Source organism: Antennarius striatus, chromosome 14 (genome assembly GCF_040054535.1).
Source record: "Antennarius striatus isolate MH-2024 chromosome 14, ASM4005453v1, whole genome shotgun sequence".
Classification (NCBI taxonomy): Eukaryota; Metazoa; Chordata; class Actinopteri; order Lophiiformes; family Antennariidae; genus Antennarius; species Antennarius striatus.
The window spans coordinates 9033746-9105834 of NC_090789.1; the positions used below are offsets into that span (position 1 = coordinate 9033746).

The 72089-nt window shown below is 39.1% G+C and overlaps 4 protein-coding genes across 8 annotated transcripts; 3 read left to right on the top strand and 1 right to left on the bottom strand.

The window, feature by feature from the left end:
• Positions 1-821: 821 nt before the first annotated feature.
• Positions 822-6258, top strand: gjb9b (gap junction protein beta 9b). 2 transcript variants are annotated; one of them, XM_068333323.1, is made up of 3 exons: positions 822-948; positions 3576-4098; positions 4467-6258. In XM_068333323.1, the coding sequence occupies exons 2-3, from the start codon at positions 3676-3678 to the stop codon at positions 4875-4877; spliced, it is 834 nt and encodes a 277-aa protein (XP_068189424.1). In that variant the 5' UTR covers positions 822-948; positions 3576-3675; the 3' UTR covers positions 4878-6258. The 2 variants fall into 2 exon arrangements, with proteins under 2 accessions (XP_068189424.1, XP_068189425.1); XM_068333324.1 differs by having other exon boundaries at positions 3576-4065.
• An 803-nt stretch (positions 6259-7061) lies between these two features.
• Positions 7062-12055, top strand: pef1 (penta-EF-hand domain containing 1). The gene is made up of 5 exons (XM_068333325.1): positions 7062-7132; positions 7981-8227; positions 10018-10173; positions 10665-10808; positions 10934-12055. The coding sequence occupies exons 1-5, from the start codon at positions 7115-7117 to the stop codon at positions 11161-11163; spliced, it is 795 nt and encodes a 264-aa protein (XP_068189426.1). The 5' UTR covers positions 7062-7114; the 3' UTR covers positions 11164-12055.
• A 6482-nt stretch (positions 12056-18537) lies between these two features.
• Positions 18538-20970, top strand: smim12 (small integral membrane protein 12). 4 transcript variants are annotated; one of them, XM_068333104.1, is made up of 2 exons: positions 18538-19239; positions 19911-20970. In XM_068333104.1, the coding sequence occupies exon 2, from the start codon at positions 19939-19941 to the stop codon at positions 20209-20211; it is 273 nt and encodes a 90-aa protein (XP_068189205.1). In that variant the 5' UTR covers positions 18538-19239; positions 19911-19938; the 3' UTR covers positions 20212-20970. The 4 variants fall into 4 exon arrangements, with proteins under 4 accessions (XP_068189205.1, XP_068189203.1, XP_068189204.1 ...); XM_068333102.1 differs by having other exon boundaries at positions 19918-20970; XM_068333103.1 differs by having other exon boundaries at positions 18538-19223.
• A 3854-nt stretch (positions 20971-24824) lies between these two features.
• gja4 (gap junction protein alpha 4) lies at positions 24825-34270 on the bottom strand. Its single transcript, XM_068333100.1, has 2 exons — positions 34173-34270; positions 24825-28372 (listed from the first exon to the last, which is right to left on the bottom strand). Exon 2 carries the CDS (start codon positions 28361-28363, stop codon positions 27233-27235), a length of 1131 nt encoding a protein of 376 aa, XP_068189201.1. The 5' UTR covers positions 28364-28372; positions 34173-34270; the 3' UTR covers positions 24825-27232.
• Positions 34271-72089: the final 37819 nt, after the last annotated feature.

The following is a 72089-nucleotide window of genomic DNA, read 5'->3' on the forward strand; positions in this document are numbered from 1 at the left end:
GAAATGCATTCACTGGAAAGTTACAGTGAGATTTCTGTGAAAAGAAAGCAGAAGGATGAAAAAGGGTTATAAGTGGAACCTAAATGTGAAGTCATGGTGTCCTTTTCTTTTTTATTCCATGTTGTTGTGTTTGTTTGGCACTGGCGTCGTGCCCAGAGTTTCCCCCGGCTCACACCCTATGCCAGCTGGGATAGGCTCCAGCTACCCGTGATCCGCTGCGGTGGATAAAGCGGAGGAAAATGAATGAATGAATGTTGTGTTTGAATATTTATCTTAATGAATGTGCACAATTATCACAGTTGCATAGATGCCCAGTTGATCCTCAGATGCAGGGTTCCAAAGGTTAAGATTCTCACAATGGCTCACAGCTTGGATTTTAATGTAATGATTCCATCAGGTTCATATTGTATCCAGTGCAACGCAGATTGTCTCATCCATTTGTTTCTTACCCTTTTTCTTCTATCTATTATTGTCACATGATTTCCCATTCCCAAAGCCGACCGACAGTTAAACTGCTTCTCATTCTTTTTGCTAATGTCATCTCTGTCACTTCGTTGTCTTCCCTGAAAATAGCTTGAGGCAAGTTTGCTCATGTTAAACAGGTCCAGATTGAAACTGGCACCAATTGAGATTATGTGTGTGTGTGTGTGTGTGTGTGTGTGTGTGTGTGTGTGTGTGTGTGTGTGTGTGTGTGTGTGTGTGTGTGTGTGTGTGTGTGTGTGTGTGTGTGTGTGTGTGTGTGTGTGTGTGTGTGTGTGTGTGTGTGTGTGTGTGAGTGACACTCCACCCATCCTTCCATTGCTTAACATTTCTGTCAGGTCCACGCCTCAAAGCCAACCCTCCTAGGATATCCCGGCCAGACCAGGTAAAATAAAATTACGTTAGGCCGTTCAGGAGGCACTTGAAAGTCAGGAGGCACCTATCTTAGACAGCATCTCTATGCCTAAGGTAAGGTGTTTTGTCTGCATTCAAAAGAAGTATTAGACGAATGAAACAAGATGTAATGTAGATTCATTTTCAGCTTTAAAGGGAGAGGTTAAAAAACTACAGGGTCCAGAATAGTTTCATTTGACTCGTTTTCTGTGATACAGCATGGGAAAATCGTGACACATGGGATCTGAGGGAGAGCTCAGTCCTGCTGCGAACAAAAGAATGAGATTTGTAATAGACAGATCACTGGAACCGGTATGAAAAAAAATTTACATGCATTGCTTTGGCTTTGTTTCCCTACCTGATATTCCTTTAAATACCGAAATATAGATAGATTGAAGGTGAAAAGGTGAGATGTGCAAATGATAAAAAAGGAATGAAAAATAATGAAATGAGAACCAGAAAGAGGACAGAGGAGGAAAAGGGGACACAAAAGAGCATTCGAACCCCACCTTGTTGGCCTGGCATATTGACTCACAGAAGTAGTGTAGACTACTTCTGTGATAGAAAAGTATTTGATCTCGCTCAACCTGTAGTACAAGTCATATCACCCTATTTATCACTCTGTGGATGAGGTGGTTATATACATGAATGACTGGGTAAATCTACAGATGTATACACTGAGAGTCAGGAGAATTTACGCATGTCTCAGTGGGTGGTTTACAATTCTAACATTAATATATAATGTATGATGGATTTCTGAGGATGTCTGCCGATTGATTTCCCCAATGCACACAGTGTGAGGAGCTTGTACTGTAGCTTTATTTGTTTTCCACAGGTCACAAATATTGACATAACAAGCAACGAATGACATGAGATTCTTCAGTTAGTTACAATCCTTAGAAAACATGGTACAGCTTGTCTGTCATGACAAAAAGAAAGAACACATAGCAAAGAAGAGAGATAGATGTGGCCAGCTGATGTCGGAAGGGACAGTGCAATTCACAGCAAACAGGATAACAAATTGTGCTTCATCTTTGCCATCTCTCTGACACGAGATGTACTACTGTCCTTGAGGGGTTTTTTTTTCCTTTTTCTTTTTTACTTGCTGGGCTGAATATCACTTCAAAGTCTGTTTGCATGGGCATTTTGTTAATCAACTCAGGAGACTCTTGTGCCTAAACTTGGTTGAATTTATTTTTTAAACATTACATACCTGAACATTCAAAACAAAAATATCTTGTGCTTTTTTTTTCAAATGAAAATGAGAAACAATTTTGTCCCAGGTGTACAGGCGTCGATGCAGTCGGCGGAGATAAAGCGTAGGTACGATCAGCAGTAATTTAATCTGTCTGGTTTTCAGTAGTTGTTATAATTCCAAAGACATTTACTGAGTCGAGGCTTTTTATGCGGTGGAACTTAATAGTCAAGAATGTTCAATTAGAGGAGGAAAAAATAGCAACATGATTGCTCAATACAGTATGTCAACAGCATTGCTGAACAGTGAAGGGAAGTGTGAATTCAACAACTGGATTAGATGAGACAGAACTGAACTGGAACAATCAACAGCAAGGCTGTTATCCCACATGTTCCCTGTCAAGCTGTGAGTGTCCACCAGGATGAGATGTAGATGTATGAAAGAGACATTTTTCGATTGCTGGAAAAAAAATCCCTCATGAATCTTAACACTTAGACCCTGTATATATTTATAGTAACACAAAAAGAAAAGTAGTGAATTATTAATATAGCTGATAAATATATAGTTTGATTATGTTTGCGATGGGAGTGATTCAGAAGTCACTCCCGTCACTCCAATCTCCCTATCAATACAAATTCTTTCTTTAAAGCACTCTCCCTCTTATGGACATGCATACACACACACACTTTAGCACAGCATTTTAGCCCTCAGAGAGAGATAGAGTAATAAGTAGTAAGAAGACTCAAAGGCACTCGACAGAATCCGAAAGTACACCCACACAAAGGTGATCCAAAACAGCTCCATTCCCTACGTTTGCCCATAGGCATGGTAATATTTCATATGAAAGTCCCTTTCACTCTCAAAGCACGAGATTCCCATGGAATGATTGCAATTTACAAAAAAAAATCTTTGAAGGACACAGAGTGTAATCATGATCATTTGAGATCAAGAGGTGATTGTGGCTGATCAGACAACATTGTTCAAATAGCAGACAAACTGACAAAGACAGTTGGTTAGTCTTTACAGCAAACGGAGCCTCATTGAGTCAATACTGAAACTTTAGTTTTGTGTATTTGGGAGACTTTGTTAAACGATGTTCCATTATCTATGATCTTTATAGTTTATTTTTATCTCAGGTTGTGAAATGTCTTAGAAAGATGTTTTGATTTTACGTTAAAAAAAACAGTAGTTGAATAAATTGAAGAAAAACTAATGTAACTAAAATATTTTCAGATAAATTGGATAAAATTCACCAGCAGGTGACTAATTTTATACAATAAATTGTAGTCATATACCAAAGGAATATTCATCAGTCAGTGAAGACAATTATAAGACATCTATAGATCTGTGGGATCTTAACCCTGGTGACATAGCAATGTGGTCACTGTTTCGTCAACTTGGAGTTCAATGCAAAGATTTATGGAAGCATTTTGTCAATATAGTTTGAAAAATGTTGACTTGCTGATGTTTTTTTTAACCTCAAATTGTTGTTCTTTCATCTCTGAAGGGGACACATCTAAGGAACTATTTTTACCTGGGATCTTGAGGAGTTCACTCACTTCCATCAGTCTCCTCCATCCCCTTTTTTGACCTCTGACACAGCAGTCATGAATTGGTCTGCATTGGAGGCCCTCCTCAGTGGGGTCAACAAGTATTCCACTGTATTTGGACGCATTTGGCTCTCCATGGTCTTCATTTTCCGGGTGATGGTGTTCGTAGTGGCAGCCCAGCGCGTGTGGGGAGATGACAGCAGGGACTTTGTTTGTAACACAGCCCAGCCAGGATGCAACAATGTGTGCTACGACCACGTTTTCCCCATTTCCCACATCCGTCTTTGGGCACTGCAGCTTATCTTCATCACATGTCCTTCACTGATGGTGGTGGGGCATGTTAAATATCGTGAGAAGAAGGACTTGCAATACGCGACTTCGCATAAGGGCTCCCATCTGTATGCCCACCCTGGGAAGAAACGTGGGGGACTGTGGTGGACCTACCTGGTAAGCCTGAAGGTTATGAAAGTTGATCTTGAGGTAAATTACATATAAAAGTGTAGTTTAATTATGTCTGGCTATAGTTTGTAATCATAATAAAGGAAATTGTGAGTGGCTGTGCACAAAAGGCATAGAAGACATTTGGTACTGGATTGTAAGAAAAAGTCCTAAAAGCTTCTTTGCACAGCTTGGTCCAATCAGACACCATCACTTTCCCTTCAAACTAGAGTGACTCTAATTCAAAATATTTTATTTTTAAATAGATCCTGTATTGAGTTGTTAACTTCTGGAAAAGTATATTGGCTGAAAAATTACCAGTATACTTCTCTTATATAAGGGTGTTGGTAGCTTAAGACAAACCTGTAAATTTATTTCACATTTTAATGCTCTGTTGTGTTTTCACACAGTTGAGTCTGCTCTTTAAGGCAGGCTTTGATGGTGGCTTCCTTTACATCTTATACCATGTGTATGATGGTTACGACATGCCCCGCCTGACAAAATGCTCCCTGCCTCCATGTCCCAATGTGGTGGACTGCTACATATCCCGCCCCACTGAGAAGAAGATCTTCACATTTTTCATGGTGGTCTCCTCTGCTGTCTGCATCTTAATGTGTTTCTGTGAAATGATTTACCTTATCATCAAACGCATCAAAAAATTCATGAGGAAGAAGACTGAGGCAGAAATGAAACTGTTTGCCGAAAGTCATGAAATGAGACTGCTGGCGGCACCCAGGTCATCGGTCAGAGTAGACCCTACAGCCTCAAACCAAGACATCACTGAAATCATACCTGAGGAGAGGCCATCAAGAAAACAATAATGAACATCATGGCAACAGTCATGTGGGAGTGCCAAAGGGACCAATACAAGCCTAAGAATTAATCAGACCCCAAGGATTACTGACGCACAAAACACAACAGAAGACAACTTTTTGTAAATATTGTCATAAATAAAGACTATGTACAGGAGAGCACAACTCTTCTGTACAAATTCAGTCATCCAATTATTTTACACAACATGATAATGGCTAGACAGCAGATTTTTTAAAATGGTTCGTCCTGTAAGTGTATATACTTATCTGTATCTATATTTGTGTATAAATACTGTATGTATGTATTTAACTGGTATGTTTAAGATATTGTCTCAGGTATTTTATAAATGGCACTAAATATATAAAATATTGAAAGTCTGTGGTTTGGATTCCACCTGGGACATTTCTGTGAGTTTTCCTGTTTTCCTCATATCTGCGTGGGTTCTCTCCAGGTTCTCTGGTTTCCTCTCATCTAAATTGTCTGTAGGTGTGAATGTGAGCATGAATATTTGTATGACTATGTGTGGCCCTGCAATGAACATCAGAGTTTACCCTGCCTATTTGTAATAGGGTCCAGTATAACCCACATCCTGTATTTAGGACAGTTTGTGATGTAAATGTTATTTGGAGTCAATGTCTACTCAGAATATAATAAATGCCATGAATGGCTAAAACACACTTGTAAACATGTGGCTGTTATGCTGTGCAAATTAAAATGAAGCACTTAGGGTTTTTTTCCCAGATATTTATTGTTAAAGAGCAACTTTGACTTCTGTGGACATTTCTATAGTATCAGTTAGCCCATTTCAGTTTGTTGCTGTCTTCTTTGTTGTTGTTTTTTTAAGGATTAAATCAGTTACCATGAAATACACAAAACAACTGATAGTTGTAGTTTAGGCTTTGCATCTGTTTGCGAGGTTTAAAAATGTGTAATAATACAAAAGTAGTAGAATGTCATGATGCTGGGTTTTGCACTTGATTACTTGTTATTTTATTTTGTAGCAGATATTTCTTGTCATGTCTCATGCTTTCCATTCATTTTCTTATTTCTTGTTTTTTGTATTGTCCACTTGCTTTCGCTGTTTTAGTCTGTGTTCACATCTCAGGTCATTCTCTCTCCCTGTGCTCATTTATTAAATATATGCTTGTTTATTAGTGCATCTTTCTGTTCTCTTCCCCTTGCAGTTTTCCCTCTGATTTTCTCCACTGACTCTGTGATTGTTCCTAACTGTGGGTGACTCTCTCCTCCTACCTGCACAACCAGTTTCTCTTTGTCTCATCTGTATGTTTATCCTTTTAAGTTGTGAGTTTGTGATACTCACAAACTCACAACTATTTTTTTTTTTGTATTAGTTTTCCATTTCCTGTACACCAGTATTGTTTTCATTCTCTGCCACATTCTTTTTTGTATTTTAATTCATTAAAAAAAAACTGCACTACTCTCCTGTGTCACTGTATGTATTTAGGTACTAACTTCTGTATTGCTGGAATATGGTAAGTCCATTGATTGATAAACACCTTCAACATTCATGAACTTGTACGAAAGATGAGACACCATCAAATATCAGGGTCAGCCTCAGACAAGTGAGCATCACACATCAGGAACGTATTCTCAGTTTTAAATTCAGTTACATTTTAAAATTCGTTTCTAAAAGACATGGTGTCTCTTTGAAGAAAGTATTGTAATGTCTGTGTGCCATAGATTTTTGTATTTTAATTTATTTATTCATATTTATTTCAGTTGAATGGAGACAGGGAAAATTGCAGATAAGAGCCATTATTGTGCAGGCAACAATGCATGCACAATAATGTTTTGTTTTGCATGCGATTTCATTTATGCATTTATCGTGATATTAACGAAAGTATTTTGTTTTTGAAGGACATTAATAAACATTGAACCAGTCCGACCCTCAGCTTGTAGAAAATTTGGTGGTTTTTTTTGAACCTACGTGTATTTGACTTTGACACCCCTGATCTAAAGCCTATGTTTTTATGTAGGTTTTTTTTTTTCCACAACTCGCACGTAATTCAGAAAGTATTTGATTATTTTATGGGAGTGCCTGTGTGTGATTCACGTTAGGGTTTTTTTTTCTGACGTCATGGTTTTCCGACTCTGTTATCCAATCAGAGGTAAGGAAAGTTGGTGCGTTTTGACAGACCCGGAAACGCACCAATAGATTCCCTGAGCGGAGGGCGTTGGTTCCGCCTTTGTGACTGCTTGTTGAAGGAAATCAAGTCTGTCAGACATGAGTTTTCACGGTCAGGTATCTAAAAAAAAACAATGTTTTAATGTCTCCATTGCTAATTGGAACAACTTTTGTTACTGTTAAATAGTTGTGTCGCTTTTGTACTGTGATATAACGCAACGTGTTACTGGTTTATGTCATGGAAACAGAAGTAACGTTAGCCACTTATGTGTTTGCTAAGGACAGCAGGCTGTTAAAATTCGACGCGAACAACCAGTAGCGTGTGTGTTGTTAGCGCTACTGTATATAGATGTAAACATGCAGACTTGCTTCAGTACAATTTACATCTATATTCGACAGCAATGAACGATTTGTTCTCTGTGCCCCGTTTTGAATGTAACCGGACGGTATTGAACACATCTCGTTTATTCAGTGAAAGTGTGCAACAGTTTGTAGGTTAATTAAGATAATCATTACCTTAAATAGCTTATAATTGTAATTATGTGACAAATTGGCAATATTTTTGTGTGTGAATAAATTAACAAATGAAATGTTTGGTAAGTTTGCCTAAATCGCACAAGACAGTATACACCACTCATTTTACAGTGTATCCATTTCCTGGTGGTGACAATTGATCCATTCAAAGCACAAGTGACTGAAAGTTGTGCTTATCCTCATCACAGCCGGTTCATTTGTTTATTAGATATCTCAAAAAACTGTAAAGGGATTTGGTTTGATCTTCAGAATGTTACATGACACTGCCAGAATGCAGCTGAGATCTAACACACGAAACACATTTCTTACGATGTACTTGTTGTACTTTGAATTCCATCTTACAAGAAGCTAAAAGAGTCTTCTTTTAAGATGAAACCCCTCTATTTTCTGTGTTTATCATACATTCTCAATTAACTCATCCATCCCTGTAGGGCTTTCCGAGAGGTGGCCACCCATCACCAGGTACTCAATATGGGGGAGGCAGTGGTGGACCCTATGGACATCCCACAGGTCCATACGCTGGCGGAACCCATCCATCAGGAGGTGCTTACGGTACTTATGGTACAGCAGGTCATGGAGGGCAGTATAGCTATGGACCAGGAGGTGCCCCCAGTGGGCCTTATGGAGCTTACGGGGGACAGCCCTATGGAGGACATTATGGACACTCTGCTCCTCGAGGTAAACATACTGAGATTGCGGCTGGATAATCTCCAGCCCTGTCATTGTTTCTTGGAGTTTAACAGGACGTTTTTCTGAACACAAGGACATTTCAGATGGACTTTAATTGTCCTCCTTCATTGTTTGTCTTTTTCTTACTGTCTGGTGGAATGATGGATAGAGAATGACTTGATGTTCCCAGACTGTCATGTAGAGACAGGGTTCATTTTGTGCCCCTCAGCAGGATTTCACAGCTGGAGTGATGACTCTAGTAATACTGAGTGAGGGCTAAACTGAGTGAGAGACAGATGGGTGTGTGTGTGTGTGTGTGTGTGTGTGTTTGCTTGCTTGCCACTGTTTCCTGTAGCAGCTAAGCCTTAGTCACAACCTGATAGCCCATGTTGCTATGACTACCCACAGGGACCGAATCCATCAGAACCCATGGACCCAAGTGTCACCTGTCCTTCTCTTCCCATTCATTTTTCTGACAATCAGCTCTCCCTACGCTCATCCTCGTCTCACCATATTTTCGCATTGTTTGATAATGGCCTCGTGCTCTAGCACCATCTTGCCCTTGTCGAGATGACTGTTCTTCAACACTTGACCCTTCTGCGACCGATTTTCAGCAACTTATCTTATGACAAAGTGACTATACATACATGCAATATAAAAATATGATGATGAAATATTCTTTAGCAGAATAACAGCTGTTTTTGCAGCTGTAGAGAGTATTTTTTTTATTTTTTGCATTTTGTCGTCAAATTAACAAATCCTCAACATTTTAATTAAAAACAATAGGATAGTGGTGTTTTTAGGTGTTATCGACAGCCACAACTGTGTTTGTGTATATGATGCCATATAGTAACAGATTTTCTTTCACGTGTTCTTCTGCAGTACAATGCCAGCTATGTCTACCAATTATTAAACTCAGTCACATTTGGAAAATAAAGAGCAACAGCTGTAGGAAGTGTAGTAGGCAAGTTTTTTATATTTAATGTGTTTTGTAAGCCACCACCTTTGTCTCTATCAATACTATGTAAATTACAATAGTATTTTTTTGGAATGACTATAAGATTTTGGTGAATCTGGTGTGGCTTGTATTGAGGGAAATGATTAGGAATGAAATGGGGTTGCATGAAGGCATGTTGTGCCCTGAGCGATTGAAAGCTGTGGGATTTAGACTAAGGGTGAGGACACATCTCAATGAGCATGCTGCTTCATCATCCCCCCAATGTTTCTATGATAGAGGGCCAGAAGGATCATAAAGAATTATTAATCGTAGCATGCATATATTTGATGGTGGTAAGAAACTGGAGCACAAAGTGGCACCCACTGCGTGGAGGGACCAGGACTACTTTGAGGTTGCAGAAATCACCGCTGAGAAGCAGTTCAGTTGTTTTAGAGGAGGAAGAGAAGAAGAAGGGAGAGTTAGGAGAATCTGAGATGAGTGGGGGAGACTCCCTTTTATGGGTCTGTACAGGTTGAACGAGCCAAAGGTGGTGGTTGGTGAAGAATGGTGGTGTAGTCTTTAGAGCTTTAGTTATAATAACTTTATTAAACAAAATGTAAATAACTGAGTCAAGCACAGAGATATTACTTTTTATGATCAAATTTGTGGTTGTCAGTTGGCACAGTTTCAACTGACACAGCAAAGGAGTGCTTTTCTATTTCTCAGCAAATAAATTAGTATTTTGTGATAGAAACAAGAGCTTGCTAAGAAAATAATCGTCAAATGCTGGGCATTTTGAAAGGCAATGTCTCTTTCTCCACATTCACCATCCAATTCCTAGTCTGATAGTCCCTCTGTGCAGGTAACGTCCCTCCTGGTGTTAACCCAGAGGCATACCAGTGGTTCCAGACTGTCGACTCAGACAGGAGCGGCTTTATCAACCTCAAGGAGTTGAAGCAGGCCCTTATGAACTCCAACTGGTCTTCTTTTAATGATGAGACCTGCCTCATGATGATCAGTAAGTCACAATGCAAAGTTTTTGTTGGTGAGTTGGTTAGAAATACTGTCACATGTAAATAACACAAGTTTTAACCATGAAGCGGCCGTGGAAAAGAGAAGAAAGTTATCAAGGAAAAAGTAGTAAATAAATAGTTTGTGAAAGTAGCCGGGCCGAGACGTAATCTGGATTTATTTCAGAGTTAGCTCATAAATCTTCTGTTTCTTGAAAGAGACATCAAGGCAGCAGCAGGAGGCTGTCTAAAAAATGACTATCGCATTTCTCAATCCATTTGTAACCGCCAGCCAGTGACTTGTGTTTTTCATTACCAAGATACAGTATAACAATAACAATTTTGTGACTTTTGTATACTATGCCCTGGTAACACATGATTAACTTTCTGAAAACATGCAGAGAAAACATATACACCTCACATTTATTCAATGGTTTGAAAGAACTACCAATGAAAAGAGTCATTATTTTGTTGTAACGTGTTTATTATTTCCTATTAGACATGTTTGACAAGACGCGAACTGGTCGGATCGATCTGTTTGGCTTCTCAGCACTGTGGGACTTCATGCAGCGATGGAGAGCTCTCTTTCAGCAGTTTGACAGGGACCATTCAGGCTCTATCAGTAGTGCGGAGCTGCAGCAAGGTATTTCTGATTTACCATTTTCATGTTTTCATGATATTTTTCATGACACTGAAATAATGTCAGAAATTCTTAGGATATATCTATAAATCACATGTTAAACGATTTCTTTTTTGCCCACCTCATAGCCCTTGCCCAGATGGGCTACAACCTGAGTCCCCAGTTTTCAGAGGCACTGGTGAGACGCTTCGCCATGCCAGGTAGACGACCCAGCATCCAGCTGGACCGTTTCATCCAAGTTTGCATTCAGCTTCAGTCCATGACTCAGGTCTTCAGGGAGAGAGACACATCTATGAGGGGCAATATCCGCCTCAGCTACGAGGATTTTCTGTCTGGGGCCATCACCAGGCTCATGTGAGCCTCATTCCATTGCTCTGAACATCCATATAATGATTCCACAATCAGGTCATATGTTAGCTCAATGTTTATAAGTGACGCAACCATTTGAAATATAAACAGTTTACAAGCCACTATCCACTCTTCCATGATATGTAAGTAACACCTGGATGAAGTTCAGTGGATAATATAAATACAGCTAAAGCTTTCAATGGTGCGTAGATGAGTAGGAAAGTGGTTACGGCTTCATAGCAGTCTGCATTAATGAAAGACCATTGGCAGCTCATAATGCCTTGTTGACCAGCGCCAGTGCCAAATTTTATCCAAATGTTTAACTGAGATACAAGTTAGAAACAGAGGACAGTAGACTACCAGCTTTTGCATGTATGATATTGATTCTGCTAAACCAGTCCTGTCCTCTGTGCCATAAATTTAATTTTCTTTTAAATCTATGCATATATGGAAATTTCAGAATTTCTTCATTGTATCTCCATGCAAAGTTTGCACTGTTTTACATTGCAGTATGTGAAACTTAACCAAAAAGAAAACCTCCTTAACACTCTGTTACAAATTGATTCTAAACGTTTATAACGAGTGACTATATTATAATTTTGGTAACTTGTGCTGATGTAAACCAATGCCAGGCATGAATAAAATCAGTCATGCCTGACACGTATCAGTTTTTTCATTTGTATTTGTATTCTTACCTAAATCATACCTTATTCAGTCACATGAGAAATGACATCTACAGTTGTTAAGTTTGTGTGTATAAAACAGTGTGTAAAAGCGTCACTGTTAAGTAGTAAAAATTCCACTTAAGTGCACGACTAATTTGTTAGCTTACTTTGAGGCTCTGATGTTTTTATATATAAAAAGATTTTAAAAAATAGAAACTGTCATTATTGAGAAAAATAATTTTGGAATTAGTGTTTGCTGTCTGGGGCGGCACGGTGGCGCAGTGGGTAGCGCTGTCACCATGCAGCAAGGCGGTTCCCAGTTTGAGTCTCCCCCCCCCACCTCCAAAAATATGCAGGTGGATTGAACTTTCCAAATTGACTGGAGATATGAGTGTGTGCATGCATGTTTATTTGTGTGTCCATGTGGCTCTGCAGTGCACTGGCGTCACGCCCGGAGTGTTACCTGCCTCACGTCCCTAGTTGGCTGGGATAGGCTCCAGCACCCACGACCCACTACGGTGGAAGAAGCGGATTTGAAGATGAATGAATGTCTTTAATTTTCTTTGACAGCAGTCATGGCTGGCCCAAATCCAAACTCTACCAGTGACCTTTCACCTTAAAATGTCCCAAATCCCCCTAAAACATTTTACCTTTGAGGGGCAGCAGGGAAGATCTTCCACCTTTGTCATATCATCCTCCTCTTCCTCACTATCCGTTCCTCTGCTTTTTCACAGTCTGATTCAAGATTCTGTCGGCCTCTCATCTATTTTACAAATCAGAAACAATCCATTTTTTTTAGCTTAAACTTAGTTCTATTAGATCCTTAGGCATACATTGTGTCATCTCGCATTACCTCTTTTTTGCTGAACCCTGACAATGAAGGTTTCAGAAAATTGTTTTTAATCTCTTAAGTCCTAATTGCCATCCCTATTCCATGAGGATATTTCCCACTATTGATCATGCCTGGAATTTGTAAATAACTTGGGCAAACAGAGCAGGCGTATGGTACCTCAGTTAGCGAGTTTAATGCTAAACTGTGTCAGCCTCATTTTTTGATTGAGACTGATAAGTTGTTTTGGCCTACACAGGTCTGCATCTTATTTAGGAACAAACAGGAAGTGAGGGAGTAATCCTGGCGCCACAAAGGTTGATGGTAAAGCAGACCTGGCTCTAGAAATGTTTTCCTATAAGGGATTAGCAAATATGTCTTCATCTAACAGCAGTGATCAAATGCCAGCTCTGACGACGTAAAGATGGAGAGTATGGAGGGAGTAACTGATGTCAAGGCTCATTTTGAAGCGTGGAGCATAATCACCCACACAGAATCCTCTTAATCATGACAATTTAAGTAATTGTGACATAATGATGAGAAAAAAATTTGGTTATAGGCCTTTTTGTTTTACTTTATGCTTCTACAGGATTGACTGATGATTCCTAGCTGGCCATTGCTTCCTGACAGGCTGCATTTCAAGTGCTATAGATCAACCTTGTGCCTTGATTTGGAATAGTTTTATGGGAAACCTTTGGGCCTGGGAGCTAAAATATCAGTGTCATCAATAATGTAGAGATTTGCGAAGAACAATTACAGATTCACTACCTAGAAATCACAGCAGCACTGAAGAATATTTTCTTCAACCTGAGGCCGATGCTAATTTATCGTTTTCCTGCTGGATTTTATTCAATTTCTCTGAATCCCTTTAAGGAAGTTGAAAAAAACTGGAGTAAAGCTTCCAAAAGTCTAGTAGCTTATATCTATGCAGTATGCCTGGTCTCAGACAATGTGTCTGTCCTTTGATGCCAAAAATGAGCTTTAAAAAAATAAAGCCATCCTTGCATTCAAGGCTTTTGTCATCCTAAAGAGCAGCTCATGCCTTGTCAGCGAAGCACACAACATTGGTGACAGTTCTGTCAGTGTCTCATGAGTATTTATGAGAGGAGGACGTTTAATGCAAGAAAGTCATTGTTGTCTGAACATAGAAAAAAAGAAAATATTTTATGGCTTCCAGTTACTTGAGGCCACAGAGAGGAAGAAACATCTATTTAGCAGATGTTATCTAAGAACTCATCTACTTGTGTAAAACCACAAGATGATTTTTAGGTTGTCCATAAATTATTTAATAGAATACTTAAAAAGCCATAGTTAAATAAAATCTTATTTAAATTTTTGGAACATTGTTTTCAGTTGTGAAATGACACAAAGTCAATTATAGATTTTGAAACACTGTTAGATGACTGAAAACTAGAGTGTGGGTGACCAAATCTGAACCTTGTTACAGTGATTATGTATTTCATAAATGCTCTTACAATGATTGTAGGCATTTAAATGCTCTTACAATGATTGTAGGCATTTATTGTCTCTAAAAGTAACTATTGTCACTTTTTATATTTGCAGTAATAGTCATGATTCATTTATTTCCTTAAAGACATTTATGTTTGTCACCAGTACCTTGTGGGAAAAGATAACAAAACATGTAAAACCCTCTGAATTAAAGTGAATGTAAGTCTCAGGTGCAAAAAAAAGAGAAAGAAAGAAAAGAAGGAAGGAGGTGAATAGTTTGATGTGGAAGGTTTAAATTAATATATGTTCTCTGCTGATTTATTTCTCATTCATTAAATATCATTGATTTGGGACATGGGGAAATAATTTGTAGTAATATCGATCAATGTCTTACATGGATTGGGATGATTTTTGAGTTAAGTGAGGAAGATGACAGGTGGGGAAGTGAGTGAGGTGGTGAGATGGATGCCATGATGGCAATTGGTCATAAAAGAAATAAATGAAGGCACTAGCTCAGGTGGAGAGAGAAAAGAGAGTAAAAGTAGATCTACTGTAGTTAACAAAAAGACATGAAAGGAGAAGTTGGGGGAGTGAAGCATGTGATTGGGGGATGAAAGCTTCCATTAAACATACAAGACTGAAGTGCAGATGATGAAGAAAATTATAGTGTTACAAAGGTCAGAGTATCCACAGTTGTCAGAATGGGGCAGCAGACAATCAGCGAGTGCAAGGGGATTATTTCTGGATTACCTCTCACAGCTAATATGAAAGCAGTGGAGGAGCACTTGAGGATGCAGAAAAGGTCAGTTAAAAAAGAACAAAGAAAGTGGAAAAATAAAAACATTTCATGAGAGTTTGCAGTGAATTTCCTCTCAGAAGACTTTTACTTTTCCTAAAATACATAATAGAGTTATGGAGTTCACTTCAAAGTCAGAGATTTTTTAAATGTCGAGAGTATAGCCATGTGGCTAAGGTGCGCAAAAAGAACAGGAGATAAATATGAGGGAACACGAAGGGATTGACTTTTTTTGTATTGGAGCTGTGAAGACTTGAGAAAGGAAGTTGAGGTGCAACAAATTAGAGCACAGGAAAAAGTCTCTTACGATGAGGCGGTTAAGATAGACAAATTGGGAAAACAGCCTAAGGAGCTTGACCACAAGAAACTGCAAATGGCTTTGAAATCGCAGGATAATAGAGGGGAGATATGAGGAGAGAAGAGGAGGCTGGTCACCTTCATACAAAGAGTGATAGGCCTGAAACTGAAGGAATTCAGATACTGTGGCAGAAACAGAACATCTTTCCGGAATGACTGGTTTGAAATCAGACGAGGCAAGAAACAGTCTCATTGCCTGTCTGCTGATGTGGCTGACATACTCTTGAAAGAGGAATTTCTTACTCAGCATGAAATAAAGCAAGTTATAGATAGATGATCCAGAGATTGTATGTCTTCAGGAATCACAGCAGAAATTTAGTTTTGATTATACAGTATATGGATATGTAGCAATCAGGTGAACTAAGAAAGATGGTGGAAGTGGGACCTTAGTGTGTCATTTATTAACAAGGGATTTTGGGAATTTCAAAAAGAATGTGGTGGTGTAACAAATTATGAACTGTGAAGTATGATAACACTGGAAGAGGATTGAATTTGATAAACTATCCTTCTAATCCTCTTCATACAATAGAGAAATTATTGTGTTGTGTGGGAAAATCATTTTAGAGAGAGCAAGGTAATCCTATAGTGATCTGTGAGAATTAAAAGAAAGACATTTTGATGATTGAAAACTACAAAGAATTTGTAACACAGTATATGAGAATATTAAAAAAAAAAACCTTATGCAGTATAAAGAAGAACGCTAAGACAGCCAAAAGTTCACACTGGAGAATGTTTTGTGACCCAGTAGGGAATACAGCCCAGATAGGGAATGAACAAAATGGAAAGGACAGAAGGAAGTGGAATAGTCCTGTACCAGTGTATGTCATTTGTTTATCTCCAATAAATAATAAAAGGTTTGTTTAATGGGTCACACTCGGGATGAGGTGAACTGAGGAGCCAGAAACAACAGATCTGAACATACAACCATGAAGAAAAGATTAAAATACTGTATTGAAGATGAGCATATTTCGTTCACTGTTGGAAAGTTAAAAATAGCACCAGTCAAAGCTAGCACAAGAGCAGCAGGAAAGAATGAAGTATGCTATGTGATGATGGAACACTTAAGTGCAGAAGAACAGAGTAATTAATATACTGCAATGATACAATACTAGTGCGGATGCCTCCAGGGCGCCTCTCTAGGGAGGTGTTTCTAGTACGTCCAGCTGGGAGGAGACCTCGGGGCAGACCCAGGACCAGGTGGAGGGATTATATCTCAACACTGGTCTGGGAACGCCTTGGGATCCCCCAGTCAGAGCTGGTGGATGGGACCGGGAAAGGGAAGTTTGGGGCTACCTGTTGAAGCTGCTACCCCCGCGACCCGATTCCGGATAAGCGGTGGAAGATGGATGGATGGATATAATACTAGCGGGAACCCATGCAAATTCAACGATAAAACAATAATACCAGACATTGTTTTCTTTGTTTCTTCGCCGTCACAAGAAAACAAACCAGTGTGTCTGACAGAGCTGTAACGGCTCCGTGTGTGTGGGAAAGACGAATGCAAAGATGAAGGCCGCTTGGGCATCACGGTCTGGCAATCCGGGTAGACGCCGGCTTTGTGAGTTCGGTCCGTGGTTGAATAAAGCATCGGGGTTCCCCACACGACAACATGAGGTCTGTCACAATCGAGGAATATAAACCGCTATGTTTGACGAAGCCAAAACGGCTCCATAAGTGAGAGACATGGACAAATGTGATGACAGGAGCTTACTCGGCTCGCGGCCCGAACTTCCGGGTAGACGCCGGAAGCCTGACAGCGTGAGGTTTCCAAGTGAGCTTATTCAGATATATAGGTGGGGATGATAGAGAAGTGTAGGAGGAGGGACAAAACCTGTGATGTAGACGGAGGAAATCGTTCAGGAAGCAGGAAGCAGAGAGTGATGTAAGCAAAGCAATAAACTGTGGAGTAATTACCTTCACACTGGAAAGTGACAGAGTGAATAGTTGTTTGTGTGTGTGTTTGTGTGTGTCTGCATGTGTGTGTGTGTGTGCGTGTGCGCACGCGTGTGTGTGTACAGTTAAGCAAATCAGGTTACAATTTAAAGATAAATCTGTTTTAGCTAAAGATTCAGGACAATGTGAAGAGGTTGAAGTGACTAAAAGACATAAAAAATATGTCAGTGACTACAAATCTCTTAAAAGCATATGATATGGTATGGGTTCCATTAAATGAAAACTTTAACTGAACAAAGGACTGAAAATAGAATAGAATAAGAATGAGGTTATAATTGGGTCATCACAACTAATGTGATAACATCAATAATAATCTTTCTTGTGATAAATTGCATATTTGTTAATGTTTAAGTAACGTTGATAAGGTCATCATTTGCAGATAGATGATGGTGCCCTTTGGATGAGAGGGAAAAATTTGTCTCATACGTTTACAACAGGAAATTCAAATGAGATGTCAGAGTGGAGATTGAGTTTAGAGAAAAATTCTACAGCAATAGTCTTCACAAGTTAGAGAATCAGAATAAATGCTCATAAGAAGTTGAACATTATTTAAAGTAAACCAAATCATTTAGATTCATAGAAGTTCATTTTGACTCCAGATTAAAATGGAGGGGTCATATATTTAAAAAAAAAAAAAAAGTAAAATGTGCTGAGATGCCTTGTAGAGTTGGATGGGGGTGCTGACATTGCATTATTGAAATACATGTATAACTAATTAGATAAAAGTTTGATTACAGCGCCAAAAAAAAGTATACAGAACTAGATTTGATCCGGATCAAATTGCTAAGAGTGTGATTTAGAGAAACAGTCATGTGCACATACAGGAGATTATGAGAAAAAAGTCAAATACATACAAAGCAGAGAAGGAACACAGATATTTGACACCTGATTTGTATCATTGCATGTGATAGACAGACAGACAGACAGACAGACAGACAGACAGACAGACAGACAGACAGACAGACAGACAGACAGACAGACAGACAGACAGACAGACAGACAGACAGACAGACAGACAGACAGACAGACAGAGTGAATAGTGTGTGTGTGTGTGTGTGTGTGTGTGTGTGTGTGTGTGTGTGTGTGTGTGTGTGTGTGTGTGTGTGTGTGTGTGTGTGTGTGTGTATCGCCACAGTACATCCCTGCCTTCACCCCCCTGTCTATCCCCTCTTGGCTGACCTTGATATACTGCAGCTTCAGCCCCCCCCCCCCCCCCCCCCACCACCACCACCTTCTGAGAGAATGGTTGTGCCCCCTGATGGCACGAGGCACAAAGGAGGTCCTCAGTTTCTCTGTGGAGGAGCTCGGTGACAGCAGTCTGCTGCTGAAGGAGCTCCTCTGCTGGGCGAAGGTGGTGTGCAGGGGGGCTGGTCTTCCTCTCTAGAACAGTCTCAACAGAGTCCAGGTCCTGGCCGATCACAGAACCAGCCCTCCGGATGAGCCTGTCCAGGCACTTGATGTCCCGTTTCCTGGCACCTCCACCCCAACACACATGGGCGTAGGACATTACACTGGACACTATGGACTGGTAGAATAGTCTAAGCAGTTCAGAGCTGATGTAGAAGGAGGCCAGCGTCCTCAGGTAGTACATCCTACTCTGATCCTTCTTGTACACACAGTCCATGTTGGTAAACCAGTACAGTTTGCTGTCCAGTTATAGCCCCAGGTACTTAAAACTCCCCACAACGTTCACCTCCTTGCCCCCCGATGACCACTGGCTGAAGCACCTACCTCAGAATTGTAGTGGCCGTTATAGGACTAGACAGTAGAACATGATTACCAATGGATAGAGTGTGGCAGAAGTGATGAAATATAGTAAATTGATGGGGTCATAATCCGGGAAATACCTACATGCGATATGTAAATCCAGCAGATGGCAGTATTGTGACGCAATGGCTCTAAACTGCTTCAGAGAAGAAGAAATAAGAGCTGCGTATCAGCCAATCAGGTCCAACCAGGAAGCCGACACACGGAGATTCCGTCAATTCGCCGCAACAGCAACGTGCTAAGTAACAGTAAAGGTGAGAGAAGACTAATGTAAGAAAACTATGTTATATCCAGTTATTAGACATTTAAATAAAGCGTTTCGGAACATCAGAGTAACTCATTAAATCAAGTAGCAGGTTGCAAGCAGTTGCGTCAAGTCAGAGTTTTCATTTGACTTTATATAAGGTTAGTTAGATTGGTTATGTACTTGAAACAATAAGGAATATTCATCATTAAGCAATATGTCGTTGTTCTTTGTCGAGTTGGTTTGCGCCCTACTTTCCACCATTAGGTTAGATTGACTAGCGATTATTTCCGTTACATCTTTGACAAAGTAATAAGATTTTGAGAAATACCCGTTGTGAATGGAGTACAACAGACAGCAGAACGCATCATTATGTTCCGCTAGTTCGCATGTAGATATCAGTGTTAGCTGTGTTATTAGCAGTGCTAATTCGACCAAGGTTGGTATAACAAGGCTAAGACATTGACGTTGTTTGTGGATCTTGTTACATTCTTAGAAGGTATTGAAGGACAAACAGGCCATTCATCTGTCATATAACTTACGCCGTGAATACGGTTGAGGAAATTCCATTCACTGTTGATAGTGCCAAACTTAAATGAAATGTTAATACCTTACACTTTGTGTTTCTTCAATTAGTATTTTCCCTGCTAGCTTCAGAGTGAATCCACTCACAATACTATTATGTTCCCTTGTGGAGTACCCAGGTGCCCGTGTGGTACGCTGTCATGTGGCCTGTGATTTGGACAGCAATGCGGACATATGCTCCTTATGTCACCTTCCCAGTCGCATTTGTGGTTGGAGCTGTGGGCTACCACCTGGAGTGGTTTGTGAGGGGGACCCCAACTCTTCGAGAAGAGCAAAGCATCCTGGAACTCAGGGAAGAAAGGAAGCTGCAGGAACAAGTGGGTATGGACAGCACCCAGGTCCTCAGCCTGAAAGAGAAACTGGAGTTTACACCCAAAGCAGCTCTGAACAGGAACCGACCTGAGAAGACCTAACCTCAGCTGTTTTGAGAAACTTGCATTTGATTTTGACCAGTAGGAGGGAACCATGGAATTTGGGAGCAGAGGGTGAACCTGAGCCAAAAACACATAGTCAGCCATACACAGTCTCTCGTGGCCACCCAAAACATTCATGTTATCTGTGGAAATACCATCTAGAGAAGCTAAAGCGTAATTATACAAACATACTTGATCCATTATGGACTCAAATACAGTTTGTCTGCTGTACGTGATTCTTTGACCTGTCTCTTGATGTTGCACATGACAAAGCTATGTTTGGAACAGTAACATAATGATTACAACACATAATTATAGAACCAGCAGGTGTTCAAACGGCAGGGTGGTACCAGGACTGAGTGGAACATGGATCGTTTTCCGTTGCATTCACATGCAATTATGAGTTCTAGGACACAAATGTTGCCTTTGCTAATAAATTAGATAAATATTATGTCTTGTGTTGTAATTATCTTCATGTTACAGAAACTCAAATGTTCTTTTTTATACTTTTTTCTATGTTAAAGGACTTTTGAGTTTAAACATAAAAGAAGGAATGGTACCAGGTCTTTGTTCTTTTTAGCATATGATTTTGTAATACAAAATAATCTATTCATATGTGAGATCCCAGGAAGTTGAAGCTGCTTTCCCCTGTTTTCTCTTTTTCAACATCTAAATAATAACTTTTAGAAATACTGGATTGTTTGCAGAGTATAAGTTTAAATTATGTGTGTTACTGAAATATGATGAATAAAGACATTGTGGCAATTACTTTGCAATTTGTGTTATCAAATTTTTTTGTCTTAGTGAACCTTTGTTACTTTGGTTTAGTTAAAGTAAATTGAAACAATCACAGCCAAGAACAGAAAAGCATCAAAATCAAAGGAAGTAATGGCTTTGTTCAATCATCTTGAAGAGAAAAATTGTTTTCAACGGTAAAGTAGACAATGAATGAAAAGTCACTGTTTGTAAACTGACCTTTGGTCTGTTCTGATGGGGTGAAAGCCCATCAGACATTTTGAAAAGTCTTCAATTTTCCGTCCTTTGAATCTAAGTCATGAATTTACTTTTTTTTCTTTTGATTGCACAATTACCCATGCAGGAAGTCAGTTTCATGTACAAATGGACCCTTTCCCTGTTGATATTGCTTTATCCAAAAAGATGTAGATCATTTAGAAATGTTATCAGTCATTACATTTTAGTTTCGCAAGAATTGCCTTCATGAATACATTTCCTTTATGCTAAAATTTAGCATAAAGGAAATGTATTCTCAAGAGTTGCACTCTTAAAACAGATGCTAAATTATACTCTTACGAGAAATGGAAACAATACATGAATTGTAATTATTGTGTGATGACACTAGGATATTATGATTTGAATATCCTAACACTTAAATTTTATATTTGCATGAGGAGTATTGTGTATTTTTTATAAACATGGGCAGAAAATGTAACAATTACAATTGAAAAGTAGAATGGAAATCACCAAAATGACTTAATCTAATTTAATTCCACAGTCGTTTTAATAAAACTACCTGCATTTAAAACCCCGGTTCAAAGGTCAATGATGAATACAGGTATACATTTGTGGTTATTGGTCAAAGATGTTTTGGGACAGGATGTCCGCTTCAATCACCACAGACCTCCATGTAGAACAACAGTGGGAATTGTGTCGTTCTACATGGTGGTCCTTAATGATTGAAGCGGGTATCAATAGAGTATTGTAAGGCTACCATTAACTTGATCAGTTTCTATGAAGCTCATCTCTACCTTAAACTCCATCTCTAATGCAACAAATCTAAAGGCAATGCAAACAATGATTTAAGATATTGCCAACTGCTATTTATTTATTATTATTTATTTCATTTTTGGAATAACATGTTCCAGGTATGTTGCTCAACAGGAGCTCTTCAGTGATGTTGTCTTTACCTGACATGAAATTTGGCATCCTTCTGCGTACAACAGAGGGGAAACGTTCCACATATTAAAACAATGAAACCTTAATTAACATTACTAGAGCATATGGCAATCAGGACACAATGCCTTGATAACAAATCTTGCTGCCTAAATATGGATAAGTTATGAGCATCATAGGCAGTTGAAAATTAACAACTGTGCGATAACACACGTTCAGGAAGAGGGAAGCTTGTAATTATTTTGTTGACTCTTACTCCAGTCCTGCAGCCTTTCCGTGTGTTTAATAAAGAAACAGAAATGTCCATCCATTTCTAATGCTCCTTGAGCTTTCTTAATAGAGAACTACCTTTACAGCATGCCAGGATAAGTTCCACAACACTACCTGCCAGCTACTTATATGTGGAAAGCTCTTAATACCCAGATTTTCTTTGGCACCGGAGCAATGAAGGCTGGGATATCTGCAGTCGTCAGCTTAGACTTTCCTCTTCAGTTCACTATCACTGAAATGACCCATGTTGCTCCGATGACTTCACATGTGCATGTTTTGAATGGCAGTTACTTTAAGATGGTAGAATTTTCCATGTGGAAGTGAATACATTGCTGTTAAATTATGCCGTGAGTTCAAAAGAGTTAAAAAGGAGTGTGTTTAGGTGTGTCAAAGGTGTGTGTGTAACCTCTCAGGAACAACTGGGAGGACATGTTGAGTGCTTAACAATGGCTCAGCTCCTCTAAGCTGGACAGCACTGTGGGAACTAAGGGCAGAGGCTCCAGGGAAAAGAGAAGGGGTGTCTGGACGTACTCCATTGTTCTCCATGGAAAGTGAGGTTAATAGGTGTAAGTTATACTGGTTGTTTTTTTTAAAGGACATCCAATTCAACATCCTGAGCGGACAGGCAGGAGACACTGCTCCCTGAGCAGCAGGAACAATGGAGCTGCCCGTCTGCTCACAGGGCATTACATCCTCTGTTGGGAAAAGGCAAATGTGTACAGAGAATACAGGAACACAGTGCTGTGATTCAAACACAGCCAAGACGTATAAACATCTGTAAACATCTGAAGGGTCTCACATTTTTGGGGGGAAGATAAGAGTAAGAACATTTGTATAAGAGGATGAATGACATGGCTGGTTCAGCTAACCAGGCTGGCAGCAGCTGTGACTCAACACCCAAATGTCCCGTACACTTGGGGTACAGGTGATGACTTTCATACGTGTTTCCATCCCATAAAACATCTTTGTGTAACACACTGAACCTGTCCTATAACACAAGTTTGTCAAATAAGCCCCACTTATTGATATTAGTCTGATTCATTTTCAGTTCCAGGGTTCAGCAGGGTTTAAACTCTGGTACTGCAAAACCAACCTGATTCAGTGTAAGCTATATCAGTCTAAGTCTTCTCTGTCTCCTCTGCTGCTTCCATCTTGTTCATACCAGCCTCCATCTACTGCAGGTAATAGACTCATTCAACCCCACTTCAAAGTCCAAACTATTTAAGAGAGACCATCAAAGAATCACGAACAAGCTTATTCAAATGCCACCTCACCTCATGCAGAAACACACACACACACACACACACACACACACACACACACACACACACACAAATACTTACGCATTCCCTCTCTGAAATGTAAGTAGTACCAGCCATCCTAATTGACTCCAGACAGCACTTTGTCCATTTCTGTCATTCTTCTTTGGTCTCTGATGGGGTGACCATGACATTATCTGAAAAAACACAGTGGAGCCGGGATAAAACAATGGAACAATACCCACTGAGTCCCCATTGTCAGGGTGAACAATCCGAAATGACCAATCCCTGGGGAACAACAATACTGGAACAGGAAACAGATACAGACCCAGTTCCTGCCCCCAGTTTAAATTTAGGAATTGCTCACAGGATTTCAGTGTTGTTCTTAGACATTGAATTGTTATGGATCCAGATAGCTGTGTCCCAGTGTTGTGTTTCAAATGGTTTAAAGTAGCAATACCATACTCTATATTCTATGCCTTTATATATACAGATGCAGCATAAAGATATCTCTAATAAACATGACTTCAATGGAGCTCAGTTACTTTGGCTGATTTAATATTAGCTCTTTATGTGTATTTTTGTGTTCGATGTCAGAGGTTTTTTTCTCAGGCCATCAAATATTGATGCTTTACTACAGCCTTGAATATCTCATACTGATACACAAAGTTTTTCTTCTTCTTGCCTCTGTGTTTGTGTGTGTGCATGGGAGTGTTTAAAAGCTCCTCTGTCTGCTTCCTAGAGATATGCTTGCAGCAGAACAGCTGGCAGGAAGAACAACAGAGCAACCCAACGAGGTTGGCACCAAAGTGAACCCTTTAAAGACCCTCCAGAACCTGAAGCAGGCCTGAAGACATCCTCTAAGAGAGTCGACCTTTGTGTGTGACAGTTGGGCAGTCATAAGACCTACAAGAATCCATTAATTTGATGTCACTTTTTACTTCCACTACTTTACAGTCTGGACGCTTGTGTGCAGTGGCATATGTGGGTTCACCAAACTGAGAAACTGTCATGATGATCAGAAGCATGTATTTCACCAACGGAGTGAGGAAATGCATCAGCAGTGACTTACAACAATGTCAGGAAACTCAAGTCAGAAAGGCAGCTGATCCCAGAGGCTGTATGTGTAATCATTACAGACGACAGGTCACACAGATCAGTAACTGTCACTAATGACTCACACAAAACATTTATTTGAAAAGCTTTGCATGAACAAACAAGTGTTTAACTCTACTACTAGAAGGGTGTGTTTTTGGTACCCTTGAGTTAAGGAAGCAGTCAGGAAATTAATACAAGTTAATTGAGCCCATGAAAGGGTAGATATTATATCATATTGATAGAATGACTTAAAGCCATAACATCACTTTTATGGGAGCCTTATAAGAGGGCTGCAGTTTTTTCTTGTGATGAGGTATACACTAGTAAAGTAAAAATGACTTTGAAGCTGCACTGTTGTTTTCATCTTGGGCAGTTTATTACTACTTACTGTGGAGGCAACGGAGAAACATTCTGCTGTGATCACCTACATAGGTGACGGACGCTGAAAGGAGTCTTGCTGTTCGACCACCTGCTTTGATCGGCAGGTAGTGAGTTGATGTGGGTCAATTCAATGAAATCTGTTCCATGACCCTCTGGCTTTTTGAGAAAACATATGAATGAACATAAAAATCATTCTGACACACACATACAAATAGAAACACACAGTCAATCCTACCTGAGAAGACATTTCACAGAAATACCAGCCAAGTTCTTCTGGATGGACATTCAAATGGGCAGCTCTGTCTAGATTGTTCTCAACATTTAATATTGGAAGCGACTGCTGACAATATTAACAAATTCCACTCTGAGAGCTCAGTCTTCCTACTATTATTAAATCATACAGCTTGTTGATAAAAGAGTTTTTTTTCAAAATATGTGCTTAACCTGCTGTTCAGCCACATACAGCAGCAATATATTAGCTTTATGAGAATAGTCCCACATGAATTTCCCATAAACCTCTTTTCCTGCTCTAGATAACCCCTTATCATTATGGAGACGGTTTGGTAAATTGCTGGAAATGAGAGTCGTATTGCAAAGGGTTACGGCTGCCGCCCTGAAAAGACATATGGCTGCATTTACAGCCTGGGTGGGTACCTTTGTGGAAGATGCTGAGTTTTGGATTTTATCAATTGCTTTCCACACAAACAGCAAAGACAGTCAGAAGCCCCCCAGGGATATTAAATAGAAAGTGCATTCCTACCTGGAATGAACTTTTACTACCATATAATTGATGCCTTTCTTCCACGGATTTGAAAACCACCATTAAATCAAAGTTATTTCCCTCCACTTTCTCCCTGAGGAGGTTATGCTCATGATACTCTGTGAGGCTCATCCACTTCTCCACACCTCCATCCTTCTATTATTCCCACAGCACTTTCTCCTGAGTGATTCAGTGCCTTTGTATTGTGACAGTATTTGGATAGTGGAAAGTGTGTCGCTGGACACTGAAGAAAGACACATTTCAAAGATATTTTCCCCACAAAGAAATCTCATCCCTGCATTCAGAGAGGAATATGCAAAAATATAATGTACACAAAATATCCGCTTATGTGGGACGTAGCATTGCATCCATACTATTTTCTTCCATACTGGGAATTGATCAGTATGTGATCAATTTTATATTTGTAGCTCATTAAACTTTATTCACACAAAATAATAAATATTGGTACGCATGTCTGTAACAATACTTTAAGATCAGCATTAAATATAGTTCAAAATCATTTTCTTTCATTCTCGTACCGCTTTGAGTCCTTTCAGAATTCAGCCACAAATGCATCTTTATACATCAAGTTCTTTCTCAGGCTCCCCAACTGTTTGGATTTAAAAATGAATGCTTGTGTTTCTTCCTTAATCAGAGCTCAGAATCTAGTCTGCAAAGCTCCACCCTCTTCCTCTTTTTTCACAGCTAAAATGTTAGTGGTCAGTGGTGGTGAGAAGATATTAATAATCCACAGATTCAAATGGTTTGGCAATTATCCTCTTGGGAGCTGAGCAGGATCCAGAGACCAGTACATTCCACTATGTGTGAACACAGGCATTGGAAAGAAGGAGGGGGAATCAAAGAACTCCAGAGGTTACAGTGCAAATCTCAGAGGAATACGCTTAAATGTTGTGCCACTGCATACTCTCCCATACAAATACAAAAACAACCCTCCCCCTTACACACACAGACAGATACACACATCCTATTCAACACCAAAAGCCATTAAATGTAACATGAAGGCATCTTATGACTGCATCTTCTCATTGTGGAGTCTAATTTTCTGTGGCCTTCGGGAGTCCTCTAAAAATGTTTCATTTTGAAAAGGACAATTTATCCGATAAATCACGGTTTGAAAGGCTCCCTGCCTCTGAGGCATCGAGTTCACAGTGCAACAGTTGTTCTTCATTTCTCCTTCATTTGATCGCCGCACTCCTGATCATCAGGGTGTGCAGGAAATTATGCATACACACACAAAAAAACACAAAGAAAACCCTGGAAGTTTAAGAAATCACAGTCAATTTTTAAAGTCATAAACAGCAAACTGCCCTAACTGACCATGTCATACATAATGCATCTGGTTTGAGAATCCCATACGGGCAGCCTTACTGTTTTTCTCAGTGTGCTGTGCATGCTTCTTATAATGTACTCTAGGTGAATGAGTCGTCCTCTGAGCGCCCATACAGTTTGAGTAACTGGGAAGCACGGCAGCCTCCTCGGGTCTACATTTCACCTCTATTGTAAGATCCTGGTAGCTTTCACAAGGGTTGTTGTAGCATGCAGCCTGGCCCTGGATGGGGAGGTCGACATGGCTGCTTGCTTTGTAAGGCTGCGATGGCTCCTTTTGAAATTCCAGACTCTCCTCACATGCTGCCATCTGCTTTGCCCAGGGTAGGTGGTTCTGGTGTTGGGCCCGGTAGCGTTTCTCCAGCTGAAGGGAGATGGCGAGCTGAAGGAGGTGGAGGAGCTCGATGAGGTTAAGCAGCAAGGAGACGGCAGCGGTAACCTGAGTGTAGATGGTGAAGACGGTTTTCTCCGTGGGTCGAGAGACAAAGCAGTCCACTGTATGAGGACAAGGGGACCTTTTGCATTCAAACTTTGCTGCAATGGAGAAGCCACCATAAAGGAACCAAAGCCCAGTTATGAAGCCAACTTCAAGGAGGACCTTTACCAGGATGCTGAGAGTGTACGCACACAGCAGCCTGCCTTTCAGTTTAGGTTTCTCAGGAGGAGCCTTGTCAGCTTTTGTGCGTTTCCTACCATCCTTCTTCTCTTCTGCATTATCTGTAGCTGCTGCTACAGTTCTTCCTCTCTCACTTGCATCGGCACCTTTGACCGTCTGCTTCTCTCCTCTACCCTTATCCTCATGCTCTTCTGTGGTCCTCCCAACTTTTATAGCCACATATCCAAAATAAAATATAGTTGGTGTGGAGACAAAGATGACTTGCAGGACAAAGTAGCGAAAGTGCGAGATGGGGAAAGCTTTGTCATAGCACACAGCAGTGCAGCCAGGTTGTCGCGTGTTGCAGACAAAATCAGCTTGCTCATCATCCCATGCAGATTCGGCAGCAGTTCCCAGTACCAGCATACGAAAGAGGAAGAGTACGGTAAGCCAGACACGGCCAATACCTGTTGAATACTCTTGGCCTTCCTCCAGCAGGTGCTCCAGAAAGGACCAGTCAGCTCTGGACATCCTCTGCTCCTAAACAGAGTAAATAAAGATCAAATGGGGAATAATTTCTTGGAATATAATCCATCTTTTTGATGCATATTTGCCATGCGGGTCACGGGTCTGCAGGACGCTATCTCAGCTGGCTAAGGGCAAAAGGCAGGTAACATCCTGGATAAGATGCCAGCTCATCGCGGGACCGCATGAAAAGCAAACACACATGCTCACAGTAATTTTGGTTTATACCAATTCACCTGAATTGCCTGTTTTTGAGGTGGGAGGAAGCTAAATAATCTGCAAGGACAACTCGGAGAACATACAAACATACAAAATATGCACAGAAAGTAATTGAATTAGGAACCTTCTTTCTGTGAGGTAATAACTGTACCCACTGCGCCACTGTGCTGCCCTTGGCATATAATCATGGATGTTAAACTAGGTCAGATTCAGAAAAGAACCTGCGGTATTTCTAATGAAACTAACTGGCTTTTAAAGTGCATGTGCTCTGTAAACCACCTGACAATGAGTTCTTTCTAACTGTAGCCACAAGTGAAAATTTAATTTAATAGCAAGCATAAAACTTACACTGTGATCTGTCCCAAAGTCATGTGGTGGAGGCACTAAAAAGGGGCAAACTATCTATGTAGGGGCATTACATATATAATATTAATGGTGGATATTACAAGAATAAATAACCAAAATAAAAGTGATATTTCCATAATATCTAAGGCTAACATTTTGTTCTATTTTTATTGCACTTGCAATTAGTTCATAAATGCAATACTTCTTTTGGAATTTTTGAAAAACAAATTACATTTTAGGTGACCTATTACCAATAACTGTGAAATGTAAAACTGTGACCTTATGGCAGGTTATGCAGAGTTGGAGGACAACAGTTAAAACTAGTGATGAATGAATCTTGCAGCTCTGTGCACTTGAAAATAAAACGACCAGGGAAGCAACTGCATATTCATTAAACAGTACAGTTAGCTCCAATCTAATACTCTTTTTTTTTCCGTGATAAAATTGATGTATCTATGCTCCATTGGTTTGCTTTAGAAGGAAATTTTTGTTAGCATTTCCAAAGTAGGCACATCATTGCCATCCAATCCACTCATCCACTCACACTATTCAATTCCATATACTGAGTGACATTTTCATCAGAAAATGTCTCTCAGTATAGGCCACATCCTTTTTCATCCATAAGGATTCAAAACTAAGTTATTTCATGCTATTGTACTGTAAACATGACACATTGATAGAACCCTAAAGCTGCCCCAACAAATCTAAAAAAAATTACCTAGATGTTCATACAACAAAAACCTGTGCTGTTACATACAGTATTTTGCCAAGTATAACACATTCTTATATCTGATTAGTGTCTGGATGGACCAGATGGGCCTAAATTATCCCACCAAACCATCATTAAATCAATTATGTAAATGATATTTCACTCTTTTAGATTCTGAGTCACTCTGTCGCCTTATTTTACACTATTACCTAACCTAGTGAGTCTCACTGTATCTTTGATGTGATTCATGTAGTCTAATCAAAAGCAATGCATAAGTATTCTATTATTTCTATAAGCATCAAGTCAGTGAACAGAAACTCGGAGAAACAGCGACCTTTTCAGCTTCAGTTGCTGAGGAACAAAATGTACCTGGCTGCAGCCCTTTATTAGTTCTTCTACGAGCTCACACTATTTTTCAAAGTGAGCTCCAAATCCAGATCTTCAAAATGTGCAAAACAAAGACTCCATACAGTTAAAGCAACTAAAACACCCAGTACTAAAGTTAACATTTAATTTGAATGGAAATAGTGTACGCTTTCATTGTCCACAGTAAACCTGGAGTGAATGCGTCCAAATGAGGCCCATCTACCATTCACAGTCTGCAGCATTTTTAGCTACACTAGTTTTTCCACTTGGATTCACGAATCAATTAAAGCTGAGTCAAGCTACTGTATACCGTGACTGATTTTCATAAAAAATATCCAGGGGGGCTTTGTGGACGTCAGTGCTGATAAATGACGGCAAGCCCATGGTGGGAAGCTCATGCATGACAGACATACACAAACACACATCTGCCTAAACATCCTGTGTGGAGGAGGTCACAAACTTGTATATTTGTTTAAACTGCATGCTTTTCTGTTACTTCTTATCCCCTGAGAAAAGAAAAGAAAAAAACTCCCTATACTGAAAATTCCAATAGCAGGATGAGATGATACAGTGGACAATGAAATGCTGAGCTGTCACATGAACGACAAATAGACTGATCCACTTGTGAGAGTAAGTAAGAATTTTGTTCTCAAAATACTAAAAGAAAACAAATCAATGAAAAATAGTATTAGACTCTAAGGTGCATATTAGGAAAGCACAAAGTATTAGTTATAAATCTATAGCTAGGACAGATTTTGTGATCATTCTCAGCATATGACACGATACCTTGAGTATGGAAACAATTTTGTAGACAAAATCATCACATTTGTGTGTAACTTATCCGATATAACCACTCTCTTTTTAAAGAAACATTCAAGAAAAGTTTGGACAAAATGATGTTCAGACCACTGTTGTAGATGGGCAAAAGGACCGTGACCTTTCCCTTGTGATGCTGGAGGCAAAAAATTGCATCAAGTTAGCTTAGTGGACAGTGCACGAGTTTACAAATTAGTGTGACCATGCCACCCTTATAAACCATAAGAACAACAATGGACAGTCCACATCCAGGTCAACCATGTTTAAGTTACTTGAAGGAAATTCAATATAATTTTTTTTTTTTTTAATTTTTTTCAGGTATGTCACTTGAGAGACTTATACCACTTTGTCGTTGATGGTTCATAATGACCAATATGCATGTCGTAGCTGTACTTCACAAACTATCAGAGAACTTTAGCAAATAAATACGGTGGTGCATTTCGACATCCCTTCAGGTTACATTACAGACAAAAATGCGATAAAACACTTTAACCAACAAGTCATTAGCACTACAAACTCTACACATCACAATAGGGCTTTCACAGGACTCACTTTATGGGCATATTAAGTTTTTATATTGTTTAGACAAACATTATGGGATTAAAGTAACCATCTAGGCTTACAACAAAGCTGGTTACATGAATAAATAATCATAAAACACAAGAGGAAGACCAGAGATTCAGAACCACCTACAGCAATAAGAAAAAAAAGCTTAAAATGCCCTGTAATTCATGACTGAAGTTAGATCACAAAGAGAACACATACCTCTGCCAACACCATTGCTGCTAATAAGTTGTATCATTGCACCCTGAGCAACCCACACACTTCGAAATGTCAACATGATGACGTTGTTTGCCTGCACTGTAAAACTACACTTTGTAAATCATCAGTAATGAGCAGGCAGCAGCTTTTCCTCTGAATTGTGGCACTTTATCAGCTTCTACTTTTTAAAAGTAAACGATAATACTGGAAATAAATATACAGCTCATTACTGTATGGACATTAACAACACAATACTGTCGAATGGAGAGGATATTAATAACACAATACGATTTACTCGCTCTCTTTATCTCTTTATCTCTTTCTATCTATCTATCTGTCAGTCTGACTATCTACAGTATATATATATATATATATATATATATATATATATATATATATATATATATATATATATATATATATATATATATATATATATATATATATATATATATATATATATATATATACACACACACACACACATACACACACACACACACACACACAGTGCCCCTTGCCGTGTGGCAAGGGGCACTCGAGGCAGGAAAGAGTTTTCCAGCTGATGGAAGAAGACTGTTTTCAAGGATAGTCCTGTACATGGCCTGGTTCAGTCGGCCTTCACACAATTGCATTTGCCCTGTTCCACTCAGACTAAAACAACCCCAGATCATAACTGATCCACCCCCATGTTTTTTTGTATGGGCAAGACAGTCTGGGTTGTAAGCTTCTCCAGGCTTCCTCCTAACCAGTAAGTTGGCTGGAGTGGGCATCAATTCAAAATTGGATTCATCACTGAAGAGAACCTTCGCCCAATCATCAACAGTCCAATCCTTGTGGTCTCGAGCGAAGACTAACCGGGCCTTAATCTGCCTTTCATTGATGAAGGGCTTCTTGCTTGCTCTGTGTGACTTCAAAACAGCTTCAACAAGTCGGTTTCGAACTGTCCTTGCTGAACAAGTCACATTTCTCGACAGTGCACACTCATTTTTAAGGTCCCTGGAGGTCTGACGACGATTCCTGACACAGGAACGGATGAGTGCACGGTGCGTGTGTGTGTGTGTGTGTGTGTGTGTGTGTGTGTGTGTGTGTGTGTGTGTGTGTGTGTGTGTGTGTGTGTGTGTGTAAAACTGTGCTGACTGTATTTGAATCAAGAATCTCTAACCTGTATTTAATATTCATTAATAACATGTTACTGCAGCAGTACTGCTATCATGGTAAACAAACTGTCTTACTGACCAGTCATAGCGGTTCAGCACAAACCAGCATTTACTAGTTCACTCATTCAAACTAACTATGCCACCTCCGGTTATGGGTCCAATGACCAATACTGAAGTTAATCACTCAGACACTCTCACAACCATCAAACGTCAGCCCTTCTAATTAGTGGATGACAGTTCCTCAGTAACTACTGAGCTACTGCTGACTCTACTAAACTGTAAAACTACATCTGTAACAAAAGTGCTATCAGTGTTTAAAAAGTACTGTAATTTTTAATTTTTAAAAAAAATTTTTTAAATTTTATATACTGGTTTGATCCCTGAAGGGAAATTAAGAAAGCACACTCTAGCTACTGATTACAAACGCATGCATACATATTTGTGAGTACAGGCCCCTGTATCACACACACACACAAAGGGGCCCGTAGGCATGCAGGGGAGGTAGAGTGGCAGGCAGCTCCTTCTTGGTGCGCCTCAAATGAGCAATTTGTAAAGTGGACGGCACCTTGCTCAAGGGTGCCTTGGCAGTGCTCCGGGGATGAGCTGACACCTCCCACTGTTAGCTCACCTCCGGGTATTTTTGGGGGGGCGGGAGCGGGAATCGAACCGCCGATCTTAAATCATAGGACGACCCGCTCTACCGCCCGCTTTACCACTGAGCCACTGCCGCCCCTCATAATTATAATAATCATAATTAAACTAACTGCAATTGATGGCGCTTTTATAACGGTAATTGTAAGATATTTCTTAACAATTTGACACTTAACTTTTTTACATAAACTACATTAAAAATAGATTTGAATTAATCTGAATCTATATTATTTAAATCTGTTATCCACGACTATATCATAACATCGTTGACACTGAACATGACAGTATATATCATATACACTGTATATGAGATATACTGTATCATATATTGTATTGTATACTGTATCATACTGTACTGTATATTAAACAGTATATTTTTCTTTTCTTTTTTTCATGACAATGTACACAAAAAGTTGCAGAACCTACAAAGGTGGTACAGAATCCACGTTCGTACCAAGAATATGTCTCAAAGTTTTATGAGCTTTTATCTTATCTTATTTTTCTTTGATCAACCCTTTCAGTAAATTGTATTCGTTCTTAGACGTCTCGGTTCGAGTTAAACAAATTAGAAAAGGTGACGACCGCTGACCTCTCATTGGCGGAGGCAATAATTAACCATTCAACAAAAAAACAAAGGTTCAAACTGGCTTGATATTATGATCCGTGTGTATGCTATCCTCACACATTAGGGGGTCAAAAATACAAATAAAAAATATGTCCATTAATAATAATAATAATAATACACGTGTTAATGTGAATTCTAGTCATTATTCTTATAAAGCCTTACCTTTCGCTCTAGTGAAGCGGGGTTGGCGCCCAGTACTCTGTGTTGTCTGATGTCTATGGTCCACTACTCTGCCCCAAGTAGCAGTCTGTTTGTCTTCTTTAGAAAAATACGATGTAATCGGAAAAAGTGGGGAGAACTTTCCCATGCCCGCGTCGCTGGATCCTCCCTCAGGAACTCCATCCAGGAAATGGGATGGATGAACAGAGAACAGTTCTGGTTGACTGCGGTCGGACGGTAATGGTTTGTTTAAAGACCACTACTTTGAGTTGATTACGAGAGATGCAGCCTGCTTTCGATTAATTAAAGGTTAGGATGAATAGCGACACGCTGGAAAGAAAGAAATTATCTATATGTTTTAAAGGAAAGTAATTTAGACCCCAGTTATAATAAATAAATAGGTTCCAAGGGTAAACCTTTTATCAAGATATTCTTGCACCTGCTTTCGGAAGACATCGATATTGTCTAATATTGTCTTGAATATGGTTTTACTTATGTTTTTTTCTACCATTTTCTTTTAATAATGACTTTATTCTCAATCATAAAGCACCAGATAAAGGCTGCTGCCCCTTCCTGGCTCCTGTAATTTTTCATTATGCCACACAGTGGCGCTAGTCACCTTGTTTCTAAGGTGCGCATGGCGCGTAAATCGAAGACGCTCCGAAATACGAATCCCCATGAGTTCCCATCACTGAATGATGTCATAATCTTTATATCATATAACATACTGTATATGTGACCTGATATACTATGATATAATACAGTATAAATAGTCTCTATCGCTTGCATCCACACCAAACTTCACACACTCATAGAAATCAACACTCAAAGTATGCCTTTTTGTTGTGTTTATTTTTTTTATTTTTTTTGTTTTTTTCCCACAAGGACCTATGCACTAGATACTGAGAAAGAAAATGGTGGGGGGAAGCTATCCTACAATGTTGATTAAAAAATTAACAAATCTGGATGGGCTCTTCACCTGAATCCACGCCAAGAATTTACTGGGATCTAAACTGCCCTATCTTCTAAGAAGCTGAAAAGAAATCTGTTCTGAAGTTTTGTTTTATTTTTTAACTCTGCTGACAAACAGACAAACAACCAGACACAGATGCAAAAATTCTTTCCTTGTGGGTGGTATTAAACTTTATGGTAAAGCATCACACAGGAGCTGACAGTGCATTTAGAAAGAAGAAAGAAATCAACTTTATTTATCCCATATAAGGGAAATAATTATTTATCCATTAGAAATATTTCTCATGTTACTGCGATATATCCTTGTCACGATTATTTGTCTGTTGGAGTATTGTGTTCAATTACAGTTTTGAAGTAGGATCGCACACTTATTATTACACTGTTATAATATGAAATATGCAGTGATGAAAACTTCTCGCTTTCTAACATTATTCATTCATTCATTCATTCATTTTCTACCGCTTCATCCGCTATGGCGTGTCGTGGGGAGCTGGAGCCTATCCCAGCTGGCCTGGGGCGTGAGGCGGGGAAAACTCGGGGCACAACGCCAGTGCACCACGGTTTCTAACATTACATAATCAATTTTTCTTCTTTTGCTATGCATCATATTTTAAATTTTACAGTCCTGTAAATAAAACATTTCAAATTCTATGAAGTCTACAACATCTCCAGCTAACTGTGACCTTTTTAGGGTGCAAGCGTAACACTAAAGTGATGGTTAATGAATGCAACATTAAAAAGATTCAAATGATTTAATGATTTAAGACTGATTGGAGACTATCATGCAAAATAAGCCTTTCAATTTTAATACCTGGTTGCCTTTCATTGTGCAAATTCAGAGCATTTTTTAGTGTGATGGACTACATTTCTTCTGCTAACACTTCCTAGCACTAAAAGCATGGATTCAATCACTTTTGCATTTTTGTGCTGTATTATTTGAATTTATGCTCCTGTTTTACAAGTTTATAATTTGATGATATAGATATTTGTAGGGGCTTTATTAGAACTAAGTGGGGTTTCTGTACTGTATTCCTAACAGCACACTGAAATTTTTATGCACTCCTGTCTGTCTGTTCACAGGTAAAAATGATCTTGTAAGTTCATTTATCAGAAAGACTTTGCTGCTGAAAACTATGCATTTAGGCCACCTGTTTAGTGGAAAGGCTTTGCCAGTCTTCTAACTTTGCCAGTCTGTGCTTGGGCTTTTTATAAATGTGAAGCTATACCACATGATGCTGTCATTCAAATGCTTACTCATTACTGAAATCAGTAGAGATAATGAAGATCCTTGAGGAGCAAAATAAACATTCTCCTTCTGAAGTAGTCTAAGTAAGAAGGTTGCTGAAAAAAAATCATGTTCTATTTACTTTTGGCACAAGCAAGGCCATGAGTCATAGATTAAGAAAATAAAGTTATTCAATAAAATTCATTTTTATTTGTATAGCGTCAGATTATAAAAAAGTTATCTTGAGGCACTTTACAGGTAGAGTGGGGAAGGACATGAAGGGACAGACAGAACCCAATAAGCAAGCACTTCCTTCTAACAGCCAGAAACCTTGAGGAGAATCCAAGACACTATCTGCCTTTACCGGATGAGTAGACAATGACAGAGACAGAGGTACAAAGACAGTAAGACAATGGCAGAGGGAGAGACAGAGCCAAGGACAAATAGAGGAAGAGATAATAACAGAGAGAGGGAGTGAAAGTGATGGAGAGACAACGACACAGAGCAGGAGGTGGAGAGATTTTTTTTAAAAAGACAACAGAGAATAGGAGCGAACAGAACATTTAAAATATATCCAGTGGTTCATAATATGTGGAGATAGCTGCTTAACCAACTACAGTACTGATTAGAGAGTTGCTATAGAGAAAATGCTAAAACTACAGATGCAAATGCTAGCAGTGATGGCAGCAGTTGGACAGTCAAAGGTCCAGGTTCTGCAGTGCTATGGACAGAATGATATGCAGACTTTGACAGATGAGAAAGCAAATAACTATAGGGGAAGAAATGCATTGCATAACATGTATTGACGGAGTGTGAATAAGCAGATGCAGAGGGAGGAGCTCAATGTGTCATAAGAGGTTCCCCCCAGCAGTCTACGCTGATAAAAGCACATTGGCTATTGGACAGGTCAACGTTAACTATCCATCAAAAAGGGAAGTTTTCAGTCTACTCTTGAATGTGAAGATGTTGTCTGCTTTGTGAACCAAAGCAGGGAGTGAATTCCACAATAAAGCAACTTGATAACTGAAGTCTCTGCCCCCCCAATCTGTTTTTGGAAATTTTGGAATCGACAGCAGACCATCACTTTGGGACCACAGAGTTCTAGTGGAGTCATATAGCACAATAAGCTCTTCAAGGTATGGTAGAGCCTGGATGTTGAGGGTTTTAAATTCCATTTGTACGTTAACAAGGAGCTAATGCAGTGATGCTACCACAGGGGAAATGTGATCTCTCGATCAGGTTTCTATTAGAACATGAGCTACTGCTATCTCTCCTGCATCTTTTTGGGTTCATACGTATGTGCCTGGTTTTAGAAATGTTACAGAGGAGAAAGAATACATTCCTTGAAATACGTTTTATGTGGGAATGGAAACAGGTCGTGATCAAAGATAACCTCCAGGTTCTTGATAGTGGTGCCGATGCGTAGGGCGATGCCATCTAGGTTAACTACGTCACCACAGCAAACATTTTTCAGATGTTTTGAGCTAAGAACCATTAGTGAAGTTGTATTCATTTTTTAGCTGAAATAATCTTGGGGGCACAGTTTTTAGTCAAACAGAAAGATCATTTATTAAAATGCTTTAGATGCCAATAAGTGAATATTTAACAGACCACATTTAATGTTTCTCTTAAGGTGCAATTCTGTGGTAGTGGTCTTGATTTTTATTAGGTGTGTATGACCAACACGTCTTCTGTATTCACTGTAAAACAATTTTAGTACAGCTAGAATTACCATATTATTGTCATTTGGAGTAGAGCATAAGAATGTTAACATAATATAAAACATTCTATCAAAAATAGAGCTCCATACTGCCACTCAAGTTATTACCTACTGAAACTGTCATCTGTAAAGCTGAAGTGTTTACTTGGAATTTCTGTCCTCACATTTGTTCCCAACGGACACGTGTCCATATGTAGATTCTAAGAAAAGTTAGATGGCTGGGTCCATGTACCTGGATGCAGCAGAGGGGAGCTTTATAAAAAGCCTGGTAAATTGACAGTAAATCATCCTGACAGATTAGCCTCTCATTCCTTCTTGGTCATTACATCTGTAGATGAATGGTGAAGATGGAACTCAGGACTGCTGACAGGGAGTAATGGAACTGTTTCCATCAAGAAGCTGTGTCAAACCTTCCTGTGCACATTGTGTTCTTTTTCACCATATAGTCATCACATAAACTAATTGGCAGTTTCAACTTCAATCAATTTCTCACACATTTAAACGTGGTGCTGCATTTTGGGGGTAATTTAGTCCTGTGATTTGTGATCTTAATACAGAAATGGACATGGGTTGGGTATAGTCATTAAGACATGGTGTGGAACATTAAGATCCAAGAACAATGCTATTCCACATGTTAAAAAACAAGTAACAAAGACATATCACACAGCTAAATGTGTATTCATGCTTACAATGAAATAGGAGTGAACAGAATGAGACAGCTACATCCATTTACTTGACAGCTTAGGACCCTTTAAAAAAACTGACAGGAAACAAATTATGCCCATTTCCTGGCTTTCTTTATATAAATAAGTAATGTAGGGAGGATTAAATCAGTCTTACCTTGTTTTACTAAATGATTAACTTTAATAGTTGCCTTAAAATAGGCTTGGAAATCCATCTGACTTCTCTGTCTTTATTTTCCTGTTAGACAATGCTTCTGTGTAGCTGAAAATTACCTTTTGGAAATGTCAGTCAGTCTCTTATTTCATTACAGAGTGAATTATCTCAATGGCTATTCAAGGTATTTTTCTGCTTTTCTAAGGCCTATTACATTATTACTAGTGAGATCAGATCTGGCATGTTTTTGACACTGTTACCATTTAAGACAAAATATCATCAACATTTTGGAAAAGAAATGTGCAAAAAATAACTTCAGCATGAAGAAAAAACACAGTCCATTGTGTATTTTTTCTGTACAGAAGTCCCAAATTTTGTATTAGTCTGTTCATACATTGCTTTGGTTCAATCCTTTGAAACTTTTGCTGATCACCTAACATTTTGCCTTTTGGGAATGATAGCATTCCCAAAAGCCACAGCTATACTCAGTGTAGACCAAAGCAATGTGTGTTGGCATACTAACTAGCTACAGTGGTTAGCATGGAAAATAATTCCCGATTCATGTGAACACTGTGAAAGTATTAAAATAAGCCTTGAGTCTAATTGTAGCTATGACTGACGTGGGTCTTTACTTGATAAAACTGTTATGAACTGTTATCTCTGCTGCCTGTTTAGTTCAATTTGTGAGGAAACACCTTTATTGAATTTGATGGATTTGAATTTTACCGTAGTGCACAGCATCCATTTATGGATTCCTCTGAGGAAGTGAAAGGCTCTTATGCCATTGTGCAAACTTACATGTGGGCATAAAAAGGAAAACTGTTATTAACTCAGTGGTTACATCATTATTAACTCAGTGGTTACCGGACACTAAACATTCTATTTCAAAACAAGAAAAGTGGAAAAAGTAATTGAATTTGATAATATTTTACAGAAAGTCATGAAAATAATGTTCCAAAAATGGCAGTTTTAACATCTCATTTACGAACTCAAAAATGTAATGTTTAAAGAAAGAAATGCTTGAAGATTCAACTTTCCTGAGAATCATAAATTAAGATTTACTTGAATAGCCATGGTTTCTGATTACTGTTTCACATCTGTGGTGCATGGAGTCGGCCAACTTCAGGCATTGGTCAACAGTTATTGTGGCCCAGTACAAAGGTACAATGCTCCAAATTCCTCTACATTTCTTGGTGTTGCCTCAGGAACAGCACGATTTATGTCAGTCCACTTTTCCACGGGTTTAATGTCCAGGGATTTGCTGGCCAATCCATTAATTTCATTTTGTTTGTCTGCAACCATGATTTTGTTCGCTCGCTGGTGTGATTGGGGTAATTGTTTTGTTGCATTCCGTCACCTTTCTGGTTTTAAAGCATTTGATATCATTTTAGCTGCACAGCCTATATTTCTTGCACTTCTTTACAGGTTTTCCCATCTTTTATTAACTTTTTAATGAAAGAACGCTCTTCTTCTGAACAATGCCTTGAACTCATCCACACACATAATCAATGACCTCACTAATTGAACTCAGCATTGCTATTTTTTGAACACATCCCTCTCAGTTAATGAGTCACTTTCACAGAATCGACAGCATGCACATCATTCCTGTTGGTTCTCTATTCTTTTACTAAACCTTCTTGAAACTTACTTGCAATGTAGAGGTTGAAATTCTATCAAATCAGCAAATTATCTTGCTATTGATATATAATGTGTGAGTATATGTGTATTTATATACACAGTATATACACAGTATATGTGTGTGTGTGTGTGTGTGTGTGTGTGTGTGTGTGTGTGTGTGTATATACATATATATATATATATACAGACACACACACACACACACACACACACACACACACACACACACACACACACACACACACACACACACACACACACACACACACACACACACACACACACACACAGAGAGAGACTGTCATATTTTCCTATCTTCCTATTGAAATAAGAATGGTCCCTGTTCTCCCCATGGTCTACTTACCATGTGTCTTCCAGCCTTATTATGCCAAAGGACTTCTGCCTGACAGGCCCTATTGATCTAAGCCAGCTTGGAGCCACGCTATCAAAGAACACACTGGCAGCTGATGACAGCTTTATTAGAAAAGAAGAACAGTGGAGATCAACATGTTTCACTACATCAAAATGGGATGAACTAGAAAGCAATCTTATCATATTCAAAGTGATCAACTGAGTACTGTATTCCTTTTTTTAAGGTGATGAATTACTTCAGCATGCAGGATTCACACTCTGACTACAGGTCAGCATGCACCATGACAAAATGGGAACACTCCATTAGGATTTCTCGGAATTCTTTGAGGGGCAGAAACTCATTGATTGTCATTACTGCCTTGTTTAGGAACTGTTCTTATTTGATTTTGCTTTCAAACTTGGCTGCTTTGCAAAACAATATAAATAGTTCATCTAGTTTTGCTATTCCAGATGGCAATGAAACATGTCAGCGAAAAACAGCATGCCTTCTCTGTCTCCATGGTGATGCATTCTATATGCTGATAACTGCCTGAATGTTCATGCAAAGTTGAAACCATCTTGAGCTCTGAACAACTAATATTTGTTTTTGCAATGACTTTTATTTGCTTTTGAAAGATTGATTCTTATGAAATATACCTGCGTCGGAGACAGTGAAATCACAAAGAAAGGTCATGGTTTCTCCAAATAACATTCGGCCAATATTTATGGAGCAGAAAATAAGATTTTCAGTTTCATTTGTGAATTCAACATCTCAGTTTCAACCAGGTTTGCGCAAGAAAAACATTCAAAGAATTCCCTTTATTCAAAAGGAGCTTAAAATAACATCAAGTTGTAGTGTGTTTCAGAAGAGTGCCAGTGACGACACAAAAAATAGCAGTGGCAGGCTGTGAAGCACGTGATGCAAGGCTGAGCTGTAACTGATTCTGGCCTGGTGACAAATGCTTGTCTCATTCATGAGAGTTGGGAAGAATTGTTCTGAAAATGCAGATACTGCATGTTGACAGTGAATGATAAATATTCATTAAACTGCTATCTGCTGAGAGTGTGTGCTATTACATCTTAGTGGCTTTGTATATAGCGATATCTGAGCTATACTGCAACTGATGAGGACAATGGCTACCATAATAATGAGGCTAACCGTCTAAAGCATGGTTTTCTCTTCTATGTTTACTATGTGCATTAAGTAAAACACCTTGGGTCATGTGTTGTGGTGCGACATGTCAGCTTCATATGTGCTTCATCGACTTGTGACATCACCTCCTTTCCGGGTTGGAATATGGAAGCATGCGTGACATACAGATGAGGCTGTAACAAACCTTAAATATTGTGAGTAGAAATTGTAATTAATTATATTCAGTTGTTTCTAATATCTCACTGACATAATTAAGCATAATAAATGTGAAATAATAAAAACACATTATGAAGAACAGACATTTATTATCACCACTGCTGTCTTAGATCATCAAAGGTTTTTTAGCTGGCTTATAGTATTAGAAAAATGTAATAATAATTTATATTTTTACTTGTATTTTTTATTAAATTTTTCATTTTTCACCTGCGCTGTCTCCTGGTGAAAAATCTGGCCCATGTTAAGTAAATCGCATCTGCTGTTGAAGTGTTGTTGACTGTCATATTCTTTAACCAGTAAGACTGAGATTGTATCATCTTGGGTCTGTTCTCTGTCACACCAGAGCTTTCTAGACAGCTCAGCTCTCTCTTTGAACATTTTTACAAGCACTCACGTAGCAATCACAGGCTGGGCCATTTAGCTACAGTCAGTTGAACGACAACCACATCGCACATGACAGACTAATTGATTAATTTCAATTGTCTTTAATGATATTCGTTGTTTAGATGTATATTAGTACTTCATTGTTCCTTTTCGCTGTTTTCACAATGCATTATGATTGAAATAGGGCTTGATGAATGAATGAATGGATGAATGAATGAATAAATGAATGAATGAATGAATGAATGTTATTTTGTTTTAAATACAGCAAGATTGGCTTGATTGTGGTGTATCAATATCATCATTGATATTAATATTACTGGCTTAATATTATCTGTGCTGATGTGAGTTATATTCTGATCCAGTGGCCTGGCATTGTGTTTGAATAAAGAGTATGTGCAGTGGCAGCCAGGCAGCTTGGCATCCTGATTCATTATTTGTGATTTTTGCTTGATTGGTGGTTGTATAATTAAATGTAACTGGTTGCCATGGGATGTCATAGTTGTTATTTGTCAATAACAATGATCTGAGCTATTTAATGTCTGTTTGTGATGCAGCATCTTATCATAGTTTCAAGGTTTGTTTATTTGTAGCATTATAGCACCAAATTACTAAATGTAAAGGACACCTAGATATAAAATATACAGTCCACCACTGATTTGTGGAAATATGACATTTCTGTTTCATCTGGTTCAAGTGATCATTCAAAATAACTTCATTTAGCTCAACTGAATTCTGATGTGAGGCTGACTAGATTATTTTGGACTTGAAAGTCAATCCATTTCTGTCAGAGATCTTCTTGGATCAGCTGAACACACACACACACACACACACACACACACACACACACACACACACACACACACACACACACACACACACACACACACACACACACAGGGAGAGAGAGAGAGAGAGAGAGAGAGAGAGAGAGAGAGAGAGAGAGAGAGAGAGAGAGAGAGATGATATTCTCGAACAGAATTGTCATAAGTGTCACTGACCGTGGTGCTGAAACTAAATGCTACCCATCAAACTAATCTGCTCCTGCTCCACAACTGATCCTGCTATTAAAAAACAAGACTAGGGCTATTTTATGACAACTAGCAAGACATTGAATGTACTGAATACTTTTGCACACTGTACTTTTCAGTTTTTTATTTATAATAATTTTTTAAAAATCAGATATAATTTTCTTTCTACTTCACCATTGTGTGCCACTGTCTTGGTCTTTCACATAAAATTCCAATGAAATATATTTACATTTGTGGTCGTAACGTGACAAAATGTGGCTGAAATGTGGCTGAATACTTTTGCAAGCCACTGTATGTGTATATATATATATATATATATATATATATATATATATATATATATATATATATATATATATATATATATATATATATATATATATATATATATACTGTATATACTGTATATACTGTATATATATAATGTATATATATACACACACATATATATATATATATATATACTGTGTGTATATATATATACACACACATATATATATATATATATATATATATATATATATACTGTGTGTATATATATACATATATACGCACACACAGTATATAGTATACACACACACACACACACACACACATATTGTATGTATACATATATATGTATACATATGTAACCCTTGTTACATATGTAAAATATTGTAAAATATTACCCCTTTATTTAACTATAAATAAAGACTTAAATCTATTCAAACTTAAATTCTTTCTTATATGGTGAAAGAGCCATCTTCGTGTAAATTAACAGTCTAGGAAATAATTATGATTCTCACTAACGGAGGCTAATGGGAGTACATCTGGAGTTTAACCCTTTATAATAATATAAACTACACAAAAACACCATAAACAGGAAGCAAACACACACACAAAGACTTGATATCGGTGTTAAAAATATATTAACAGTATTTACATGCCCACACCAACCCTATAATGTGAAAAATAAATAAAGAAAATACAATATAAATACAAACACAAAGCGAACCGTTAATAGTCCAACAAACAAAAGTTTATTCACGTTCAAGTCAGTCTCCACACTGTCACTACACTCATTGTCATCACACTCACTCGTGCATCCGTGCATCATTGCCGGCTTTATGCCCTCCTACTTCCTGTCGCACGCAGTTGAACTGGAAGTTAATTGGACAGATCAATACCGTTTTACACAACTTTTAACAGTTTTCAAGTATTTAACTAGCAATGAAATATATTGTTCAAAGTGCATATTTTAACTATAAATTAATACATTTTAACCTCTTATTTATCTTAATTTTAATGTAACCATGACAACTGCATAGTAATCAGGCATTCCAAATGACAGGAAAAACAATAATATAACTGATATTTATCAGGTTATTACACATGTATATGTAATGTAGCCGCAAGAGGGCACAAGCCAATGTCTTATTGTGCCGGTCCCAAGCCCGGATAAATACCGAGGGTTGTGTCATGAAGGGCATCCGACGTAAATTTTTGCAGAATCAAATCTATGACTTCCATACGGTCGAGATGGAGAGTGTGGAAAGAGGGGAAGAAGCGAGTACAGGCAGGATTGTACGGGTGGAGTAAAAGTGTCAGGTGTGATGTGTGATAGAAGAGTTTCAGTTAAAATGAAAGGAAAGGTGTACAAAACTGTGGTGAGACCAGCGATGTTGTTTGGCCTAGAGACAGTGTCACTGAAGAAAAGACAGGAGACAGAGCTGGAGGTAGCAGAGATGAAGGTGCTGAGGTTCTCTCTGGGAGTGACCAGGAAGGATAGGATCAGGAATGAGTACATCAGAGGGACAGCACATGTTAGAGGTTTTGGAGATAAAGTCAGAGAGGCCAGACTGAGATGGTTTGGACATGTCCAGAGGAGAGATAGTGAATATATTGGTAGAAGGATGCTGAGTTTTGAATTTCCAGGCAGGAGGCCTAGAGGAAGACCAAAGAGGAGGTTTATGGATGTGGTGAAAGAGGACCTGAAGGTAGTTGGTGTGGGAGAAGAGGATGCAGAAGACAGGGTTAGATGGAGGCAACTGATTCACTGTGGAGACCCCTGAAGGGAAAAGCCAAAATGAGAAGAAGAAGAGGATATATACTGTATATCTCCCCACCTATATATATTTGAATAAGTTCACTTGAAAACCTCTCTGTCGCGCTCCTTAACTCCACCCACTACCTGTCAATCAAGCGCCCAACCAATCACGTGGTTGGAATTTCAACGGGTTCCCGCTAGTGTCTTTATATAATTATTTCCTGTATGTTTTCCCCATCCTGGGGCAACAGAGAAGGGCCGAAGAGGATCTATCGGTTCCAGCTAATCTTTCACTGGGAAACTCAGCAGAGAGAGAGAGAGAGAGAGGAGAGAGAATAAGGGAGAGAGAGAGAAAGAGAGAGAGAGAGGAGAGAATAAGGGAGAGAGAGAGAAAGAGAGAGAGAGAGGAGAGAATAAGGGAGAGAGAGAGAGGGAGAGCGCAACCCCTGCTTGTCACTGCTGTTTCTCCAGCCTCCGTTCCACAGCGACTGCGAAGCTGCGGAGTGAACGCGTGTTTGTGTTTATCTCACTTTAACACAGAATACAGTAGGTGAAAGTGACAACGTCACAAAGGAATCCTCGACTTTAAGGTAAGACTGCTCATGAAGCGGGTGGATGGTGGGGGGGCGAAAACGCTGAGAATGCAGGTAGTCCGCTGCACACGTTCTGTGAGCGCTCACCATTCGTGCTCTCAGTCCGAGCTGACTGTCATGTGGCTTTTCCCTGCAAGTGGTGGGGATGCTGTTGTAGTGGTGCAGACCTGTCTGTGTGCATAGAGCCGGGCTTCCAGGTGTGTCAACCTGACAGGAAATAAAAGATGAAAGTTGCGCCATTTGCCAACGCAGGACGACCCCCCCCCCCCACATCCGCCCACGCACCGATTCAAACAATACGATTACGGATCGGTATCCGGCGTTTGGGATGGGATGTTGGTGATCGCCGACTTCCATCTGTGCGTAAATGTTCGCTGACCGTGAAGGCGCACTCGTGTGTGCATGTGAGTGGAGGGTGTGTGTGTGTGTGTGTGTGTCCCGGTGAGGAATTGACGATGGATTCAGATGCAGTGCAATTACAGGGCGATGCAGAGGTCCACAACGGCTTTATTAATCACAAGAGAGAGCCGCGTACAAGGAGCGTGGCGCGTAGAGACGGGAAGGAGACGATACCTCAGGACCACCCCGATCGGACTCCTACACTGCAAAGGGGGGGGCGGGGGGGATCGTTTAATATGCTGCACATCCATTGCTCTACTTGTGTCTATGGTACTTGGATTATTTCAACGGATCTGAACCTGCATTGCTGCTTTATACAAAGGAGCCAAACAATTTTCTTTAACATTCGGTTCAACATCAAAGTATCTCAGTTACGCTATTTCCATTTTTCCAACGGAGTGAACGAACACCAGTGCTATTACCAGATATTGGGAATCTGTGTCCTGGAGGGGTAGTGTAGTAGATCTAAAGCTCTGAATGGCTCTAATGTTGTGTGTGATAATATTAACAGTGTTGTATGTACAACATCAGGCGCTCTGCTTGGTAAGTAGATCACTGGCCTTGAATACTCCCTCAGTACGAGATGAAATTTTTAATTTATGTTATGGTGATTGAATGGACCACATCCAGCTGACTCTCCTTGATTTCCTCTTGAGTTCACTCTGCTTGGACACGCTTTTGCAGAAAAACCCGGGTTGAAATTACATCCCGCTTCAAAACGGTGATGTATTGTAAATGTCAGCATTTGTGTGTTCGTCCGTTAGTCCGTCTGTCTGTCCATTAGTCCGTCTGTCTGTCCGTTAGTCCACCAAATATCTTCGCAACCGTTCACATAGCAGGATGAAAGAAAAAGCACATTACTCGAGGGGCAAAGGGGATGAAAATGAGATGATGACCTTGACCTTGAGAAAACTAGGTCAAGGTCAATTTTAACTTTTTTACTCTCAGGAACTGGATAAAATAGAAAGACGAGGGAGAAGGCCAGTGTGAGTAAGACTAGATCAAAGCTACTGTCATACATCAAAGCATTAGCTTCGATCTTTGACCTATCCAAGTAGGTCAGGGTAACATTTTTAATTCAGGGTGTCGCGGGATGTTATAGTCTTTGACTACATTGGTTCTTGTTGACACATGGAATCAGTCGGAATTTTCGGGCTGGAGTGTATCAGATGTGAAAACTGCTTGCTGATTCAAAAGATTCAGATTATATTCTACAACATTAATCCCATTTGGTCTTTTTTTCCCACAAGAAAACAGTGGAATAAAATGTCTGTTCTTCTTAATTAGTTTATGATATCATAAAATAGTCAGACAGAATAAGCCAGAAATGCTTGTGAGATTATACAATATTTATATTAAATTTCCCTTTTTTCCCCATCAGTGAATAAAACACATTCAAACAGCAAATAAATCCCTGCAAATGAAAATCGATTTCAGCAGAATTCTAATTCTCTTGTGTTTTATGAAACTGTGTTTTTCATTCACCAGAAAATACCGAACATGAAGACGCAAGATGCTTTCAAAAATACCATTTTATCAAATCTCATTCAACCTTAAAATGGATTTTCTTTTATTATAAACTATGGACTAGAAATAATAGGCTATGTGTTTTGCTTATTTCTCATAATGTGTTGGAGTTGACTTTGCCAGGGCTCATTGTGGTGCATCAACATGCATTGCGTAAATCCCATTATTTCTTTTCAGCATCACATCAGAGGCTTGGTAATGCTCCGTCTTGAAGGGTGCATGACGATTGAGCATCGCTAGGTCATGATTCCAACACACTCTAAGATGAAAAAGATGGGGAGTGGGAAGAACAACACAATGTAGATGCAGTAGTAGAATGATTGCAGCCAGTGAGAGGTTGCAGTCCTTAAAGCACCAAGACGATGTGCTAATGGAATGCTAACATAAGGCTGCTAACGTGATCATGAGTCCAGTGCTAGAATGCTGATGTAAATTGGTATTATGTGATGTTGACCATTAACCTAATAATGCTATCATTTGATATAAGTTTTATGTGTAAAATGTTATGTGTAAAATGAAGCAAAGTGCAAGTAAGATTTTTAACTTGCATAAAAGGAAAGTAAAGGACACTTCAAAGTGATTTGTACAATGGGAACTGCAATTCCTGAATGAGCCTGAATGTTTGAGGCTCATGCAATGGAAAACTATGCCGGGTCACAAAAATGACCCCTATAGTTTCTCTAAAATAACCAAAAGGACTAATAAACTTGAGCCAAATCTTTCACTATACATAATCAGTGGAAGCTTGGATCAGATGGCTGTACTGGATGATTTGGGAGGTCAGGAGGTAAAGTCAGGTTATTACCAATTCCAGTAGAAGTCATCCTCCGGAGAGACTAAATGTCAGCATAATGGGCATTTGCACTCCAACAGTTGATATTTCTGCCTGGATCATGGTTATGGACTGACAGATCAACATCAACATCCCAAGAGCCTCTTGCAAGGCTAGACCTAACAGCAGTATTTGAAAAAAAAAAAAAAAAGACACCAAAGAACAACAACTAACTTGACTTTTATCACTATTAATTGATTTAAAATCAAAAGGTTAGTTATCTGTATCGAGCTTGATTTAGAATTGTGATGGTATATCGTGTTTACAGTACAATTAGTTTTGCATCAGATTTCCCTTCCATTAATAGTTGCTTTGGAGACAGATCTTATGGGGTCATTATTACTTCATTTCTCCTACACCAGCTGGCACTGACAGAAAATCCCTTTGCAACAATGGACTCATCAGTGCAGTCTATAAAACCCCATTCTGAAATCCTACAATAGCGGGAAAGCAATAGTGAGCTGGATGACAAGGGGAAGTGCTTTGAGTGCTTTCATTTTTTACAATTCTCTCTAAGGCTGACCACTGGATGGAAACCTGGAACAGCAGAGGTGATGTTATTTGAAAGAAGGGGCCTTCATGTTGATGTACTGTATTCATATGGTGCTGCTGATGAGAACAATTTGGGGAAGCAGTGACTGCCTATTCACATGCACACCAAACGTGTCGTCCCTTCCCTGCTTTTCCCTCCTGATTATCTCTACCTCTCTTCCCCCTCAGCTCTGACTCTAATAAACCATGCAGTGTTATGCCATAAAGAGGCCATTTTACATATTGCATATTAATAAAGAGCATTCAGCTCCAACACAGGGAGTTTTATTGGCCCCTCAGAGACACAACCAGCAGATTGGCTACCATTCATGTTCAATATAAGCATGCCATCTTCTGTCATCGAGGTGCTTAATAGAGGTGAGGTTTAAAGACATGGTGATATTGAACAACACATTAACCATTCACCTTTTATGAATATCAGAGAAGATTTTCTTGTAAGCACATCTTTAAATCCCACATGGGATCCAAAGTTCAAATCAAATATAAATGTATTATTTGTTCTCTCAGTGGACAAGTAAAATTTGAGCATCAGATGCAGGATGTTGTTAGAGTGACAGGAAGAGTTCTGGTCTGAAATGATAAAGCTACTAATTTTTTATGTGTAGTTCAGATTCTGAGGGGCCACAATGAGTCATGATCTAATTTGGTTTGTGTGCTAATATCCTCACGGTAATTAACAGTATGACATTTACCTTTGAGTTAATCAGTGGGCCAAACACAAACACACAGATGAGATGATTAGATGCTGCAGACATTAATGAGGCTAAAATGCATATTTGGGGGTTGGTCTAATGGAGATTGGTTTCAAACATTTAAAAGGAGAAAAAATGTGCTGCAGCTGGGTCCAGATAATCTGGATGTTTCCGCTATGCTGCTTGTGTTCATTTCTGGTGCGAAGCTGCATCCATGAAGATGAACTGCTGGAAAAAGCTTTTGTGATTCGCTTCAAATGTCCCTTGACATGTTGTGCCAAATCTGCTTCTCATTAGGCCCGAGGAATAAAGGAACCCATCAGCATTACACCTTTGTTATTTGGAGTTTGTAATGGATAGCTACATAGATGTCTGTGGGGCATACCCAGCTCTGTCAAATGAGTCTACCAGTGACAAACAGATTATTACAAACAATAATAGTAAAATAAGCAATTCCGGCACAGTCTATTTAATTCTGCTTAATAATCCTGACACTTCCTAAGTTTGTTATATTGGTGCTAATAAATTCCCTTGAGTCAAAAAGGCTTTTTTTTCTCCTGTCTCTACTGGCAGTTGCACAATCAGTACTAAATATAGTGTGGCCTCTACCGTTGTTGCAGGTACAAGCATCACACAGATATGCACACATGCATATTGATAAGTCTCTTCATATTCTCGGTTGTTAATGTAATAGAGCTGCTGTTACTGGAGAGCAAGCACCTTGTTTTGAAACACTTCCCATCCTTAATATAAGTATTTAATCACATCAACTAGTTATTGCAAAATAAGAGGTCAACCCACACTAAAAATTGCTACACGCACAGTACAGACTGACAATAGATCTAGGAACAATTCATCATGATTGAAATGGAGAGAAAGATGCTCACTCATTCCAAATACTCCAATACAAAATACAGTGTTTGCAGACGTGAAACAGAACTTACCGGCAAGTGGCATGGTTAAAGAGGTGAGGGTAATTGCTGTAACCAATCTGGGTGGAAAAATGTTTGCCTGTGTTCCCAATGTACTTTTTCTCTGATGCATTTGCGCATGAAATTGTTCCCCTTTCCACGCTAGCAAGCCCCGAGCTCAATTCCACTGCCCATCCACAGCCAGGCGAGTTGGCCTTTCTTGCATGTGTGTGCCTGTAAGTGGGCGGGTGTCGGGGGGGGGCATAGGTGGTATGGGTGGTGAGTGTCATCTGGCCTTCTCCATTCCTCTACAAATGATATAATAAGTGAGTGAATGCTGTAATTATTGTGGGCTGCATGGGGAACTGCAGCAGAATGACGATGAAAAATTTCTCTCTAAAATCAGAGAGGGACAGAAACAGAATGCTAGATAACCGGAATTTGGAATATGGACCAAGCGTTTATGGACAGGAAACGTATTAGCATGTGCTCATTCATATATTGATAGTCTGTGCGTGTGCGTGTGTGTGTGTGCGTGTGTGTGCATGCACACGCACACACCATTTCTACTGTACCGTCTTTCATGATTGATGACTTGATGAATTCCCTGATGGATAACCTTGAGCCACATCTCTCAGTTACTTGAAGAGCAGCAGAGATGAGCAATATATTTAGCAGAAAAAAGTAAAGAAAAATATGATGTCATGTATGACTTCACTCTCATCTGCTTGTGTTGCTAAAAATATTCCTGCTGTTACATTTTTGTAAATTGCTGCCCAAGAGATGAGCAAACATTCTGTCACTGCAGCACTATGCTGAAAAGATTTACTATTTTTATGAAAATGTCATAAAATTACTTACCAAAACGAAAAACAAACATTAATTTGTCACAAAGAGCACAAAACTTAGTGATTTATTGTACTTACAGCAATGTGTTTTTTTCTGTTTTTTTTTTCTCTTTACATTAAGGATGCATTCTGTAAAACTAAGAAGAGATTTAGTTTAGTGATATAAGTTTGAAGGTGTCCAGATTCTTTCCTTTTCTTACCACATGGGCCTTCATCCATTCCTCCATAATCCCTAACTGGAATATTTTCAGCACCTTGACCTTTCAGACACACCTCCTGCCTCTGATTGGTGGTTCAGATTCAGGTACATTGCATCCTTGCAAATGGCCCCAACAGCACTGCATAGGGTTACAGGAGTCATACATTTTCTGCATACAGTAACTGTTAAAACATTGTGACACAATATGACAAAAAGTTACTTTCTTACAGGTTGCCTCGTGAAACTGTCAAGTATTTAGTTAGTGCTATTTCTTACACATGTCAAGTCTCACAGATTTTTTGCATTTAGTCTAATTTAGATTACTTTCATACAAGGTGGTCTACTGCTTTGAAGGTGGAGTCCAATGCAGATTCTAATCTTGTGGCAGTATTCATCTTTTTAATTGATTTGATTTTAAGTTTTCCAAATGCATATTTTTTCCCTCTTTATTTGATTTAATTAGAGGAACATCTGTTGAGGTTGATATGTATGGTTACAGCATCTGCAAATTTGGATGACTCATACCACCATTTGTTATACATGGGTGTCACACATCCAGTAATGAGCTACTTTTTGTACAATGCTAGTTACTACCTTAATAATTTATTATCACCCTAGTGTGCTTTACCTTGGTATTCATGCTTTTTCAAAATTATTGGTATATAAACTTGCCTAAAATGAAAATTAGAACTGCAACATGACTATTATCAGCATCACTTCTGCAATCTCATCCAATCCTGCAAATTATTTGTTTTGCTTTGGGCAAAATGAATTAAATCAAGTATAGAGTTGGAGAAAAAAATGGTAGCGCTAGAGAGATCAAGGGCGGCACCGTGGTGCAGTGGGTAGCGTTGTCGCATGACAAGGCGGGTCACAGGTTTGAGTCCTGCTCTGTGTGGAGTTTGCATGTTCTCCCCGTGTCTGCGTGGGTTCTCCTGCTTCCTCCCACCTCCAAAAATATGCTTCAGGTTAATTGGCCGTTCTAAATTGCCCATAGGAGTGAGTATTTGTGTGAGTGTTTGTATGTCTCTGTGTGGCTCCACGGTGCAATGGCGTCGTGCCCGGAGTTTGCCATGCCTCACGCCCTATGCCAGCTGGGATAGGCTCCAGCTTACCGTGACCCGCACAAGCGAATGAAGTTGGTAGGAAGATGAATGAATGAAAGGATAGAGAGGTCAATCTTTTAAGGACATGTGGTAAATGGAAATGACAGTAGAAGATTTGTGGTGCTGGATTTAATGACTTGTAAAAGTGGATGTTATTATGGTCCAGGCATGACTCTCCCTTCAATCTAGGATCCGACAATAATAGGAGGCTGAAGCAGAAGGAGGATTGGAATAAATAAAGGCACAATGATGATCTAATGGAGTGGATGAACAATTGCTTTGGTGACTCAGAATGAAGGGATGGCAGTTGTTTGATGAATGGATGATTGTGGGGTGCGATGGGAGGGAGAGATGTGAAATGATAGAGAGGAGTAGGCTTTAAATGGTACATTGTATGCTAGCCATCCATTACATTTAGCTCAGTCTCCTCAAGGTGGAACGGTTTGGATGATTCCCTCCTTTCTTACAACTTTTCTATCATTTTCGATAGCTTCTTTCCTTCTCTAATATTTTTTTTCTTCATTTCCTTTATAATTCATTTCACATTCATACTGTTTTTGCTTCCACTGTCCTTTCACATTCTTTCATTTTCCCCTCTTGTGGTGCCCCATTCACAATCTCTTTCTCCTCACTCCTCCCCCATCTCATCCTCTGAATATTTCCCTACAGCCCTCTTCATATCTGCCTCCATCATTTCCTTCCATGCCTTTATTTTTTGACCTTGCCCACCCAATTTTTACATCACTGCCTTTATGTAACCTTTTCGCTTTATCTTAGCTTAGCTGTCATTCTTAATTTCTTAATTCCTTCATTTCATTGTCAAGCTGTGGTATTCATTTGTTGCAATTGTGGCAGATGTGTATGTAAATTTGCCTCTTTTAAAGATTGTGTGCTGGTATGGGGTAGCCCCTTTTTAATTTTGCAGCAGAGCAGAGTCACATTTATAAGCTACAAATAATTTTCGCCGCCAGCAATATTTAAAGCAAGCCCGATAAAGATAATGTTGTAACAATAATCTTTTCATGGTCATTCTAAATGAAAGTACAAAAACACAAATTTGTGCCCTGGATTTTCCACCATTTTTCTTCTCAAACAACCCCTTGCCTCCATTCTACAGTCCACTCTATTTCTCATAAGCAGAGCAGATGGAGATGCAAGTTGATGTTTTCAGTGGGTCATGCATGCACTGAGATTTAAATAGATAATGGCATAGCCTGAATAATGCAGGAGATACTGATGGCATCATTGCCAGGCTTCACTGAGGGTGACATGCGTAAGCCATCTCAAAAGCTCGAAATATTGATACTTAGAGAGAGAGGAAATGACTCAGTGACAGTAATTGTTATTTTTCCTTTGCCAGGTTTGCTATTCATTCTTAAAACAAAGATGCCCCTCCCACCTCCTCACCCCATCAGTGTTTATTATTGTTGTTGCAGATATCTCAGTATTCACCTAATAATAATAAAAATATGTTGAAAATGTTTAAATATTTTTTCCAGTCCATATAAGATGATTATGATTATAATTAGGATTCTTGTAAGTTGGTGCTATGTAGGAATTTGTCTGAAGTCATGGACACAGAAAGTCTAAGGAGGTTGGAGAATATTGATACATTCACAAATCTTTGGTTTGTTTTTGTTGATGCGAACAAAAAAATATTTTGCATTTCCTGCTGTCAACTAGCATTCACTTTTTCAACTTAAAAAAGTTTCTCAACCTCGAATAAGTATGACTTGTTCTAACCACAGCACTGAAGATCTCCTAAAGTTAATAAAGCACTTCTTTTTAAGGCTAACCATGATCTTCTCTGAACCCTGATTAATCAGTTTTATATGTGGTTATATGAAGGAATTGATGTTGCACTAAAAATGGTGGCCCACTACCGATAAATGCCCCATTCACAATTTGTCACAGTGGAGACACTTGATTTTCTATTGACATAACAGTGTGGTCCATTTCATGTAGAGAACTGCTGGATACATTTATGCTTGAACCTGTGAGATCTGTCTGGAAATAATCACTATAATTGCAGGCATTGGGGTTAATTTGCTGCTTGTGTATGCACATGAATGACGTCTAGTATTGCAGGCTGTCAATTATTTGTCAATGCTATTAAATAAATTTTTTGTGCAGTATTTCATCCCTGATCAATTCTTGCACCCTACTGGTCTTTATTACTGGCAATTCTCAGCTTTATAGTGCTGCCCACACTGGCAATTACCCTGCTCAGGTAGTAAGTCAGTGAATTTTGAATGCACAGATGTGTCACAGGGCGCATATATTTTATGACAGATACACATCCACAGATCTATTTTGAATCAAAGTTTACTCAAAGCATCCAAAAAACCAGATATCCCTCTGCTGACACCCTTCATTCCAAATTCCTGCAGTTTTATTGACAAGTAGTAATTATTTCATCTTAAAATTAAGGACTCACCATCTTGATCACTGCTTAACTAAATCCACTTTTATTTACTCATTTAGCTGCACAGTCAGTTTTAGGATAAAATAAAATGCTCTGTAATAACTCAAAATATCATAAAAATGAAAATTATTTTGTAGTTTTGAGGATACAAATTACAACCTCTGGAAATCCTACTAGAAAAATCACACACGAATTACATTAAAAGGATCCAACTTCTCTATGTAATGTGTACTGTAGATGACGAGGTTTCATTGACACTAAACTGAGTACTTGTCATGCATGTTAAGCGTTCAGGTGTTCCAGTGGGTAATGTACTCATTAACCTCGGAGAACCAGAGACAGCAATATAGATGGTAGGATGACAAACACAACCATCATTATCTCCCCTGCCTCCTCTATCATCTGATGGTGTGGGGACTGTCATTTGATCTCATGTCATGCTCTTATGAAACAGAATCACAGGAGTGATTGTTTAGTTCCCTCACGAGCCACTGCACTAATAACTATCAGTGTTATCCATTCTGTCACAATCACTAATTTTCCACACCATTGGGCATCTCATCTGAGACTGGCTGGTCTATCAGAATTGCCCGTCAAGGTTTTCCAGTCAGTAAAGGGAAACAGAAACCAGAGTTTTAAGTCCCGTCTTGTTGAAGATATGATTTTAGTAAAGTCAGAAAAGCAACAAAGATAAACACACTTGTTAAGCATACTTGAAAGAAATGAGAGCCAGACCAAGCATGCATGAGTTTATTTTACACAACTTTAACTCTCTTGTTACACATCCATCCACCCATCCGTCCATCCATCCATCCATCCATCCATCCATCCATCCATCCATCCATCTTTGACCACTTATTCACAGCCAATTTGTAGAAGCAACAATCTAAGCAGGTATGCCCAAACTTCCCTCTCCCCAGACACCTTGATTAGCTCTTCTAGGGGATCCCGAGGCGTTCCCAGGCCAGCCGAGAGACATAGTCTCTTCAGAGTGTCCCAGGTCTTCCCCGAGGCCTCCTCCAAGGATAACATGCCCAGAACACCTCCCCAGGAAGGCATCTGAGAGGCATCCGAAATAGATGCCTGAGCCACTGTCAGTTGTTCCGCGACCAGGATGAAAACCGCATTGTTCCTCTCCAGTACCCTGGAATAGACCTCAGCCTCTGCTTCCTCCATGGAAGACATGGTAGTTGAATTGAGGAGATCCTCAAATTATTTTCACTTTGAGGAAAATACTTTGAGATGTGTGCTACGGCGGTTGAAGAAAGACAAAAAAAGAGGGTAGAATGAGTCGTCTTGATGATTTTGTTTTTTCTCCTGCTAGTTATCCTCTGCTTTTCCTGTAAAGATGTGTCCTGGAGGGTGCTTCTTAATTTTCAAGAATATGGTGTTGGTCCCTCAGGGGGGTGTTTTCGGGAGCTGTTTGTGTACTACTGATTTTGACAGTCTGTCAGAGAGGATGGCAGAAAAGGGAGATGGAGATGGAAATGGAAGAAAGGTGGACCAGGAAGGTGTTTGATAGGGGGGGCTTGGTCACACAGCGATGCCGGGGAGGATGATGCTTTCCAACAGAGTCGTTTTGACAAGTAGACACTCATTTCCTTCCTCATTCAAGGTGTCTTTTGCAGAACAAACACTAATGCAAAGACCCAACACACAATGACAAAAGTCTTTTCTCTGTCAGTGGGGGTCTATGACTTGGGAGTGTAATTTGTGAGGCAGCGAAGCAAAAATCCTGTCATTTATTTTGTCATCCAATGGAAGGTGTCAAACAGCATGACTGCTAGTTCACAGCAAAAACAGCATTAAAAGCACCACTTTTACACCTTCAGCAACAGAAAGCCACCTAAAAAACAATGGTGTGCACTTATTGCTCTGGAATCCATCACTGGGTCATATGTAGTCATTGTGCACATCGCTAGACACACGTGATGAGCCAATTTATGTTTATTTCATTGCTTATGTTAAATGGCAACAAAATGCAGTGCAAAGTTTGAGTTTTCACAGGTGCTCTGTTGAATAGCAATGAAATGAACAGAAATGATAGAATTGATATGAGTTCATTTTACCTCAAGAAAGTAGTGCATCCCTGGGATGTTCTTCAACAAAAACTTGTGCATCCCAACATGATGTTTATGCATCCCAAAAGCAATACCAGAATATAAGGTAGAAGCATATGCAAAAATTGAGTTTTGCCAATAGTGCAATATGAAAACTAAACAAACTGTTAATTTTAACTATTTTGTTAATAACAATGTCATAACTGCTCGAGTAAAAAGAAAAAATAGTAAAATTACATATTTTTATCAAAGTGTTAAAGCCTGGTAGTCATTCTTAAAAACAGTTTAATAAATAAATAAAGATTTAATACAGTTATTTTTGTTTGCCTTTAATTCATATATTCTCCTGTGACATTTAGCCATTCCTCACCCGTGGAAACAATCGCATCCATTGCGGTACAAATGTTCAGATTTTTGCTGGTTGTGACTTAGCTTCTTCTGTATCTTCTTCCGTACTGTCCACAGTAACATGTGTCTTTTTCTTTTCATAAACATTTGATTGTTTTTCTATTCGGGAGAGCACTCATTGTCACTTGGATTTCCTCCAACTTTTGCCACTTTTTCGGAGGCATGGTGATAATGTGAGACTAGTCACTCTCGCGCTGCAGCATGTAAAATGAGCAGATGTCGTGTTGCCTTTTGGTTGAGTTTATTTAGTCATTCATTCGTTCATTGTTACAACCACCACATTCGTTGTCGCGGGGAGCTGAAGCCTATTCCAGCTGAAGGCATGAAGTGGTGGAAACTCCGGGTGCGACGCCAGTGCACAGCGGAGCCACACAGAGCCAGACAAACACGCACTCACACACTCACTTCTACAGGCAATTTGGAACGTTCAATTAACCTGAAGCACAGGTTTCTGAAGGTAGGGGGAAGCCGGAGAACCCAGAGAGAACCCATGCAGACATGGGGAGGACTTGCAAATTCCGCACAGAGTTGTTGTGCGGCAACAGCGCTACCCACTGCGCTACCGTGCCACCCCAGGTCGATTATAATAAGGCTGAATCACGCAGATTAGTCTTGTAACGAGAAACTCGGGCGAGATCAAAACACAATGACAATTTCCAGGTTCCAAATTTAAGTGGAGAAATGGATAAATTGTGAATATTTTTGTTGGATGGAAGTGCATTGATAGCTTGCATCCCAGGGACACACACTGACAATCCTGCGTCCCTGTCTAAAAATGTGCGTCAAAGACGCAAGGATGATCGCATACAAGAAGACTGTATTGACAAGAGCATTATTGAATAAGATATGACAAATAATTAATTTCATTGCATGACAGGTCATTCAGAAGTTTGATCCAGTAATTATAAATGACAATAATGTCCGATTAATTTCCATTTTGTTATTTTAAGCGGCATTTTCTGAGCCCAAATTACGAAAACAGTTTGTTCAACACTAACCACTTCTTGACAGATTTCATAAATGTCTCTTTTTGATTTTGCTAAATTTACAGATAGTTTCTCATTTGACTTTAATGGAAGTTATCAAATCCTTATCTAAAAAGATAATAATTCAACAGTGAGGGGAAGTAAAATGTGTATAGACCATAGGTAAAATTGTTAGTTTACCTCTTAGGTTTTTTCAACCCAACATTTACATCATCATTATTACAACAAGGCTTGTTTCCTGTCGGGTTAAATGGCTTGTCTGGAAAGGGGCCAAAGGCAGTAGCCATGCCCAGAAAGAGAGCAGGGGAGGCCCAGATGTCACGCAGCTCTGACCTGACTGCGCCCAGGGAACAACGGTAGCATGGCCTGACATGATACTGTAGGGACACACACCTTGGCCTGCAGCTAATGAGCCGGCAAAACTTGAATATGAACAATGACAATAATAAGAGCTTGTTTGGTTACTTTGACAGAGATAATTGATACCAGCATTAGCAATAGCAACAATATAATTTCAAGATAATCAAAAACACCAAAAAATACACATTAAAGATGTCCCAGTCACATTTAAGTATCTGACCACTTACTGTGTAAACATTAGAGGCAATCTAGTGACACCAGCAGGCAAATAAATAGGCAAGAGGCAAGTCCTATGGGGAGTCTACACTGGGAACACACAGACACAGACACACACACAGACACACACACACACACACACACACACACACGCACGCGCGCATGCACACATACTGTATCAGTCACTTGCACTGGTTGGACCACTGGGGGATGCGGGCCATTAGAGACTGAGCACAGCCAGAGTCCGGTTACCCACAGCACCAACTAATGGAATACACTCTACATCCCTCACATCACAGGGTGTGTGTGCATTTCAGTCAGCATGCAAAACATTAAGTGTACATACATATACAGTGTATCTGTGTAGTAAATTAACCCCATGCCTGTTAATGCACCAGTGCATGCATTACCCTATTTGTTTCATTCTTCTGGTGTCCAGCTTCAACTCAGTGTGATATATTTACTTTGCCAAAGGAGCATCAGCACACCCTTTCACAATGATGACTGCAGGAATGTTCAAAAAGCACTACAGTTGAATGCCTTTGGGCTTGTTAAGAAAAGCGATGCCAAAATGATGAGTCAGTCCATTAATCTGTTTTGATAAGCAATAAATCATTAAGTGATTTTTCAGGGAGTAAATTGCAGAGTGTTTGCTTGTTGCACCACCTCAAAGGAAAGGATTTGCTGCTTTCTGTGTTTAATATTGTATAAGACAATAAAGCAGTGATCGCATGGGGATGAGTGCTGAACGAAGTAAAACTATAAAAGATCTATTTTTATAAACACAGCCTTGTGTGAGATGAGTTTCAGATAATAGAATTTGGGATCACTAACACCCGTTTTTTATGTAGGGATATGGAATAGAAACATTAATTCATTCATCTTCCGAACTGCTTTTCCGCTGGGGAGCTGGAGCCTATCCCAGCTATCATACAGCGTGAGGCGGGGAAACTCCGGCCACTGCAGCGATGAGCCACACAGAGACAAGCCAAACACGCATGCACTGTGGAAGCATGCTCAGGCCACACTTCAAATCAGTGGAAACACATTTTCAAGTTTGGCAGCGAATAACCAGATTGTCCAAAAAACAGGAAGGCAGGAAGCGGGTCAACCTGACATGGGGTGGTTACCTAGGTTTGGATAGTTGCCGGGAAATCTGATGTTTCCTGTTTTCTTATGAATAAGACACGCAAACCTCTCACGTACACACAAATGAAGGACTATGACTATAAAAGGGTCAGGAGACATGCATCCAGGGGCTGTTCCCAATTGATCTGTACTGATGATCTGAGTATTAATAAAATAATTCCTGTTTTGGCTGTAAAAACACCCTCCTTGTACTTTGGTTTTATTTTGGTATTTTGTTGGATAAAACACTTTCACCACAGCACACACTCACACACTACGGGCAGTTTGGAAGAACCAATTATCCTGAAGTGCATGTTTTTAGAGTTGGGAGGAAGCCGGAGAACCCAGAGAGAACCCACGCAGACACTGGGAGAACATGCAAGCTCCGCACAGAGCGGGACTCAAACCCGAAACCGCCTTGCTGTGCGGCGACAGCGCTACCTACCGTATAATCAGTCAGCTCAGGACTGCAATGCAGTTAAATTACTAGAACAAGACAACAGTGTGGCGTGTAATAATTATGATGTGCTTGACATTTTGTTACATGGAAAGATTGTCTTGATATTTGGAAAAAACAGAATTTACAAACAAACTGCAGGAAGAAAAAAAAATGAGAGCAAAAACTTAAGATATCTGATTTAGGTGAGGCTGAAGTCTACTTCATATATGATGATTATGGGCTTAAATATTCAGTCAGTTTTGAAGGGATGATTTAAATGTTTTAGGGAACTTTTTTGGTCTGTTTATTGGTCTCTTTGTTTATTGGTTTACAGTTTGTTTTTTGGCAAATTTACACAAAAATGACATGACAAAATTTCAAGAAAGGGGTGTGTGTGTGGACTAATGGGAGGATATGAATAGAGGCAGATGCATAAATGGTGGTGTTTTGTTGGCACAGAATTCATTCACAACACACTTTAGATTTGAGTGAAAGGAGCCACAAAATAAATAAAAAAAGAGATTGTATTATTTGTCTGCAATTGTATGTGTGTTTGTGCAAATAAAAATTGTAGCTCAACTCCATTCCGTGCCAACCCTCCAACTTCTACGTTTTTTCTAACTTCACTCCTCTCAACTTACACCATCTTCCTCTATTCTCTTTTCCCTCCATTCTCTGATATTCTGCTTCTACTGTTTTATCCACTGGTCACAAAGGGCCTGAGGTATAAAGACAAGGTAGGGGTCATGGTGAGGTCAGTAGGGTGTTCAGGAGGCAGAGAAAGAGTGATATGGTAAGGGTCAGTGGTGATGGAGAGCCTGAGAGATAAGAGACAGGGTCACCAATGATAGGCTGGATGAAGGCACTGAGAGGAAATGAATCAAAGAGGAACGTATAAGAAAGAGAGTGAGGTCAAAAGGGAGGATGGGAACAGAGAGGGAAGAAGGTGAATATTTAATTTGTAAAAGATAATTGAGAAGAATAAATAGAAGACAGTTCTGTCTTTAAACCTATCATCATTTACCATAATAAGATCACATTTGTCTGACATGTTTGGAATACGACTGATAATGGAAAACATAATTAAAACATAGTTAAATATTTCAGTGAAGAGAAATCACTGGACTACACACTTCCAAATCAATGTGTTTGAAGAGTTTTGCTAAATTAAGTGGCAAGAGTTAGACAGAATTAAGTGAGCAAACATGGATTCATTTTCATTAAGAGGAAATATAATTGTCTGTTAACCCTGGAAAATGCGATTCATGAATAATACAACTGGTACTAAACCCTAATTTCTGACACAATGTTCATCACGGTGAGAAAAAAGGCTACGCAAGAGTATTAAAGAGAAGGATCAATATGCATCTGTATTATTGGTGTCAGAGATAAAGACACAACATTTTACTGCTGTAATAATCCTGAGACTGGAGAGAATCCCAAAGTTTAAAAAACAAAAAACAAAAATTAAGTCTCTTAGATGAGAGAAAATGTCTTCAAGAACTTTCCAGTTGATTTAAACAGCTTTGGATAACCATGACCAGGATAACTGAGAACCTACTCAGACATCTTGCCCATTGTTACTTATTGGTCTTTTTGCTAGTTCATGAACAACTTTGATAAGATTTTGTGTTGGGTTGGATCATGGGAACAGATGTAGATTAAGGATCTCGCTTGGCTTTTTTTCGGGGCTTTTTTTAATCTTTTTTCGCATGTCTACTGAATGTAAAACGTCATATCTAGACAGCAAAAAAGTCTATTTCAAATGCTAGGAGTCGGTTTCCATCATCAGATGTTAAATTTTGCAAATACACTTATTTTACTATGTATAAATCTTTTCATCTGAGATTTTCTTTACCTGTTGTTTTCTTTAAATACATATAAGTGTAAGAGGCTTTGTTCAAGCTGTCACACATGAACGACCAATTAATGTTAGGGTCAGAGAGCAGATATCAGATTCATTTCTGAGATAACTAATGATAGTGAAAGAAATGATATGTTACCAGCACTATAACAAAAAGGCCAATCATTTCTATGGTTTGGAGTGAGCAAATATTCGAAATAATTTTACTTTTACTCAAAAATCATGAAGCCATGAAGATTTATTTTTCTAAGAAAAACCCCAACAAATCTATTAATGGAGAAATCTATTGATGTTGCATTAGGAGGCAGAGAAATGTTTTTTTCTTAACCTGTAAATGTTGATTTTACTGATACAAATCACTTTTAAAGTGAGGTAGTCGGTCTATCAGTCATGTTAGACATTTAACTGCTATGCATGGATCTGGATTCAAAATGTAAGTATTTAATGTTTAATTCAGTCTTTCGTCAGCATGGGAACAGGAAGTTTTGATTTCAGTAAGCAGGCAAACGCAAATTGAGGGTTCTTCAATATGTGATTTATTCATTATGCCTTTGTGGACATTTCCAACCCGATCTAATAGATTACTTAAATTAAAATTAAAATTTCAACATTTCCAGCTGAATATAGTATTGATGGTGAAAGATAAGCCACAGAGGTACAGTGTGTATTTATGCTCACTCTGGACATAACTGCAATTATCAGAGCTGCTACATGCCAACATGTCTCTCCAAATACTGATGAAATAATGTTTGCACGTCCATCTATATACAACTAATTGATCCATTTGTGCCCAAATTGTTTGAATTTTGCCAAATCTTGACTTGAGTATGAAGTATCAAAGTGTTTGCAAGCCTTCAGGCTTTGTCATGTGCATTTCTCCAGTTTCAAAAACAGATCATTATAAATGCCAGGAACTCATATGTTAATATCCATTTTAGGCTCAGGAGAAAAGATTCAAAATTTACAGTAAGGAACAATATGTACATTCTGCAAGGCAGTGCAAGGATTTTGTGTCGTGTAGCGGTAAATTTAGCTGTTATTTGTTGCTGCATACATGGTGTAAAAGAAAGCTACTAAATGTCTTTCTTGGGAATGTTCATTCATTCATTCATTCATCTTCCTGACCACTTAATCCACTTTTGCGGGTCACAGGTTTAGGATTGTGAAGTTCACAAATCACAGGGGTTGCCAGATTTGGCACCATCTTGCATAAATAGAGAAACTGAATCCAGTACTGACTCCCCGTATTTGGCAATGATTCTACGGCCAGGGACACTGCCCAAAAGTATAGCTTGGATGGGTCAAGGTTCGGCAAATTTTTGGTTTACTGTAGACTTATTTGCACTACTGCAGGAATGTCAAAGTCAAATACACGGAGGGCCAAAAAAACAAAATTGCTACAAGCCGGGGGCTGGACTGGTTCAATGTCTATTAAAATATATTGAAATGAACATGGCCTGTTGAACCAAGAGCTAACACAGTGTACAGTATATTATTATTTAATGATTAAATAAATAAAGCAATTTTCTATGGCTCTGTCAGTAACTTCAAGGGGAAACCTTTTCAACAGGTAAACAAAATATGTTCCTTAATACCAAGATAAATGCATAAATGAAACTGAATGCATTATAAACTGAGAATACACTATTGTGCATGCATTATTGCATGCACAATAATAATATTGTGCCTGCACAATAATAATGCATTATTGTGCAAAAAAAAAAAATTGTGCTGCTCTACGATCCTACCAGTCACTTCTTTCAAATAGTAAAATTAAAAAAATTAAATCAGTTGTATCTTTGCTCATGGCTCTTATCCATGAGAAAAGATACCACTGAAATAAATATAAATAAATAAAATAAAGTACAACAATCTATGGCACACAGACAAAACAATACTTCAAAGAGAAATCACGTCTTGTAGAAACAAATGTAAAAATTTAACCCTTCTTCTGTGTTCATCTGACAGGAACAACATTAATGTTCCTGTAGGAATAAAGCAAAAATTGCTAAAGAAACACCTGAGACTCCTCCTGATACAAGTAGCTCTGAGAACGAAAATGACAACAGTCTGAAAGAGGCCGTAACAGAAAAATATGATTTGCAAAAGATACAAAAAAATTCCTGCAAGACACAAAAGGTTCGAGGGCAAAAGTAGAATTTTTTTTCCTGATCTCAACATGTTTCTGGATAGCGTCAGCTTTAATATGAATAGATTGAAAAAAATTAGGAAAAAAGTATAAGACGTGATTGTAGAATTAGAGGATTGTGGAGAACGGATCATTTTTTCCTCAATTTTGTCTGTTTTTAATTTTTAGTTTGATAAATGTTATAAGGTTAGATGTTTCTTTGTTCAGAAAACGAACAGTACGATTGAAAATCCTCTTGAATCTCTTTTGGATTTTGTGTCAATGTGATTATTTTGTAATTTGACTTTTATGAATAAATGTGATGTTAAAAATCAAATTCTCTCTCTCTCTCTCTCTCTCTCTCTCTCTCTCTCTCTCTCTCTCTCTATCTCTTTCTCTTCTTCTCTGTCTCTCTTTCTCTCTCTGTCTCTCCCCCTCTCCTCCTCTTTCTATCACTCTCGTTTTCCCTCTCTCTCACTGTCTTCTGTCTTTCTCTGGGTCCGCAGTGCAGGAAAAGAGAAGATTAAAGTGGAGACGCTGCTTTTGAAGTTGGGAACTGTAAAAGAAGCTACTGCTGCTACAAGCATAGATTCACATGCACAAACAAAGGCACTCACACACACTCACAGAGAACAGATTCTTCCTTGTAGCTCGGTAAACTAAGGGAATATCATTGTTGCTCAGACTGCCTGTGATTCAAACTGCCTTTATGTTTTCCCTCATAATATTTTATTTTCTAGTCTCAAGCCTTAGAATACAACCATCCAAAAGGCCAACAAATAAATACTCAAATCCACATCCTATTTAAATGAAGGTAAGGTGATACAGGAGTAAACCCTATTATTTCCTGACAGAGTTGTGTTCATGGGCACTGGGAGGATTTGGAGCCTGGGTCCACACAGATATATTGACAGCCCCAGAGCCTACTCACTATCAAAGACAGAGATGGAAATTAGGCTGTAAATGTTTGCTGCAGTGGTAAATAAGAGGATTAATTGTCCACCACGCCGGATGCCCTTCCTGATGCAACCCTCTGTATTTATCCGGGCTTGGGACTGGCACAATAAGACACTGGCTTGTGTCCTCTTGTGGCTACACTGTCCACTTTCGACAAACACCCAGACTCACCAAGACATACAGTCATCTGAGTCCAGTGAAAGATGCATGAAGATCTGATGCAGAAATGTCAAGAGGTAATTGCAATAATTGTCAGACTGGTAAAATGTCATTCTCATCCTCTTGAGAGTAGATAGACTCCAACACACACCCTAATGCCATTCATAGATTGATATATACATTTTCTCAGCCAACGGTAAACACTGATTATCAACTACTTCATGTAATGATCACGTTTGCGTTATATTGTGCACAGTGTGTGCCCCCATCTGTGTGCATGCTAGTGTGCATTTTAAGAGGTTGGAGGATATAAAATCAGGCATAGACACACGCACTCATGTCTGTGTGTTTAGTCACATCCATTCTTCGCTTTCCAATCAGTGTGCATTCATGGACATCGACATACGCTGAGGAGTCACGAGGAGTTATTAGGCTGAGTGTCAGTGCATCACAGTAAAGTGTCCACTGTGACAAATCTCAAATAATATTGCTGATGACACTCCAGAAGAGCAGCCCTCATCTCATAAAATGTGTGTGTGTGTGTGTGTGTGTGTGTGTGTGTGTGTGTGTGTGTGTGTGTGTGTGTGCGTGTGCGTGTGCGTGTTTGCGTGCGTGTGTGTGCGTGTGTGTTGTATGGGGAGGAGCTGTCCAAAATAACCCCAGAAATGAACAGGCTTCATGAATAGAATGTATTGGATTTTAATGTCCTTGTCAAGTCAGATGGTTTTTGAATGTGAATTCTGAGGCGGTTGATACAAGCACTCCTAAGCTGCTTTGTTACTTGACCTAAAGTTATTTTTTACTGCACAAAAAAAAGTGCTTGACTTTATTGATGTCGTCCTTTTGCATCATTTCCCTTGACTGCTCTGTACTCCATCCAAAAGGGTTGTGAAAGTGGAAGATGGGAGTTGAAGATTAGATGCAGCATCAAGCTCAATCTGTTATTTGTGTTTTTGGTTTCCACTTTCTTTTGTTGTCGTGGTTCTTTTGATATTTATTTGTCATGCTTAAATGAATGCATTTATCTGACTACTGATAATGGTAACTGCACGCTACGTGTATCAGTTCCGTAATTGGAGTTAATTTATTAAAGCAGGCTTATTAATTTGAGTTTGACTAATTTTCATAAACTCAATTTTACATATTTAAAAAAAAAATTCTTAGATTTTGCCTAAAATTACAGAAAGATAGTGATGGGACCACTGAAGATCTTTTAACAGGGAATATAGGAGAGATGGGAAACCACAGCAACGGTAACCCTAACGCTACTCTTCCCACACAGACACATACACACACACACATACAGACACGCATAGCATACATGAAGAGTACAAATATAAATCTAATTAGAAATTTGTCCTTGAAAAAATGACATTACAATTTCTCTCAAGAGATCTACCGGCAGAATGATGAACAGACATACTCCCGTACAAATTCTCTCATTTCTGTATAAATCGATATTCTTCCAATCCATTTCTTTATGTTTTTACTCAGGTAGAACACTAAAATATGCACTCTTAAAACACAAACACTCTTGTAAGCCTTGTCATCAGAGATGCTCCAGCTCTTAGGTGTGCTGGCTGCATCTCTGATGGGACTCTTACCTAGCTTACTGTACGCAGAGAAAAGCCACTTGAATTATTGACAGCTGGAGGAGAGAGATGGAGAGCAAACCGGCAATGTGTGTGCATGAAAGGAAGAGAAAGAAGTGGAATGCCGAGCTACATAAAAAAATGAAAGGAGAGAGAGATAAAGAGGAATGCATAGAGACACTTTGGAAAGGACAGAAAGTACATGGAAATACATGAGGGCAGTGATGCAGAAGGGGGTAGAGAGGAGAAGAGACAGGAAAGAGAGAGGGTGGTACTGATAAACAGAATGTGGAATTTTCCCCATAGCCTGTTTTGCCTGGTGATGTAAAGAGGAAATGGTTTGATCTGAGAGAGCTTTTACCTACAAGGAGTTTAACTCTTGTAGAAATATATGCAGACAACACACATGCATAAATGTGTCCCACAGGATGGAAGGAGATGAAGAGAAAGAAAAACTGACACTGTTCAGTTAATTTTTTCTCTTGCTTAAATTATTCTGCTACATACAGTAGATGTAAATGCTGTTGGGATTTTTGAGTTTCATTGCTCACATTGGTGTGTATGGCCCACTTGTGTCTTTTTTGCAAGTGTGCTGTAAACTGGCAAATCTACTAGAACTATGACTTCCCCTGGTGCTGGCTTTGTGGTGAACGTGGCTGCAGATCATCTGCAACACACACAAACACACACACACGCACGCACGCACACACAAACACACACACACACACACACACACACACTTGGACTTGTTTGCTGTTTAAACAGCAGGTACCACAGATAAGAGCCAATTACTCTGCAGCCATTTGAATGGGTGAGTGTGACAGTCAGTACATTTCCTAATTCTCCTGTTTTCTGTTTTACCATTTACATTAATATTAACATTAACTTAACATTGCTGCAGTCATTGACAGCTGTAACCACATGTCTGAACATTATAATAAATAGTGAGAAGGTAACAGGTTTTGAACTTCTTCCTCAATCACCCAAAGTTATCAAATGAGCATTAGTGATGAACTGTTTTCATAAAATCCTGGAACAGGTGTGAAGGGATTATTTTTTCATGAGCTTTGTCGCCTGTAAATACAGAATGAAAACTGAGATCAAGCTTGAATACAGTTTTTATTGTGAAGTAAGTCACATTCTGGGAACACGACAAGGGAAAGAACATCAGAATTACATCATATACAGAAATATAAACTTTATTAATGATAAATATATAACACATAACCAATAGAAAAGAGGGTGCTGTGGCATAGCTCATTCACAATCAGGCTGGGCTGATATTTAATCCCTGCTGCTGCACCATTGGCCGGATCAGTAGGAAGATCTTTCAAGCCGTGATTGTATTTGGCAGTTGGTTCTGGTGGGTTGTATGTAAGCATTCATAAGTGTGTGCTTGTGTCCATACATGTGAAGTGGTTTTTGGCTCTGTATTCTCCTGCCACATCTGCGGAACCCCCATCCTCAGGGAGCCTTCCCCCCATTCCATCCAGTGGCAAGAAGGAAATAATTGAGGCTAAGGGGTGAATACAGCGACATGGAAAAGTATGGATGAGGTAGGAAGTACAGTGACACTTGAAAGAGGAAATGAGAGAGCGCGAGATGGTGAGAAAACAAGCTTTAGTTAAAGTAAGGAAAGCGAGCAAGGCATGTGCTGCGGTGAAGGTTCTACTGGTCACCATGGCAACACTTTAAAGACCGATCCCCAATGCAATTAGAGGGGCTTTGTGGAAACCAGTCTCAAGGCAGAGTATGAAAAATAAAGACACGAAAGAACAGACTGATGTAAGGGGAACAACCCAGATGAATAAATGACAACTGGAGATTAAGCGTGTCAGTAATTGTCTGGGTTGATTGCAGGGAGGCTCCAAATGTTATACATTGGCTGTGGCAGTTTTAACAAGGTAGTCAAAGACTGCAACATCACGCAACAACCTGATTTAAAAATTTTACCCTAACCTACTGTATGTGCACCTAAAAAGGTATAAAAGTGAAAATTTGACCTTGACTCAAGGTCAATGTTGTGATTAAATTTAATTCCTTTGCTTTCCTAAATATAATACCTTTTGTTTTGTCTTTCTATCTCATCCGTTTCTTGAGATATGTGCAAAAAACAATGTGCATAAGTTGAAATTTGACCATGACCAAGTTTTGTCAAGGTCAAGGTCATCATCTCATTTTCATCCCCTTTGCCGCCCGAGTAATGTGCTTTTTCTTTCATCTTTCTATCTGCAACGGTTGTGACAATACATCACCGCTTAGAAGCGGGATGTAATAATGGAGACACCAGTCACAAGGCACGTTTACGTACCCTATGTCTTTGTTTGTGGTGCTGTGCCATAAAAAAAGGTAGCCAGTTATTTATTGAAGCCTTTGACCACAGAATCCATTGGAGAAATTCAGCAATGCATCAAAAGACAGAGGAAATGAGGCAAAACAGGAGCAGAGGTTTCATTTGTCGCTGTAGAAGTATACAGCCTCAGGCTCAGGTCGTGAAGGTGATATTATCAATAAAACCAAACCTCAGAAATCTGTGGAATTATTGTTTGCAATCCTCTTCAGTGCTTTCTGAGCTCATTAAGCACTAGAAACACATAACTTATCCAGACAACATGGCTTGATCATTTTCTTTGATAGACACAAGATTTGGTTCAAACTCTTCATGTGAACTAACAACTATTTAAACTCCTTAACTGACTGCATAACAGTTTTTTGTCCATGGTAACAACTATGCTGTGCATGAGGACCACATGAGCATTCATCCTCACACCACAGATCAGCTCACACATCAGTTTTTTGATTATAAAGCAATAAAATAGTTTTCAAAACAACCATGTTGCAACAACGAATAGGAAAAGGGCCGAAAGGAAGACTTGAGATAGTGATAATAAATGTCAGATTAGTGGATATAGCCTGACAATGCAAAGCAACTCAACCAGCAAATACTCATAAAGTTGTAAGTATCCATTCCACAAGCAGATTGTCAGATTGTTGAATAATATCTGAACGTTCCTTCACCCTGAAGAGAATTTGGTCATTGGTCAGTGTTGCAGCAAGAAGGTGAGGTTTTAACTCTTTTTACCTACCTACATCTGCACTATTCATGGTTAAAAATGTGCACATCACTAACATTGCTCACCAGAAATTGGATGTCATTCTCCTTATACATGTGATTCATAGCCTCAGTGATGCTGCAAACATTTAACAGTGCATTTTGGTATGTATTGTGATCAGATGAAATTTCATTTGTTCTATATATGGGAAGCCTGTGAGCTTAGCAGGAAAAAAAACACGAAATCATGTCCCATGTACTGCAGAATGGTGTAAAAAACTCCCTGTGAATTGTCCTCTTTGCTGTCCATACATACGAGTCAGCAGCAAATTTGTTCATGTGGAAAAGGCTGGGAAAGGAAGCAATGAGAATATTTTTCATTGCACATCCAGGGCAAATTGATGACTTGTTTTGCGACCATAGGCTACTGAGTGTTTATAATGTAGCATTTGCACTCCACTGCCCCAATCCTATGACCCCCAAAGGGAATTGATTTCTGCTGCTCCAATGCCCTTTCACATCTATATCTTCCCTCGTTTCCCTGTTCTCTTATTCCAGCCTCACTTTTTCCTTCTTCTCTCCTTTCTTCCTGTTATCTCCTTCTATTTGCACTTTGCACAGTCACCAATGTCTTTTTGATTATGCTCGTTCTTTGTCCTTTCTTATTTGCTCTTTTCCCTCTTCTCTCCCTTTGGCTCTTTTGTCATGCGTACTTGTTTTATTGCTTTATACGCTATCTAAAAGTCCCCAGCTAGCCTTTGCTGCACGATCAGCTCCCAGTTTCATCCTTCTCCGCATTCAATCTACTCTTTTTCCACTTTTATCCACACTCTCTATCATGTGTTTACACCCTCCATCTGTCTAATCACTTGACTGTCTCCTTTCAGTCTTATTTCACTGCTTGTCTATCCCTCTCTTCTTGAACTTATTATTTCAT

Excerpts from the sequence above, each read along its gene's own strand:
- gjb9b (XM_068333323.1), top strand. The coding sequence starts at position 3,676 with ATGAATTGGTCTGCATTGGAGGCCCTCCTCAGTGGGGTCAACAAGTAT. Across the intron at positions 4,099-4,466 it reads TTATGAAAGTTGATCTTGAG|TTGAGTCTGCTCTTTAAGGC; the intron begins GTAAATTACATA and ends GTTTTCACACAG.
- pef1 (XM_068333325.1), top strand. Across the intron at positions 8,228-10,017 it reads TGGACACTCTGCTCCTCGAG|GTAACGTCCCTCCTGGTGTT; the intron begins GTAAACATACTG and ends CCCTCTGTGCAG. Across the intron at positions 10,809-10,933 it reads TAGTGCGGAGCTGCAGCAAG|CCCTTGCCCAGATGGGCTAC; the intron begins GTATTTCTGATT and ends CCCACCTCATAG.
- smim12 (XM_068333104.1), top strand. The coding sequence starts at position 19,939 with ATGTGGCCTGTGATTTGGACAGCAATGCGGACATATGCTCCTTATGTC.
- gja4 (XM_068333100.1), bottom strand. The coding sequence starts at position 28,363 with ATGTCCAGAGCTGACTGGTCCTTTCTGGAGCACCTGCTGGAGGAAGGC.